The 72,089-nt window shown below is 44.0% G+C and overlaps 1 protein-coding gene across 1 annotated transcript; it reads right to left on the reverse strand.

Annotated features, from left to right (window-relative positions):
- Window positions 1-38,047: 38,047 nt before the first annotated feature.
- LOC117365227 lies at window positions 38,048-58,709 on the reverse strand. The gene is made up of 5 exons (XM_033955342.1): window positions 58,576-58,709; window positions 58,149-58,374; window positions 56,950-57,113; window positions 48,904-48,978; window positions 38,048-39,489 (listed from the first exon to the last, which is right to left on the reverse strand). The coding sequence occupies exons 4-5, from the start codon at window positions 48,938-48,940 to the stop codon at window positions 38,921-38,923; spliced, it is 606 nt and encodes a 201-aa protein (XP_033811233.1). The 5' UTR covers window positions 48,941-48,978; window positions 56,950-57,113; window positions 58,149-58,374; window positions 58,576-58,709; the 3' UTR covers window positions 38,048-38,920.
- Between the last annotated feature and the right edge of the window lie 13,380 nt (window positions 58,710-72,089).

The following is a 72,089-nucleotide window of genomic DNA, read 5'->3' on the forward strand; positions in this document are numbered from 1 at the left end:
ATACTGTTATAGTCAGGTAGTCTTTGCAGTCTGCTTTGGATAGTTTGTAGGAGAGGATTTCCAGGTCTTTGGTCATTTTGGAGTCTAGGGTTTGGAATTGGAAGTGGTCTTTGAGGATTATAGCTAGGCCACCTCCTCTCCTGGTATGTCGTGATAGCAGAATGATTTTGTAGTTTGCTGGGAGCAGGTCTCCAATGATGATGTTCTGATCGGAAATTAGCCATGTTTCAGTTAGGAGAAGAATGTCGAGTTGGGTTTCTTCGAGCCAATCTTTGATTAGTTGGGCTTTGTTTCTAGCTGAGCGAATGTTTAGATAGGCACCGGTGATTGTGTAGTGTTCTGGGGGGGTTAAGTGTTGGGTAATTGGTAGGCTTTTTAGGAGTCGGTTTCTTTTTTGTGATGGTCTAGGGAAGTGTCTGGAGGTATTGACCACGGAGATTGGGAAGGGGCCTGATTCCTTTTAGTCATGGAGGGTGCTGAGGGATAGAGATGGTTTGCCTGGTTTGGCGATTCTGTTCCAGGTGTGGTAGATGGGGATGGGTTCGAATGCTGAGGCTTTGGGATCCATTGTCTTGAGCTAAGAAGATAGAGGAGGAGGAGGGCTAGAAGTTTTTTTGTGAAGTTAGACATGTCGCTTTTTTGGGTTGGTGAGGGAGCCGGGCGAGTGGTGTGGAGGTTTAGATCCATGAGGGAGGCTGGTTGAGAGGGATTGGGGGTAGGTAGGAATGATTAAGTTAATAAGATAGTCTGTAGATAGTAGTCAGGTGTACCAGACTAGAATTTACTTGGTGGAGGATAATATTGGCTGGTAATAAGTTGGTATCCTGGTTGGTTTGTAGCATGCGGTTGGTAAAGTATGCAGGTTGGTAAGGCATGCAGGGGGGTTGTGACATGCAAGAACTTGGTGATTGGGGCGGACCAGGTTGTTGGTAATAAGCATGCAAGCAGATGGAGTCATGCAAATACTTAGCTGATGTTGGTCCAGGTTGTTGGTGGAATATTCTGGTTTGGGTTGAGGCGTTTGAACTTTGTTGTATGCAGGAGGTTTCCTCTTTTGCTGTGAAGTCTTGAGGGATCAGTTGTGGCGGTTGGGTTGTAAAATGATCAGTTTGTGCTTCCCTCAGCCGCTTCGCAAAGGCGCACGGCAAAGGCGCCGTGCGCCTTAGCCGGCGCGCCGAACGGCTGTGCGCCATTGAGCAGTCCAAGTTTAAGTTTTCCCGGCAGGGGCTGGGGGGCGGAGCAAGCTCGCACGCCCGGCCCAGCAGTAAGATCGGCGTCGGTGCGGTTGACTAGGAGTAAGGCAGGCTGCCGCTGAGGTAAGGTTCTCCCAGCGGGCTGGCTCGGGGCTGCGGGGTGCAGGCTTTTTTCTAAAGCAGCAGCGGCTGCAAAATGGCTCCTCTGCTTGAGCAGTCCAAGTTTAAGTTTTCCCGGCAGGGGCTGGGGGCGGAGCAAGTTCGCACGCCCGGCCCAGCACTAAGATCGGCGTCGGTGCGGTTGACTAAGAGCAGGGCAGGCTGCCGCTGAGGTGAGGTTCTCCCGGCGGGCTGGCTCGGGGCTGCGGGGTGCAGGCATTTTTCTAAAGCAGCAGCGGCTGCAAAATGGCTTTGTAAACCGCTTTGATCCTTTTTGGCTGTATATGCAGTATATAAAGTTTTTAATAAACATAAACATGAACATTACAGTAGTCTAATCATGATGTTATCGTGATATAGACCACTGTAATAAGATTTGTCTTTTCAATATATGGAGAGAGTTTTCATAGCTCTCGTACGTAATAGAGACAATTTTTAAAAGTTGTTTGAATTTGCAGGATCAGAGTGATGAGTCTAGCAGTATCTCAAGACCCTGACCTGTGCTTTTGGAGGGGTTCATACTTCTCAATAGATATTTTGAAGTCAGATATTTGTCCTTTTGTGTTAGGGACCCAAAGAATCTCTGTTTTGCTTGGGTTTAGGCAGAGTTTGTTGTTGTTTGCTCATTCCTGAGTTGCAGTTAGACAGGCAGTCAGTTTACTCAAAGCTGTGGGTAGATCTGGTTCAGCTGGTATGAGTAGTTGCACATCATCGGCATAGAATGTAGAAATTTTTGTCCATTGACACTGAAGCAGCTCAGCCAAAGGCTTAAGGTAGATTCCCTGTTCACCTAACTCCCCTGCCCATGACCGATAGATTACAAAGAAATGCACATTGATTGATATCTCGTTTATCTACAAATTTGGTGCGAAATAAATCACCTTGGTCATTCTTAGATTCATATGTTCATTCTGCCTTGTAGACACTTCTGCCTCTCTCTCTTTCTCTCTCTCTTTCTTTATCTCTCTTTTTTCTTTTTTATTTCAATTCATCTTCTCTGCTTTTCTATCCTTTCTATTTCTTTTCTTAGCAGTTTCAAATACTCTGAATTCTTCTTACTAATCTACTATATGCAAATAACAGCAATTATGGTTTCTTTTGTTTCTACATCACTATTTCTTATTCAATTTTTATGTATTTGAACTGCTTTCTGTATATTACTTATAATATTTAATAAAATTAATGAACTAAAAAAAAAAAAAAAAAAAGAAGATCTTCAGTGTGTGTCACGTTGGGATAAAAACTTCTATTGAGAAATCTTGCACTGTAACTGTTACATATTTAACCTATAAATTGCATATTGTGTATATTAGTATTAGATCCCTAGTATGTGTCGAATTAGGATAAAAACTTGAATTAAAAAAACCTTGCACTGTAACTATGGTAATTGCAACCTGTAAACTATATATTATGCATATTGGTGTTAGATCCTTAGTAGAGAATGACACGGGGACAAATTTTTTCCCGTCCCCGCAAGAACTCAATTTCCCCATCCCTGAGAGTTTTGTTGCTGTCTCTGCCCCATTCCTGTAAGCTCTGCCTTAACCGCACAAGCCTCAAACACTTATGATTTTAAAGTGTTTGAGGCTTGCGCAGATGAGGACGGAGCTTGCAGGAATGGGACATGGATAGGAAAAGAACTCACCGGGATGGGAAAAATTTGTCCCCATGTCATTCTCTAATCCTTAGTATATGTCGAGTTAGGATAAAAACTTGTAGCAAACCCCACCCCCCAAAAACCTTATACTAACTATAGCAAATTGTAACCTGTTGCCTTTATATTATGTATGTTAACCTGTAACCTATTCTGAGCTCTTTGGGAATGACGAGATAGAAAACAAATTAGATAAATAAATAAATAGTACGGACCCCTGTGGCACCCCACAGTTCGGTGCCCAAGGTAATGATGTGCTATTGGTGAGAAGAACTGATTGTTGTCTGTCTGACAAATAGGATTTGAACCATGTAAAAAAACCACTGTGCCGCAGATACTTGTTTCTGCTAGTCCACAGTGTCAAAGGCTGCTGAGACATCAAATACGAAAGCGTTAGGACAAGAATGTTCTCAGTGATGGCTCCAAGGTTGTGGAACTCCCTTCCAAAGGAATTAAAACTAGAACAGAACACCGGAAAGTTCAAGATCATCCACTTCACAGATTACTTTAACTAATTAAGCAACATAGAGGAGATAGCTGGCTAGTCCCCATTAAGAACACAACATAGAACACAATACAGATATTATGTGTGCAAATAAGTAGGATTTAGTATGAACATAGTACACGATACTAGTATTATATGTGTATATACGTAGGATGATTGATTATGGTATAAATGTGTCTGTATTGAAAACCATCTCAAAAAATGCTCTGAACCGACTCCCCAGTCATTAGTAATGGCTTTCAATAAACATAAATTCTACAATGTTCTATTATTGTAGAAAAACATTCAAATCATGAGCCTACCCAAAACACGCCTCCAACACACCCCTTTGAGATTTAGACGCACTGCAAACAAACAATACAGAAATCCATCTACAAAGTGGGTTTCAAAAATATCGATTTTGGAAAATAATAATAGCTTTATTTATATCCCATCATACCTTTCAGTTCGAGATGGTGTACAATAAGAGGTGCTGATAACAGTGAGTTAACATCGGTTGGAATTGTGAAGAGGTAAGTGGGCAGTTATGTGGTTGGGCAGCATAAGGGGTGGGAGGGGGAACGTGTATGAAGAGGTAGCTGTTGAACCATTTTGGAGGTTCAGACAAATTTGTCGAATAAGTGTGTTTTTAGTGATTTTCTGAATGTGTGGTATGTTAGTGAATTCAGGATTAGGTCGCTTAGGGTGTTGTTCCATATCCCTGCTTGGAAGGCGAAAGTCCTGTTGAGGAACCTTTTGAATCGGCATCCTTTGGGGGAGGGGAATGTAAACAGGAGTGTTCTGCATGGGAAGTGGAGTTTGTCCTGTAGGATAAAGTGTTTCAGGAGGTAGGTGGGAGCGGTGCCAAAGAGTGTCTTGTAGCAGAGGTAGCCGAATTTGAAGAATATTCTGGCCTCGATGGATAGCCAGTGAAGTTTCTTGTAATATGGAGTGATGTATTCAGATTTTTTTCAGGCAAAAGATTAGTCGAACGGCCTTGTTCTGGATTAGCCTCAGTTTCTTGATGGGGTTTCTTTTATGACCCTAAGTAGATTATGTTGCAGTAATCCAGTGAGCTCAGGATCAGCAACTAGATCAACAGTCTAAATGATGCAAAATCAAAGAATGGTTTTGGTGTGCGTAGTTTCCATAGCAAGTGGAAGCATTTTTTGATAAGGATGTTGGTGTGGTCTTCAAATGTCAGTTGTTGATCTAAGGTGACTCCTAGGATTTTAATGGTAGGATCAATTGGGAAGCTTCTTCCATTTAGGTTGATGGAAGGTTCAGCAGGATTGTTCGAAGGGGAGGCCATAAATATTTTGTTTTTTTCTGGGTTTAGTTTTAGTTTGGAATTTGTGGCCCATTGTTCTACTTGGTCGATGATTGAAGAGATGAAATGTCTGGTTTTGGTTGATAGGATGGAGATGGGAACTATGATTGTGATGTCATCTGCATAGATGTAAGATTGGAGGTTCAGCTTGGATAGTTCTTGGCCTAGGGAGGACATGTATAGGTTGAATAGGGGGGGGGGGGGATAGAGGGGAGCCTTGAGGGACACCACAGGGGTTGATCGATGTTTGGGAGTAGATTTGTTCACTGATGACGTGATAGGATCGTTTTTTTAAGGAAGCCTTTGAACCAGTTTTTTAGGAAGCCCGAGATGCCTTTGGCATCAAGACGGCTGAGTAGGATATCGTGGTCCACTAGGTCAAAGGCGTTGCTGAGGTCGAATTGGAGTATTAGTGCCTGTTTCCCTGAACTGAGTAGGTGTGAGGTGTGATCAATGATGGAGGCTATGGCTGGTTCGGTGCTGTAGTGTGAGCGGAATCCAGATTGGTATTCATGAAGTGTTGGGAATTTTTCAAGACAGTTTGTAATAAAAATATTTAAAAAACAAAAATTAAAAAGGAAAAAAAATCATCACAAAATAATTAAGGAAGAGGGAGGGAGGTTGCATATCTTACTTAGGACTGACATGACAGGGGAGGAAGGTATAAGAGGTGGCAAAAAATACATTGAGATAAAAAGATATAAATGAAGGAAAGGGGTGGATAAAACATTAAGGATTAGTTCGCCTCTAGAGAGGTGTTTGGAGTTGAGAACCTGAAATGAATATCATTTCAGGGAAAGAAAAAGGGATCCTGAATTAAGTATTGTAGGCATCTTTGAATAAGAAAGTTTTGAGTTTCGTCTTGAATAATGGGAGAGAAGACTCTTGCTTTATATACAGGGGAAAAGTGTTCCAGAGTGAGGGCGCCATGACTGAGAACATGGACTTCCTGGTGGTGTCATAGAAGATTTCTCAGATGGAGGGGACAACGAGCAGGTCTTGATAATTTGAGCGTAGCATCCACCCCTCACATGCAAGCATAGACATATAGGGCCTGAATCTGTTTAGTGCAATCAAAGTTGCACATACAAATCTGTGCACATTGCCAGTCTGCGTTAGAGAGTTGCGCGGGGACAGAAATCCCACCCGTCCCCGCCAAAGTCCCACCCGTCCCCCCCCGTCCCCGTGAGGAATCCCTCCGTCCCCACCCATCCCCGCGAGGAATACCCTCCGTCCCCGCGAGGAATCTCCTCCGTGCCCGTCCGTCCCTATAAATTTCAAAAATAGTTATTTCATTTAATTATGCTACTGAATTAAAGGCTCTGGTAGAAACCCATTTACAAATAAGCAAAAAGACTTTATTAATTTGGAAATATTAATTGGGAAGAATACATACTTTGTAAACGGCTTTCTACCAGAGCCTCTAATGTTTATAAATTTTTTATCAACACAGCTAATATATTACTTTATCCTGAAGCAAAAAAAAAAAAAAAAAGAAAGAAATAGAATTCTTTTCCTACCTTTGTTGCCTGGTTTCTGCTTTCCTCATGTTCTCATTCAATTCCTTCCATCCACTGTCTCTCTTCCCTCTGCGTCTTCCATTTCCTCTGTTACTGTACCTCTCCCTTTCTCCCCCCTTCCAAATTGGTCTGGCACCCATCTTCTTCCCTCCGCTCCCACCATAGTCTGGCATCTCTGTCTTCTTCCCTGCCAGCATCTTCTCCCCACTCTCTCTTCCCCATTTCCTTTCAGTGTCCTTCTCCCCCCCATCTTCCCCATGTCCTGTCAGCGTCCTTCTCCCACCTCTGTCTTCCACATGTGCTTTCAGTGTCCTTCTCCCCCCTCTGTTTTCCCCATGTCCTTTCAGAGTCCTTCTCCCCCTCTGTCTTCCCCATGGCCTTTCAGCGTCCTTCTCCACCACCCCCCATCTTCCCCATGTCCTTTCAGCGTCCTTCTCCACCCCTTTGTCTTCCCCAGTGCTTTCAGCGTCCTTCTCCCCCCTCGGTTTTACCCATTTCCCTTAAGCGTCTTTTCCTCTCCACTCTACCTTTCCTCCCTTTCTCTCTCCCTGCCCCCTTACCTTCATGGCGCTTCCCCACCCGCCCGACAACAGAACAGGCCCAGTCCGACAAACCTCCCTGCCCTTAACCGCGAATCTAAATTACCTTCTTACAACTGCTGTAAGAAGGTAATTTAGATTCGCGGCTACAGGGCAGGGAGGTTTGTCGGACCGGGGCTGTTGTCGGTCGGTCGGTCGGGGAAGCGCCACAAAAGTAAGGGGACCTGGCCGGCTGTGCTGCACCTGGGGCGGACCGCCCCCTTCCCTTGGTACGCCACTTGAGCTGCGAGGCTACTCTCCTTCTCCTTACCTGCCCTGCCTGCAGCACAGAGAACCGAACGGAAGTCTTCCCGACGTTGGCGCTGACGTCGGGAAGACCTCCGTTCGGCTCTGTGCTGCAAGCAGAGCAGGTAGGGAGAAGAGGAGCCGCGCGACTGAGTACATCCAGCCCCGCAGGAACCCCATGACCCTAGGGGGCGTCCCCACGGGATTCCTGCGACCCTAGGGGGTGTCCCTACGGGATCCCCGTGACCCAAAGGGGAAACCCGTGGGATGCCCACGGGTCCCGCGGGATTCCCGTCGTCCCCGTTCCCGTGCAGCTCTCTAGTCTGCGTAACAAGCTAATCAGTGCCAATAATTGGTAATTAACAAGTAATAATTGGCGCTAATTAGAATTTACGCCCACAACTTTCAAAGCATATTCTAGGGTGGGAATTTGAAAAGGGGGCGCGGCCAAGGGAAGAGCTTGGGCAGCTCGGGGCATTCCTAAAAGTTAGGCACACTGTAGCAGAATATGCCCAATCCACGCACAATTTAGGCACAGGCATGTAAGCCTGGTTTTTATTGGCATAAACGCCTGTGGCATAAACATATGTGTCTAGATGTTAGTCATGCAGACGGGCACTATCTGTGATTTTATGTTTAAATGTTTTTATGGGTGACCAGATAAGAAAACACAACAGTACACACAATCCTTCCATCAAAACATGGTTCGACAAATGCAGTTTGTGAATAAAATCCTCCTGACCCAACCACCCGACTACTCAACCCCTCCCCGACCCTATCTCCACTTGCTGCAGACCCTCCCCGCCCCTGTACACCACTGAACCACTACATTTTTAGTATCCAACTTCGAGCCAAAGGCATCAAAGTGGGCCAAAAAAAGTTTCCAGACATTCTAGAATATCTGTCCTTGCAAAGAGAAGTCCATAATGTGACAGCACTCTATCATCACAAACTGAATTAGATAAGAATGCCACAGCTGCTCTGAAGGGGGCTCAGTTTGGACCCATTGTCACAAAATACTATGAAGCACCATGAGCACAGTCCATCTGAGAAATTGTGTCATAAGAACATAAGTATAGCCTTACTGAGTCCATCAAGCCCAGTAGCCCGTTCTCATGATGGCCAATCCAGATCACTAGTACCTGGCCAAAACACAAAGAGTAGCAACATTCCATGCTACCGATCCAGGGCAAGCAGAGGCTTCCCTATGTCTTAATAACAGACTATGGGGGGGCGCTAGTGAGCACCGAACAGCATGGCTGCTTGATCCTGGTGCTCCAGCGTGTTTCAAACTAAAGCCTCGAATTTCGCCAACCCATCAGCGCTTTAACCCGCGAAAATTGTCGGCCCTTCTTCCTAATATACATGGCTACAAGCAAAACGGGTAAACGGCGCAACACGGACCCGGTTTCGCCGGCGAAATCTACCGCAAAGATTGACGACGACACGGCCTGCACTATACTGGAGGAGATTCGCGCCATGCGCTCCTTAATGGCCGACATCAAGACGGAACTTGAAACATTCAGGGCCGAGTTAACTGATCTAAACCGCAGAACAGAAGCGGTGGAAATAAAAACAAAAGTTAACACTGAAAACATCACTACCTTAATGAAGCAGGTAAAAAGAATTGATCGCCTGGAGCTGGAATTGGAAGACGCGAACAACCGATCCAGAAGGAGTAATTTCCGGATCCTCGGATTACCGGAGGCGCGGGAGGGCAGAGATATGATACAGTTCCTAACCTCCATGATACCTAAAGTTCTCGAAATTGAATTCCCTCAGCTCTTTGAGATAGAAAGGGCACACAGGGTACCTTCTCAGCAAAATCTCAATGAAAAATACCCGAGAGCTGTAGTGGTTAAGCTGCTCCGGTATACACAGGTCCTAGCCATTATGCAGAAAGCACGTTTGCTCTCACCAATAAAATATGAAGGACATACGCTGTTATTTGTTCCTGATCTTAGTAAGCAAACGGCTAAAAATCGTAAACTTCTACTGGAATATAGACCTAAGCTCAAATCTCTGGGTGCCAAGTTCGGGATGCTTTACCCTGCAAAGATGAGAGTTACATATAATAACTGTACAAAAGACTTCATCAGACCACTGGATCTTGCTGATTATTTGGAGAAGATTTCACCGTCTCAGATAGATAATACCTGATGTACTATATGCATGTCTGCACTTCACTGTGCCTGCGAGTGTGGGAGATATAAGTTCCGGATCCCATTGCATGGTGATGTTCTGAGTGTTGACTTACAAAATTTCTTTCCTAGAGCTGATGGATAATTGGCTTTCGCTCTTTTCACGCTGTGAGTCCTTGGATTACACCATCTGTGGGTTCACTGACCCGTGTTCCACTTACAGCAATGTTTTTGGTTATGTTATTGTTCTCTGTTTATATTCTTATGCAATGTCAGTCCTGCTTTACCAGTAGGTTTTCCTGCTTAGTGATAAAATTATTGTTTCCTCTGAATGCCATAATTGATCATACTTTTGCTCTTACTTGCTCATTACTATGCCATTGACTTGTGCTACTCTTAATGTTAAAGGGCTTAACAACAAGATCAAGCAAAAAAAGATTTTGAATTACTTAACTGACCTTCATGCAGATATAACATTCCTGCAAGAGACACATCTAAATGCACATGATTCAGACAAATTTAGGGCTCCCTGGGCGTTACCTAGCATATCCTCTCCATCTATTGATAAGAAAAATGGGGTTCTTATCCTTATAAGGAAACGCACAGACCTTACCATACTTTCTCAGACACATGACACCTCAGGTAGATGGGCTGTGGTGGTTCTTGATATTGAGGGATTTCAAGTAATGGTCATGAATATATATGGTCCAAATATGGATGATTTGAATTTCTATGCCACTGTAGCAGAACAATTGTACAAACACAGAGACATCCCGTGTATCTTAGGTGGGGACTTTAACTTGGTTTGCAACCCTGATATGGATAGACAATCTTCTTGTATGTTTAAAAAATCTAAAATGTGGTCACAATTACAGGAAATGATAGAGCAATTTCAACTTACAGACCCCTGGAGATTGCTGCACATGGATGACCGTGAGTACACTTTTTTTTCAAGTCCACACAATTCATATTCCCGCATTGATTATTTCTTGGTCACTCCTGATCTCGTACAGTATATTAACTCCTCGAATATCAAGGCTATAGCCTTGTCTGACCATGCTCCAGTGCTATTGAACTTGAAGTCTGTTGGTAAACCCCCTGTAAGAAACCAATGGAGGTTCAATAATACTTTGCTTCAGGACCCTGACTTCAAACCTTATGTTGAACGAGCCATTCAGGACTATTTTGACACTAATAAACCTGAGCACACTAACTATAGAATCCTGTGGGACGCTTTTAAAGCGTACATAAGAGGTGTAATAATCTCATATGCTACATATAGAAGAAAGAAGGCCTTGGAAAATTCGGAATTGCTAGAAAGAGAAATTAAAAGTTTGGAACAAAGTCACAGCTCCAACATTGCTGACGTTTCTGTACTAAGACAATTACAAGCCACAAAATACAAATATAATCTAGCGCAAAGTACCAAGGCAACTGAACAACTTTTTTCACAAACTGCAAATTATTATATGGAAGCCAATAGTTGTGGACGTAGTCTAGCTAATTACTTAAAAAGTAGAAAGGACAAAACTAATATCTCCGCTATTACAGGAGAAAATGGAATAATGATGACAGACCCACAGTGCATTATGGATCAATTTCAGAAATTTTATAATCACCTTTATTCTTCTGATCTGGATTCATCTGTAGTGATTGAGGACTTTTTGGAACATTTAAATAGACCGGTATTAACAGAAGAAGACAACATTATTCTTAACAAACCACTCGATTGTGCTGAAATAGCCGAGGCATTGTCAACCATGGCAAAAGCGAAAGCCCCGGGACCAGATGGATTAACCTCAGAATTTTACCATACTTTTAAAGACCTCTTACTTCCTCACTTAGTCTTATTTTACGATTACCTTCTTAACTCAGGAGAAATTGAAGGCTCTTTCACGGAAGCCACAATAATAGTTCTACCTACGCCTGATAAAGATACCATGTTCATTCAAAACTATAGACCTCTGTCGCTCATAAATATTGATGCGAAAATTTATGCCAAGACTCTAGCGACACGACTTCAATTAGTTCTCCCTCACATTATTTCATCGGACCAAAATGGGTTTATGTCCGGACGCCTCGCTGCAGATAATTCTGGTTTATTTACACACATAATTGATTATGCTAACCACAATGAAACTCCTTTGGTGGCCATGGCACTGGACGCAGAAAAGGCGTTCGATCGTATTGAATGGCCTTTTCTCTTTTCAGTTCTTAGTTGGTTTGGTTTCCAATCAGAATTTATATCATTGGTCAAAGTTCTCTATTCTAACCCATCAACAAGGGTCCTCATCAATGGGTATTACTCTGAGGTGTTTCATCCCACTAGAGGTACAAGACAGGGATGCCCGCTGTCACCTTTGCTCTTTAATATTGCGTTGGAACCCTTGTTGATAGCGATACGGTCACACCCTCAAATTCAGGGTGTTAAATGCGGGGGCTCTGAAATTAAATTGTCTGCATATGCAGACGATATCCTTTTATATGTATCACCGGAATCTCTTAAGCAAATTTTAGATGTCCTAGCTTCCTACTCTGCTGTATCTGGCTACAAGTTAAATCTGACCAAGACGGAAGTACTGGCGTTAAATTGTCCAGAAATTAAGGAAGTGATTACTGACTTGGGCCTTAAGTGGACCACCTCTAAAATGAAATATCTAGGATTATTCTTTGGCCATAACATAGAACAAACTATTGAATTTAACACTCAATATATTCTGGATTCTATTCAATCCCTCACCTCCAAATGGACCCCGATGCGCCTCACTTGGTGGGGACGCTTGAGTACTATCAAAATGATGATAGTGCCTGTGGTGAATTACATCCTCAGCATGCTACCAGTATATCTACCAAAAAAAGCTTACGCTAAAATGGAGTCCCAGTTATCTAAATTCCTTTGGAACAACTCTACTCCTAGAATTGGGCTGAAGAAGCTGAAAGGTGAAACTACAGAAGGAGGAGTTAAATTTCCCAGCTTCTTCGAATACCACACTGCATTTATCCTAAGAAGCAATGCCTCTTGGTTTTCTGATCTTCAGATTCCCCATTCACGTACATGGTGTAGTCTGGAAAATACTGCTTTAGATATAACTGATACACGATCAGCTATATTTGCTCGAGAACAGAGAGCAGATAAGCGCAGAGAACCCACTAACTCTGCTAAACTGGCTTTTAAAGAGGCTGACGGAATCGCGACTGTTAGATGGAAAGATTCATCACACATATGTCTATGGAATAACACCAATATTACTATCCAAGGGAAACCTGTGAATTGGACCTTATGGCAAAAATCAGGTATATGGCGTCTAGACCAACTTTACTGTGACAATAAATGGATTCCTTTTGATAAACTACAGGATCAGTTCCATCTTCCTGAAGCTCAGTACTTTAGATGGATCCAGATCTGCCATTCTATAAAAACTGCTATAGATGTGTCAAAATTACAGGATTCTCAACCAACGATGGCGGCCTTGAATTATATGGTTGAGGCTAGGATGAAGGGCAAAGCTGCTTTTTGGTACCGTTACCTTATTGGTTCTAAGTTTCAGAGCTCCTCGACTCTGAGAGAACTGTGGTCAATGGATACGGGCAAGACAATTGGAAAAAAGGAGTGGCAACAGATTTGCCACGAATCCACGCATTCTCTTCATTCTGCCAGCATTTCCCAATCGGCATTTTTTCTTCTACACAGGGCCTTTTGGACGCCATACAAACTCAGCAAATTGCCGAAATCAACTACGAACTTGTGCTGGTCTTGCCAATCTGAAATTGGTACACTTAGTCATATGATATATGATTGCCCACCTATTAAATCTTATTGGCTTAAAATTTGGGACACAATAAGTATGGTTACCAAGATTGAAGAAGAACTCACTTTAGCACTCATAATCTATGGCAAATTCGGCCTCAATGGAACCATAGATGGGGGGACTGGGAAACTGCTGAGGTGTCTACTACTTATCACTGTTAAATCTATTCTGACCAACTGGAAATCTTGTAGTAATCTCTCATATCACTTTTGGTGGGCTCAGGTTTGTCAGATAGCGAAATTTGAAAAAGCTCACGCTGAAAAGCATAATTGTGTTGCTAAGTATAACAAAATATGGGGTGCCCTGAATGATTTTTGCGAATTGGCGTGAGTTAAGTACTCCACCTTTGGGCATAATGAGGTAACATATTATTACAACAACTGAACTTAATGTATGACTGACTATTCTTTGTTATTGAAGTTTGTAAACATTCATCTGTATTAATGGTTTACTGCACATACAGATTCTATGATGTATTACACTCCTTTACAATTCTGTATACCTATGTGCATTGACACACAGTACATGTATTTTTATTCACTGTTATTATAAAACTAATAAAAATATTAAACTAGAATAACAGACTATGGACTTTTCCTCCTGGAATTTGTCCAAACCTTTCTTAAAACTAGCTAAGCTATCTGCTTTTACCACAACCTCTGGTAACATGTTCTAGAGCTTAACTATTCTCAGAGTGAAAAAATATTTCCTCCTATTGGTTTTAAAAGTATTTCCCTGCAATTTCATCAAGTGTCCCCCTAGTCTTTGTAATTTTTGAAGGGCCCCTTTTCTTAGGATATGTATGATTTTATAAACTGCGCCTAACTTCTGAGGTGGTTTACAGAATTGCATTAAGTGCCATCCTTTTGGTGACAATTTTTTAGGCATCATATATAGAATATGGAACAAAACAGATACAATAGCCCTCACCTCAGTCATCCTAATCTGCCTCCTGCCACACTTCTTAGCCATAATCCAGCACTCTCCTCCTAAGACACACACAGATGTACCCCAGTCTGCTATTGGAGGAATGGGAAATGCTTCATTGTGTCACGCTGTATGTTTACGCTCAGTAATAGCCACCATGGCAAAAAAACATGAGACCAGGGAATCCAATTTTCCTGGTTCTGTCTGCATCAGTTGGTTGGGGGGGGGGGGGTTCTCTGACCTGTGCTGTTTCTGCCTAGGTGGCATCTTGTCAGGGAGTGACAAGAACACAGACCTTTTCAGTGTTATGCTGTCACCAGCAGGAACATAAGCACGTTCTTATACAAAGGAGAATGGCAGTTACTCCACGCCCACACTTCCAGTAGGACTAGTTCTGAGACACTAGAATGTCAGGATGAGGAACAGGAGAGACCCCCATAGGTCATGCTTGAGAAATACCATCTTGTGAGCTACGCCCAGAAATATATGAGAAGAGCTGCATCTCACAGTTGCCTCAATTCCTGTTTCTGGAGGAACTGAGCCTAGTTGATCTAATAGGAAATCCAGCCTTGCTGAGTACATGTTTGCATGAACAGAGTGTGCTGGTCATGTGGCTTATAAAGGAAGCAGCCACCCACTGTGCTGTGGGTAGTCATGGTCTGAGACCCCAGGGTGGGAGTGGTGGAAACTGGCATTTCCTAGGCTATTTATATTTGGATCAGAGTTTTCAAAAAAAAAAAAAAAATTATTTTTTCATGAAAAATGGAGTGATTATCACAAGTTTAATTCAGTTCAGGAAGCATCTAAGGTTGTGATGCATGGTGAAATAATTGCCTACACGGTGCATAGGAGAAAGGTTCTGCCCCAGGAGATCTTGCACTTGGAGGCTCAGTTCTGTAGGGATAAAAGGAGGTGCTTTGCTGAACCCAAAAGCACAAAGAGGGAGTGAGATTTGATATACCATTTTTCTGTGGTTACAATCAAAGCTGTTTATATGTTATATACAGGTATTTATTTTATCCCTGGGACAATGGAGGGTTAAGTGACTTGCATAAAGTCAAAAAGATCTGTAGTGGGAAATGAACCTGACTCTCCTGGTTTTCGGGCAACTGCACTATCTTGAAGGTCTAAATACACATTTTGAGTGTATTGTACTTATTCTTTGTCTGCTTTGATTGGTTCAGGGAGAATCTTTTTCCCGATTGGTGGTGACATTATTTACCTTTCTTTGATTGATTGTAGATGAAACCTCTTCCTGATTGGCTTTTTCAAGTGACAGTGTTTGAGGATATATCCAGTGGCCATCTTGTATCTGGGCTGTCTCTGAGAAAAGAACTTACTCCTGATGCAGCTACAGAAAAACAAGGAATCCTTGTCTGGATTTTCCTGTTCTAAGTGTCAATTTTTCAGATTTTCTCATTGAAAAGGTTTTTTTGGGGGGCTAGGGAATTTAAATTTGAATTTTAAAAATATTGTGGGACACTGAAATGGACATTGCTGTTTAAAGTTTGTATGAATAGTTGAATGATTGAGTCTTCTTTTTGAGTGATTCTTTCCATTCTGTTGGGTTTCTCCCAGGGTCCTTCTGGTCTTTGGTCACTTCTGTCACCTTATGGTCACTTCTGGCCTCCAGTCACTTCTGGTCACTCAGTGGTCACCTCTGGCCTCTGATCTCTAATCATTCAGTGGTCTCTTCTGGACTCTAGTCACCTCTGGTCTTTCTGTGGTCACTTCTGGTCTCCAGTCATTTTCAGTCTCTGGTCACCTCTGATCACTCTGTAGTCACTTCCAGGCTCCAGTCACCTCTGGTCACAAAGGTAAGGTTTGTGCCCTTGGACATGCTTTGGCCACAATAGTAAGGTTTGAGCTTGCTGGGGGGTTACACAGGTGCTAGCATGGGTCATCAAGTGGAGTTCTTGTTGCCAGAAACTCCCCTTCTGTTTTTCCTTAGTCTGGAGGTCTTGTGAAGGGGTTCTCAAGTGGCTTAGAGTGAGATTACTCCAGTGGACCCTCTCCTGGCTGAGATACATTCAAGGACCCCTTTCTTCCTTCACTGGGCTAAGGCTTGAATCCATATAAGTTTCTTTCCTCTTCTCCAGTCACATCTTTCCCTTGTTTTACATTTTATATAAATAACATGCAAATTTGGATTCTCATCACTTTGCCTTATGGGTCCTGCTCAAACCCAGCTGGCCTTAGCACAGGGGTGTCCAACCTTTTGGCTTCCCTGGGCCACATTGGCCGAAAAAAATGTTTCTGGGGCTGCACAAACGCGTAAACGCTGCAGCAAGACAGAGGAGGGAGCCGGCAAGACAGTAAACACCCAGGAGCAGCAGAGTAAAACACTGTATCGCCCTAGACCAGGGCTGCACAAAATACTTCACTTGGCCGCATGCGGCCCTTGGGTCGCAGATTGGACACCCCTGCCTTAGCATATTGTCTTTCCTTGAGGGTTGCAGATCTATTGGTCCTTTGTGACAGAATGATCACCCCCCCCCCATAATCAGTAATATTTTATTACCATTATTTCAGTGGTTGTAAGCCAGCTGTTTATTGTTTTGTTTGTGAATTGCATCATTGAAGCTGGTCCCTGCTATTATAGTTGCTTCATCAGGAATGTATACCCCATCACATGTGGTAAGGACACTATTTAAATTGTTTTGTGTGCCAGTTGACTGAGTTTTATACCATTTTGTAAGAATTTTTATGGGGGTTGTTTTGATCCTAAGTTTGCAAATGTTCAGTTGTTTTCCTTTTAAAGTATGGGATTTAAATACAGAGGATCTCCCCCCCCCTCCCTTTTTTTTTTTGTTAAAGTACTGGTTCCCAAACCTATGCTGGGGGCTCCTCAGCCAGTCAGGTTTTCAGGGTAGCCACAATAAATATTCATGAGAGAGATTTTCATTGCACTGCTTCCACTGCTTACAAATCTCTCTCATTGATATCCTGAAAAGCTGACTATTTGGGGAACCTTCAGGATACCCACTGGGTTAAAGTTTATGACTGATTGCTTCAACTAGTGTGTAATTTAGTCAGTCGGCTGTGTTCTTTAAGTAGAACATTTTGATATTATATGCTAAGACTCTGAAATCTATCTTCACAATTGCCTCTGTGGTGTTTCATGCTGTGTGAGACCTAGGGTTGTCATGTTGCAACAACATCTTCTTCTTCGCCTTCCATATTCTTCTCAATCAATCTTTCTAAGCTTTTAGGGTGCAGTAGTATAACATTTTGAGTGTCCTTTTTGAGTTTGTCAGCTTTTCTTGTGCGAGATTCATCCATTACCGTCACTGATCATGCACATCAGCCCTTCCTGGTCCACAATCTTTACATTTTTTGGCCCAGCAACGCACAGTAATCACGTCCATACAGTCATCACCTTTAACAATCTGCTTGCGGCAGTGAATTTCAATTGGAGGGACTTTTGAAAAGGCAATGTTAGACCTACCATGATTGAACTTCCGAGGTTAAATATACATGTGAAATGTTGACTGATAATTTATGATTTTTTTTTTTTGGATCAGAGATTCTGCTACTAAACATGGTTGAAGAGTGCTTAATGGTTCCCTCGTTTTCAAAGTTTTTATTTCATGAGCCGCCATCGTGTATCTGCTTTTCTCAGAGATTTTGTTTGAAATCCCCTGACACCATTATGTGAAACAAGAGGGTCTTGGGAAAATTGTACAGATGAATCTCAGATAAGTGTATTATTCAACCCTAAGATTTACAAAGTATGAATTGTACAAATATGTTGACATTTGGATGCATTTATATATCGTGGCAGGTATATTTTGAGTACAGTGGTGCCTCACACAACGAACTTAATTCGTTCCAGGAGCAAGTTTGTTATGCGAAAAGTTCGTTATGTGAAACGCGTTAAGCGCAGTGACTAACGACTGCCTGCAGTGCCTGCGCGGAAGGATGCAATACATCGGCAGCGATCGTGGAAGCTCGGGCGACTTCGTTGTGTGAAACGAAGTTCGTTGTATGAATCATGACATGAAGTTCGTTGTGTGCAGCGTTCGCTGTGCGAGGCGTTCTTTATGCGAGGCACCACTGTAATTATATCTCGAAGCTGAGCATGTTTGTTCATTCATTTAATTACTAGTGGAGTTTTCTGTGCACTTGGTAGTCTTATTCTCACTTTTTAGATTTCTTTATCTTTATTACAAGTTTGCTGTATCGCTAAATTGTGGCACAGTCAAATCTCAGCGATTTACAAACAAAATTATAAAATCAATTAAAAAGGAAAAGAATGCCATATAAGATAGTACAGAATTACCACTACTACTGCTATTTATTATTTCTATAGCGCTGAAAAGTCATGCGCAGCGCTGCACATATTAACATACAATAGACAGTCTCTGCTCAGAAGAGCTTACAATCTAATTTAGACAGGACATTACAGGGTTGGGGAGATTATGGTAGAGGAAATGATACAGTGGGTATAAGTATCTGACAGCAGTGAATGAGAGTTAAGAGTTAAAGCAGTTTCAAAAAAGAGGGCTTTTAGCTTGGATTTGAACACTGCCAGGGATGGAGCATGACGTATTGATTCAGGCAGCCTGTTCTAGGCATACGGTGCCGCAAGAAAGAAGGGAAGGAGTCTGGAGTTGGCAGTGGAAGAGAAGGATACAGATAAGAGGGGCTTGCCCGATGAGCGGAGATCATGAGGGGAGCATAGGGGAGATAAGTGAGAAGAGATAATGGGGGGCTTCAGAGTGAATGCACTTGTAAATTAGCAAGATCATTCACACTAATAAAACAAAAAAAGCTGGTTTTCTTTTTTTTTTCTTTCTCCCTTTTAATCATGGAGAGCTACTTATCAACAAGTAATGTGAGATAAAGGACTGAAGAAATAAATAAGCCTTTAAATTGACCTTAAATTATTTCATAGATGTTTCTGCTCAAATGTAAAAAGGAAAATTATTCTAAAGCCATGGGGCTCAGAAATAAAAGGCAGAAGACATTGCACGTTCCCATTGTGCCTAAACAGGGGATAGGAGGACTAGCTTATGATCATTTAATATATGGAGGAGCCATGATGGAGTATAAGAAAAGTGATTGTATTGCTATTATTGTCAGGCTGGTATTTTATTTTGATTTTATGCTGAATATGATGTATATTGTTGTTGTTTTTTTGGAAGATGTCTGAAATGGCTGTGAAGTACAGTACTATTATGTGTGTGCTGTTGTACTTCGCCTTGAAAAAGGCAGATTATAAATTAACAAACCATAAACCATATAGGGAACGATACAACGAGAATTTTAAACTCAATACGAAAACGAAGGGGAAGAAAATTTAGTTGTTTGAATAAAGGTGTAACTGAATCATAGCATCTGGCTCTACAAAGAAAATGAGCAGCTATATGTTCTGCAAGAACTGTAGTCTCTTTAAACTTGAATTGGGCAAACAGGTGTAAATGATGTTACAGTAATCTATACGAGAAGTAACATGAGTGTGATATATTGTATGAAGAACCTCCTTACTCAGGATTTTACGAATGACTTAAAGATGACATAGGTTAGCAAGCCCCATGCGAAGAACTGTTGAAATGTGTTCAGAAAAGCTCAATTTAGAAGCAATTTAGACAGCGTCAGCATCTATGAGACAAACTTGGTTTTTCCTGTTACACAGATGTTTTTGGACCCCTGTTAAGTTACAAAAGTTAAATATTTCAAAATCAAATAGATATAAAATGGCGTGTGATTGACACTGTACAGATAGGGAGGGAGGGTGGTAATTATAAAAAGGTTTTAAATACTAAAGAACAGAAATGGATATATTTATTAAACACCTTGGTTCCAAATGGTTTAAATGAGGAAATGGATTGGATGTCTGTAATATAAAACTGGATTTAGTTTTCTAACATAATGTCATTGGTAGTTACTTCCTGTTTGTTCTGCCGTCGAGTTTCGGATTGAATTTTTCTATATAAACCGGAACTGACGACAGACACCGCCATAACTATGATACTCTATGAAGAGAAGCGATTTTTGGAAAAGCATGATAGTAAGTTTTAAATACTATGAGTATAATAACTATAGTTAGGTCCTGGTTAGGTTGATATATTCTTGTTAGAGTTAAATAGTTGTTGTCGATGGCTCTGTTTTGCCTGTTTTGCCCGTGGATGTTTGTTCCTTCGCAATTGTTAATAAAGATATTGAAAAAAAAAAAAAAAAAAGAATAATATTTTTTGATATTTTTGTCTGTTTTAGAATAATTACGGGAGCCTCAACCCTGATGAAAAGATTAACTTGAAACATGTGCGTGTCGGTAGAGGCATTCCCCAATATTGATGACTACTAATACCAAGCTAAGTACAATATTAAAGAAAAAGTTTTAAATAGTTTTGATATTTAAGTAAAATATGATTAAATAAAAAACAAAAAATATATAAAAAATATACATAAACTATTGATCCTATGACAATTGGGTTCAGTGATAGTATTCACATGAACCAAAGGGATTCTTTAGCCCTCTGAGGATCGTGAACAGTTTATGAAAAGTGGTTTATGAAGACTGGTTACTGAATTCATTGAAGGCACTGTCATCTAGACATAGGGACGCTGGATCATATGTTGTTCTTTTGACCATTGATTCTCAGTTTTTGGAAGTCAATATGGGGACAGATTAATGCAATACTTGAGTCATCATTTTCATTAACATATGAGATAGTCATATGTGGTACGTTATTACATATTAAACCCCCATAGATTGTTATAAATGTCATCTTTTCATAATTATGACTGGGGTAGCAATGCAGATGATAACACATAATTGGAAGAATTATGATAATCTTAATTTCTCTTTTTGGTGGGCAAATTTATGCTCCACATATAGGAATGAGAAAATAAATGCAGATTTATTAGGGCATAGTAATGTATTTAAATTGGTTTGGGGCCCGTTGACATCTCAAATTACATCAGGATAGATTTTTTTTGGTCTTTAATTTGGGTAGTTCTATGCACATCCAGGGTGGGAGGGAGGGTTAAAAATGTTTATTATTATTTATTGGAAGGGGGTGGGATAAAATGATTGTATATGAATACTTGTAAGGTGTATGGGCTTTCATGCTTTATTGTCTGTTTATTAATCTATACATTGCACTGTTAAATATTTTGAAACTTAATAAAATATTTACAAAAAAAAAAGAAGCAATTTAGACTCCTAAATAATGAAAGGAGGAAATGGTGATATATTGCACACCCAAAAGAATAGGTATAAGAGAGGGAATTGATACATGCTAAGAGATCCAACAGACTGTTGCTTTTGTAGTATTAGAACTAAGCAATTATCTGGCAACTATTTTTGCATTTTTTCTAGACAGATTTGAAGAGGAGAAAAGTCAATCTGAAAAGGATTTGTGTAAGCTACTAATAGAATGTCATCTGCATAGATGTGACAAGAGATCCCTAGTGATTGAATTAGAGCAGCCAAAGGACTTAGAAAAATACTGAACAGCATTAAAGAAAGTATAGATCCCTGAGGAACCCCACATAAAAGAGGATAGGGTGAAGAAGAGGAGTTATCTATGAAGACTTTAAAGGATCGATTAGAGAGGAAGGAAGTGGACCATATGAAAACAGTTCCTGAGATCTTTATAGGAGACAGTCTATATAGCAATAATGAATGATCAATTAAATCAAAGACTGATGAAAGACCTAAAGAGACCAGAAAAGCTACTAAGCCCTTTTCAACATTGAAGTGAATTTCACTAAGCAAAGATGGCCATTACAGAAACCAGACTGATGAGGGTGTAATAAATGTGATGTTTCAATGTATGTAAGAAGTTGTTCAAAGACAACTTTTCCCACAAATTTAGCCAGAAAAGGAAGAGTAGATACTGGATGGTAATTAGAAGGAATCAAAGGGTCTAAAGAATTCTTCATAAGTATTGGGTGGATGCCTGCAGTTTTCCATGAAATAAATATAATTACTCTGAGTACTAACAAGATTGGTCATAGGAAGAAGATCAAGATTGGATAATTTTAGAAAGCTTGGAGGTACCAGGTCCAAATGTGAAGGGCCAGTGTTTATGGTATGAAGAATTTTTTAGTTGAAGACTAGGTGGTTGCATGATGATATTCGTAGTTTGCTTCTATCACCTTACAATTGTATTGTGTTGGTGAAATACACTGAAGGGCTCCATGACCTTGGTTTTCTCTTTGGAAATTGAAAATTGAAAATTTAAGCATAGTACTCGTATTCAAGAGGATCATAGCAGAACTTTTTGGATTTTTGATGGTTGCTATCCCACATAGTGTTTTAGTAACTGAAATCATCCATTATTATAGTGTTGTCAAATTTGTTTGCTTCCCTAATTTCTTTTAACATTTCATCATCTGTCAATTCTGACCTGTCAGATGGTAGTATAGCCCTACCAGTATTCATTTTCTCTTCGCACCTGAAATTTCTGTCCATAAGGATCCCAGGTTGCTATTTCCTACTGAATTTTTATTCTGTTAGACTCAATTCCCTCTGTAATATACAGCACCCCCTCCCAATTGGATCTACCCTATCACTTCTAGATAATTTATATCCTGGTAACAAAGTGTCCCATTATTTATCCTACTTTCACCAGATATCTGAGATGTCTATATATCTGCGTCTTCATTTAGTGCTTTATACTCTAACTCTCCCATCTTATGTTGTAGAATTATAGCATTTGTATGCAGACATTTCAAAGTAAGCTTTATGTATCCACAAGCTGCTTAGCAATTAATAGGGATAATATGTAATCTTTGCTCTTCCCATAAAGGTTCCGGGCCTATTTTTGTCTTTGTTATAACCTCTCTATCAGGATTCCCTCTGTTTTGATAGTATCCTTCAAAGATACCTCACTCTAAACCAGGGGTCTCAAAGTCCCTCCTTGAGGGCTGCAATCCAGTCAGGTTTTCAGGATTTCCCCAATGAATATGCATGAGATCTATGTGCATGCACTGCTTTCAATGCATATTCATTGGGGAAATCCTGAAAACCCGACTGGATTGCGACCCTCAAGAAGGACTTTGAGATCCCTACTCTAAACCATGTGCTTCTAAGTGGCTATTGTCTTTCCTCCAACTTCTACTTTAAAAGCTGTTCTTTCTCCTTTTTAATGTTAGCCCAAGCAGCCTGGGCCCACCCCAGCTAAGATGGCTCCCCTCCCCATAATGTTGCCCAGTTACTATCAAATCTAAATCCCTCTTCCCTGTACCATCAACTTATCCATGCATTGGGACTCTAGAATTCTGCCTACCTCTTGGGTCCTGCATGTTGACAAGTAGAATTCTGAAAATGCTACTCTGGAGATTCTGTATTTACATTACATTACATTACATTACGGATTTCTATTCCGCCTATACCTTGCAGTTCAAGGCGGATTACAAAAGATTTGACTGGACATTTCCAGAGATGATCACATTACAGAGGATTTTACTGGACATTTTCCAGTGAGGATACAAATTTTTTTTTTTTTTTTTTTTTTTTTTCCTTGGGGATCTTATGGGTTGGATAGAAAACTGACAGTGCCTAGCAGTGTGATATTAGCAAATGGAACACAGTTAGAGTAGGCAAGATTACAATCTTTTTGTGGTCTGTTTATATGAAGGGTGATTAGGTGTGATACTTGGGGGAGGATTGTCTGGTGGTAGATGAGTTCAGTCGAGGTAGGTGAATTTTCTGGAGGTAGGTGAACTTAGCTGGAGGTAGGTGAAGTGGTTTAAGGTTTTTGGATGAATTTTTTAAAAAGCAGGGTTTTGATTTCTTTACGGAATGTTTTGAAGTCGTCCGATGTTGTCAGCAGGTTGGAGATGGAATGGTTGAGTTTTGCTGCTTGTGTTGCCAGAAGGTTGTCAAACATTTTCTTGCGTTGTGTGCCTTTGAGTGGAGGGAAGGCAAAAGGATTTGGGGTTCTTCTTTGTCTTGTGGTGGAGATCTGGTTTAAGCGATTGTTTAGGTAGGATGGGGAAGAGCCTTGTATTGCTTTGAATAATAGGCAGAGGAATTTGAATTGAATTCGTGCTTGTATGGGTAGCCAGTGGGAGTCTAAGAAGGCGGTTGTTATGTGATCATATTTTCTAAGTGAGTAGATCAGTCTGAGGGCGGTGTTTTGTATGGTCTGGAGTTGCTTTATCATAATGGCTGGACAAGGAAGATATAGGGAGTTGCAATAGTCCAGCAGACCTAAGACTAGGGATTGTACGACTAGTCTGAATTGTGTTTGGTTGAAGAATTTTCTGATTTTGCGTAGGTTTCTCATGGTTAGGAAAGCTTTCTGGGTCGTCTTGTTGATTTGGGACTGCATTGTGCAACATCTGTCTATGGTGACTCCTAGTAGTTTTAGTTCGGGTTGTATTGGGTATTTGGTATTTTTGATTATCAGTTCTGTGATGGTAGGAGATTTGGCTTTTTCGAGCAGGAGGAATTTTGTTTTTTCTGAGTTTAGTTTTAGTTTATGATCCATCATCCATTTTTCTACTGTATCTAGGGTTGTTTCTAGCTTTGCGGTGGTGGTGGGCTCTGAAGGGTCGAAGGGGAGGAGTATGGTGATGTCGTCTGCGTAGCTAAAGGATGTGACATTTAGGTTATCTAAGGTGGCTCCTAGGGAGGAGATAAAGAGGTTGAAGAGTGTAGGTGAGAGAGGTGATCCTTGTGGAACTCCGCAGGGATTTGCCCATGGCTCTGATTTTATATCATTGTATTTTACCCTATAGGTTCTTGATTTGAGGAACCCTTGAAACCAGTTGTAAACTTTGCCAGAGATCCCTATGGCGTCGAGTATCTGTAGTAATATGGTGTGGTCAACTAGGTCAAATGCAGCAGAGAGGTCAAGTTGTATTAGTATCATCTTTTTTCCTTTACTGATGTGTTGCCGGGCTGTATCTAGAAGAGAGACAAGTAGTGTTTCTGTACTATGGTTGGTTCGAAATCCTGATTGTGAGGGGTGGAGTAGGTTATGTTTTTCCAGGTAGATTGTGAGGTATTGTGTGACTAGGCCTTCTATTATTTTGACGTATATTGGAATTGAAGCGATAGGTCTGTAGTTGGAGGGGCTATCTATTGGGCCTTTGTGATCTTTCATGATTGGGGTGATTAAGATCTCTCCTAAGTCCTGTGGGAATTGGCCTTCTGTTAGTGTGGTTTGAATCCATAACATAAAGTTGGTTTTGAATGTGGTGGAGGCGTTTGATAACAGGTAGGTGGGGCAATTATTTAGTTCGCTGGAGGCATGGCTGTATTTGTTGTAGAGTCGGTTCATATCCGACCAAAGTAGGATTGGGAAGTTGGACCAGCTTCTGTCTGCTACGATGGCTTCGCCTGTTATTGGGTTTGTTGTTATCTTTTCGAGATGGGTGGGTGTATCGATGAATGCGGTTCTGATATTGGTGATTTTGTTTTTGAAGTAGTCTGCTAGGTGGATGGCTGTCGGTGGGTGGGTACCTTGAGTGGCAAGATAAGGTTTAGTATCAGTGAGGTTTTTTACTAGGTTGAATAGCTTTTTTGTGTCTGGGATTTTTGTGCCTATCATTTTGGAGTAGTAGGCTTTCCGTTTTTCCTTGAGTTTGGTTTTATATTGGTTAATTTGATTTCTCCATGCAGTTTTAGTGTGTTTTAAGCTCTTATTTTTTTTCCAGTCTCTCTCTAGTTGTCTGCAGATCCTAAATTTGGCCCCTACATTATCCTATGTAATTGGTATCCACATACACCAAGATGGCTAACTCTTACCCAGCACTGTATAATATCTTACCTAGATGATGCATGAGCTCTGCCATCTTCACACCAGACAGAGAACCTCTTGACATCACTACCGACATTCTTCACAGTCGATTATAGGATAGACGTTTTATGGAGATGGAACTTCTCTACTAGATACTTCAAATGGATCCCACTGCAATACACTAACTAAATTTAAAACAAATGCCAAAATCATCTTAAGTGATAATGTCATTAAGAAAAAACTAAAGAATGGGAGGAAAAGCCTCAGAACCCAGTCTAGAATGAATAAATTCTCACAGATTCAGCGGGTATTCCTTCATAGGCAGAAAAACCTCCCATTCAAGAGATGTTCTTTTAAAACAAGGGCATGAATGGATTTTTAAGTTGGAATCAAAAGAGCCTAATGGTCTGAATGCAAGATAGAATGGCAGCATTTTTTTTTTTAATTCTTTATTCATTTTTAAACTTTCAACAAGTGATTTATAATACAATCATATACACTCTAATATTACATTTTTAATCATACATACATTGAAATCATAATATAATTCCTCCCTCCCTTCCTCCCTCCAATATAGTCTAATAGTTTCAGATAATTTAAAATTAATTCCACCCTCCCCCCCACCCTATACATCAATAAATAAAAGGGGAGAAATAAATGGCAGTATTTTTATTGATATTTGACTCTATTTAAGCAAAGGTTGTCCATTTAAGCATCCATTGTCGATAAAGTTTTTGATTTCCATCTGTTAAGTGTTTGAATGACATTAGACGCTGAGTTTGAAAGGGAGGCATTGCTATCCACCATGTTTGGAGAGCAGAAGTGAGCTGAGATGCCGATGAAAAGTAAGCAATGTTGAGTTAAAAGTTTAAAATGTTATGAGGTGCTTGTTTAGAAGATTTTTAGGAAGGATACTTTTATGTTTATAGATTTTTTGGTCCCAAATGCCCTGAAGCAGCTTTTTCAGTGAAACGCTGGTTACTGTCAGTGGGATCGTCTGATTTCAACAGCCCTTGTCATAATTTCAGACACCAACCTCTCGCAGATAAGTCTCATGACTGAACTTGCATGAAGAAATATTTGAAGTACTTGAAGAATTTGTTTTGACTTTGCAGCACAATTATTAAATAGACTATAGTATAGGATTACTACTGAATAAACCATAATGTCATGGTTTTTCTGCCCTATCACTGCCGAACTGCTGTCTGCAGCTTAGCACTGATGAGTTGTTTAATTGTTTAAAACTTGCTATGGTAGTAGGGATATTAAAATAATATAAAGGACATTAATCCTTTAATATAAAGGATATTAACCTCCTCCTTTACAAAGCCATGCTAATGTTTTTAGCATTGGCCGCGGCAATAACAGCTTGGATGTTCATAGGAATTCTTTGAACATCAGTGCTGTTACCGTGGCGGCCAGTGCTAAAAATGCTAGTGCGGCTTTGTAAAGGAGGGGGGTAAGTGATATAAAGTATATTAAGTAATATAAAGGACATTAAGTGGAAAAAAAACCACCATTTCAATTTAAGAGAGTTAGAAACTAAGTTGTTACTGCATTTTTTTGTGATTTATTAATTGGCATTTGAAAATAAGAAACTGCTTAACCATCCCTCCCCCCTTTTACAAAACCGCGGAAGCATTTTTTAGCGCAGGCCAGTGCGCTGAATGCTCTGTGCTACTCCCGACGCTCATAGAGTGCTGGCCTGTGCTAAAAACTGCTTCCAGAATTTTGTAACAAGGGGGGGGGGGGGCATGTTTGCTATTGTTAAATTATGTAGATTTTATGATATGGGTTGTTTTAATCTTATGTATGTTTTAATTGATGTGTGGGGAGGGGGGTTATGCCTTTAACATATTATTTGAAGGTAACTTTGTTGGTCTTGATCACTTGTATTACTCTTGGTTGTCTTTATACTGTATGGAAGGGTGAGTAAGTGGGAAGGGATATGTTTTTATTATTTCATTATATCATTTGATGGAATTAAGTGCTGTCTATTTGTACATTGCTTGATAATATGTTGCATTTGGTGTTGGCTTTTAAAATGAATAAAGATATATAAAAAAGAAATTGATGTAAACTGTTTAGTCTTTTTTGCAAACGGTATAAAAAAGTTTTAAATAAATAATTTAGTATATTTTGTGTTTTTAATGCTTACTTCGTACCAAGGGCTCCTTTTACAAAGGTGCGCTAGCGATTTAACAAGCGTAATAGCGCCGGACACACTAGCCGCTACCGCCTCCTCTTGAGCAGGCAGTAGTTTTTGGCCAACGCGGGGATTAGCGCATGATGAAAAGTCACGCGCATTAACCCCGCTAGCGTGCCTTTGTAAAAGGATCCCCAAATTGCGAACAAATTGTTTATGGCAAATCACTTGCTGATGGAAATATTCTGTAATGATAAACTTCCATCTCCTCCTCTTAATTGAGATCATTGACTTAAAAGATGTGCCTGGAATGACTGGGAGTTGAGGAGGATAGTGGGAATAAAAGATTGAGTTATGCCCTGCTCAGGTGTTTAAGTGTCATCACTGAAGCCCAAAATTAGGTTGATAATTGAGAATTGATATACTTTAAGAATGTACTGTATGTGACTATACCCTGTGAATGAAAAGCTGTGCTCAGGTGTCTAGCATCTACCTTTTAATGACAAAGGCTGTACGAATTACTTTTAAAGCAAAGGCCAAAAAACCCCATTTTCAGTCTATTTAAATATGACTCACAAATTAACTAGTATATCAAGTTTAATAAATGATCGTGGGCTCCTTTTACAAAGTGTTGTAGCGATTCTCCTGTGGCAAATGCATCAAAGCCCATAGAAAATGAATGGGCTTCGGTGCCTTTGCCACAGGAGAGTCACAACCACAGCTTTGTTAAAGGAGCCCAAAATTAATAATGTTTGAATTTTTATGAAATTCAAATCATTTTTATCAATAAACCTTCAAATTTTCTTTTATCCTAAACTTTAAGTCATTGAATCACAGAGCAAAGTAATGTTCACTTACTCAGACTTCCTCTTCTCTCAGAATGTGTGAGATAAATATACATAGACTGGATTCCCAGGATATGTAAAAATATCTGAAAATCTGACTTTTGCTTTGGAAAGCCATGAGTTAATGCATAAAGGCTTGTTTTTCTAAGATTTCTCTTCCATTTTTTGTTTGGAGGAGGTACAGATATTTTAGAAATGAGCCCCCAAATCAGAGCATAGGGGAAGAAAACCTATACCTCATCCTCTTTACAATGTCTGGGGAAACAGGCAGGAAAAGTTGATTTCAGCAGAGTGTTTTGTTCTCATAATACAAAAATAAACCCTAGACTTTTTTCTTTTCCAAGTACTTTGATGCCAGCAGTAGCATCAGCAGGTGGCACTCTTTCTTAAATTGTCCCTTCCTTCTTGGGGCTCCTCTTGATCTTTTGGCAATTCTACACCTGTTTTTTCTTGTAAGTCTTAAACTGGGGAGAGTTTCCTCCATCACCCCAATTCTTGCTTGAGTGATTTTCCCACCTGACGTGGGGAGGGGGAAGTGAGTAAAAGAAAGAGGAAAAACGGAGTTTGCAGGAAGGAGGGAGCTGATTCTGTCCAGGTCCCTCTGCTCAAGTCAATACTCCCTGTGCAGCACTAGTCTGCCCCTAGTGAGGGTACATTCTGGGTTTGTTAATTTGCAGCAAACCTCTAATACCTGAATGTCCCTGTTTCCCACCAGTAAAGGATTTCAGCACCATGGACAAGGGTTTCAGATTGCTCCATTCTTTTTCCTTACTGTAAGGGGCTCCGCAATTTAGGTGTGCCGATGCTGTATGCCAAGTGCCTATTCTATAATGGCATCTGTGCATCTAAATTTAGGCATGTCCACTTTTGCCAGATCTATGATAGGCATAAGTGGGCATGCTTAAATGTGGCAGTTATGCACATATCATACAGTATTCTACAAATTGCCAATGTAACTATTACATTTGTATATTATTATTGCAGTATATTCTGCCAAAGTTGTTGTGCTCACATCACCCCCCTCCTCCTCGTCATTTCACTGGATGCCTATCCATCTCTGCATATAGTTTAAACTCCTCTTATTGACCTACAAGTGAATTCACTCTGTAGCTCCTCAGTATTTTTCCACCCTTATCTTTCCCTGTACTCGTCCCCAGGAACTCCAATCATTAGGCAAGTATCTCTTGTCTGTTCTCTATTGCTCCAGACTACATCCCTTCTCTCTTGCTGCGCCATATACCTGGAACAGAGTGCCTGGGTCGGTATGTCAAGCCCCGTCTCTGGCAGTATTCAAGTCCAGACTAAAAGCCCACTTTTTCAAGGTTGCTTTTAACTCATAACCTCCTCATCCCAAAGCATCCAGTGTAGCCTTCTTGTGATTCTGGGCAGATAAAATGGCACTCCATTGCCCCAGGTACAAACAACAGACCCTCTTTTACTAAGCCATGGTAGAGGTTTCTACTGCCGTCCAAGGCACTAAATGTTCTGATGCTGCTCCGATACTCATAGGAATTCTATGAGCATTGGAGCACTTAATGCTCTGGGCCATGGTAGATACCTCTACCGTGACTTAGTAAAAGGGGGGAGGAGTTACAATGTGAGCCCACTAGGGTCAGAGATAGTTCCTGCATATAATGTGTACAGTGATACATACACCTAGTAGCACTATAAGTTTACTTGAACACTATTTGAGCACTGAGTGTTATTTTGTTTTATTTTCTTTGGATTTGATTTATTTGATTTGCTGATTTTGTCTCTCTTTGGATATGTTGTTGGACCTGAACTGGGGAGTCACCGTGCCTCATATGAAGAATAAATTTCCAGATTTTTGAAGCCATTTTCTCATGGTTGAACCATCACATGAGATAAGTACTGAGTTGTTTTAAAGTACTAAGATTTTGCATTGTATTAGGTATAATTATACATTAAGAGAACTAAGGACTCCTTTTACAAAGGTGCACTAATGTTTTTAGCGCACGCACCGGATTAGCGCGCGCTAACCGAAAAACTACCACCTGCTCAAGAGGAGGTGGTAGCGGCTAGCACGCATGGCATTTTAGCGTGTGCTATTCCATGCATTAAGGCCCTAACGCGTCTTCATAAAAGGAGCCCTAAGTGACGTGGTGATGATTCCCTTGACATTAGTCCAATTTCAATTGACCATTGAGCAGGAGCACTGAGCGCACTTCACTTACATTAATTAACAAAAAAAAATGTTTTAAGTTTTGTTTTTAATGATGTGATATTTGTATATCTTTATGTAGTTATTGGAATACAAGAGACACTATTTGTGTGAAGAAGTTATTAGCGAGTGTCAAGTTATAAAAATATCTCCCAAGTATTTGAAGTATTCAGTTTTGAGAATTTACATCTGCTGTCTGTATTTTGCACTGTTCAGGAAGAAAATAATTTCTTTCTATTTCTCTGGTGTTGTACCACATGCAGCGTCTGACATCTTAGGGTTTCGTTTGTGTGTATTATGACTTTTAGTTTGTCGTCCTGTATCTGCATAGGGTTTATCTGTGTTCTGCTTGTGTGAATGAGGCCAGGTGTTCTGGTACAAATGAAGGTTGGGAAGCATTATTAGGTGTCATGGCCCCAAGCAGGAAGATATTTGTCAGATCTTCTTCAGCCCTTTTGGACCCAAATTAAAATTAGCAGTAACCGCTGCCCTAGGGTTACCATATGGCTCTTGAAAAAGGACAGATTAAGATTCCTGAATTTTATTTCCATTGTAAACACAGCCATAGTCTGTGTCAGGTCTGGTTGAATGTTCCACTTTATATGGTTCTCATAAAATTATTTGTTGGTGTGAAGGTGTGGTCTTTACGCTTTTCTGGACTTTCCAAGGCTCACATATTCCACCATAAGTGTGGTAGTTAGAGTGGGATATGGCCTTGAGTCCCCATCTCTGTGGCTGACTACACCACCCACAATGCTACTCCAGGAACCTGCTTGCCGTTCTACTAGGACTAGATATAGCATTTGAAGCTATCATAGAGGCAGATCTGTACTGTTATATTCACATCTTTGGGAGGTGGGAGGGCTCAGTGACCACTAAGGGAGTGTGTGGAGGGTCATGCCTTCATCCCTTCATCTGGTCAGTTTGGCTTCCTTTTTGGGCACTTATTTGTTATTAAAATTGGTCTAAATTGTGTCCTGAACTTATTCTTAATGTTTGATTATGGTAGAAAAACATCCAAACAAACACTAAAAAGTCCAACAGGACAAAAAGCCCACAGGTTCAAAAACACATACAGAAGACAGTGAGAACGGACAATGAACACTCCACTGAAGATCACTGATGTAAAAAAATCTTGTTTATTTCGATAAAGGACACATACATAAGCTGTGGACCCAACACAGCACTGTGTTTCGGTGACTAAAAGACGTCTGCATCAGGGGTCACTGTAGCATTGTAATTCAGGAATAACAGGTGCTTTGTTAAAACAAGACTGGGTCAATCAAACGTGCAAAAAAGATCAAACGCTGAAAAGCTGTCAAAGCCACTCTCAAAGACCGGGAAGCCCTCTAACAACGGTCTTGACCAGGAGCTCACGGGAGAGGCCCTGGGCAGTAAGTGCATGTTACTCCACAGGTGAACTTCAAAATAGCCACATTGAGAGGATTGTTTTATACACACACAGGGCACAGGATGGTACATGTTCCCAGATTATGAGGATGTTACATCTAAGTTCTGCTTCTTGTTATCAGTATGTGACAATTCTGCCCATATGCTTTGCTTAATCTCAGCAACAGATGTATTAGCTTCACTGATAAGAATTCACATTCCAGCAAAGGATTTAGTTTCCAATAAGCACTGAGCGCTAATATGCAATGCTAGTGTCAACAACTATTCTGATAAGCAGCTAGCAACAACTGAGGCAGCCAAAGCAATGGCCAATTAACTATAGCTCAAAGATCAAACAGCAAAGGTGACCTATGTGTTCAATAAATTTACGTACGTGTTTTGGCCTAACTGTCCTGCATCAGGAGTCCTGTTAACTGATGGATTTAATTCAATAACCCACTGACATCTTACGAGATTGAACACTCTCGGCACTGTGTCTCTAGTTTGTGATCAACACTTTTTGTGAGCAGGCACACCAGCAGGTTCTTTTATTTGCAATTATTTTATATCCAAGAGCACACAAAAACAACAGTGCTGAGAGTGTTCAACCACATAAGATGTCAGTGGGTTATTGAGTTAAATCCATCAGTTACAAAGACTCCTGATTCAGGCCGGTTAGGCCGAAACATATACATGTTGAGTCTTTAAATCAATAAATTTATTGAACACATAGGTCACCTTCGCTGTTTGTTCTTTGATTCTCCGTTGTGAGAAGGATTTTTCTCCTGTGCTCATTTCTTAAATTAACTATGACTGCCATAGTGAGACTATACAGCTTATAACACTATGTAATGCTAAATGCTATCCTATATAGTACATAGGCCCTAAGATAGGGCCCTAAGCTAGGCATTGTACTACAGTAGGAGGGTGTCTTATAAGAGTCTACAGATGGAGAATGAGCATGAAGGAAGCACTGGGGGATTATATTCCTTAGACCAGGGGTAGGCAATTCCGGTCCTCGAGAGCCGGAGCCAGGTCAGGTTTTCAGGATATCCACCATGAATATGTACGAGATGGATTTGCATGCACTGCTTCCTTGAGATGCAAATCTATCTCATGCATATTTATTGTGGATATCCTGAAAACCTGACCTGGCTCCGGCTCTTGAGGACCAGAATTGCCTACCCCTTCCTTAGACCATCATTCTTGCTGGTGTGTGGAGAGCTATCACATGAGTTTTTATCCAGATGTTTGCCCAGAATGAGTTGTGTTTTGGGTAGGATATGGGTTTGTTCTCTGACCCTTGTCCCACAGTTAAAATCCAGTATATATTCTCTTAGCATTCTTTCTGCATGAATGCTATTCTGGTCTTGCTGGTGATATGAGAAGAACCTTGTCAGGCCAGGAGGGTTCAGTGATGTACAGAACTCCATCCTATGTTATATTGACTGTCTAATATTATTCATTGGGTATTGTACTCTGAGGTTTGTATTCTTTGGAGAATGAAGGAAGTTATCCTGCCGCTGTATCGAGCAATAGTGCGCCCGCATCTGGAATACTGCGTGCAATACTGGTCGCCGCACCTTAAGAAGGATATGATGATGCTCGAGAGGGTCCAGAGGAGAGCAACAAAAATGATTAAAGTAATGGAAACCTTGCTTATACCCAGTGGCGTACCTAGGGTATGTGGCACCCGGGGCCCATCATTTTTTGACACCCCCCCCATGTAAAAAAATATTTTTTGTAATGACCATGAAACGGAATAAATGGTCATAATAGAAACAGGCAGTGAGAATTTTCTTATATTCCAAACATAACATAACATAAATTATGTCTGAATTGTCATGACATCAGAAGTACATATGGAGTAGTTGCAGGTGATGCTTGGGACAGTTCTGATTGTGTTAGTTCGGTTTTATGTGTTTTTTGAATAGAAGGGTTTTTATTTCTTTTTGAAGGTTTTGCAGTCTGTGGTCGATGTCAATTGGTTGTAGAGTTGGGGGTCGAGTGTTGCAGCTCGAATGGCTAGGAGGTTGTCGAACAGTTTTTTTTTTTTGACGTTTTTGGTTGGAGGGTGTGTGAATGGTGCGTGAGTTCTCCTATGTCTGTTTGAAGTGGATTGAATTATTTAGCTGAAGAAATTAGTTACCCCCTCATCCCACACACATTAATTCTCTTCCATTTTTGTTCCCATTATAAAAAACACTGATAAGTTCCCAGAAAAAAAATACATTAAAATAAGAAGTGAAAACAAAGGCCCCTACAGATGAGAACATAACATAAGAATAGCCTAACTGGGTCAGACCAATGGTCCATCATGCCCAGTAACCCATTCTCATGGAAGCCAATCCAGGTCACTATTATCTGGTCAAAACCCAAAGAGTAGCAACATTCCTTGCTACCGATCCAGGGCAAGCAGACACTTCCCCCATGTCTTAATAACAGATTATGGACTTTTCCTCCAAGAATTTGTCCAAATCTTTCTTAAAACCAGCTACACTATCTGCTTTTACCATAACTTCTGGCCACTTCATTTTTAAGTTTAGATCTTTCCTTTCAAACAGAGACCTTGCTAGATGTCAAATACAGCACAAGGTAACTTCACATGGACTTAGCTGTGCAGGAAATGTGAATCTCCTCATACACCCACCATATAGTGCAAAAATGTGCAAAGGTCTGTTTTTTTCTTTCGATCACTACATAGCCTAATGCCACACAAGCAGCGCTGTTACAAACATATTCTATAGGTCAATGCTAAGGATAACAAAGTTTCCTTCCTTGGACCAGAAGGAGATACTGATAAACCACTGGAAGAGATCCCAAAACAACACCCAAAGACCCACTCAGTGTGTGAACCAGTTGAGTGGAGTGGACTAACTGGGGGGTGGAAATGGGCCCGGAATTTGCTCAGCAGAATTTCCCAGACCACCTCTTCCTCTCAACACATTGACACGCTGCCACCACCACCACTAGGAACACCTCACTGGCTAGGCCAGCTATGCTATAAACTTTATAAAACACATTATTATATTTTCTTATAAAGCACATATTTTAACTGAACTCTCTGACATCCTCAGCCTTTCCATTCACAAAAATAGAAGGAAGAAAAGTTCCCATTTCCTGCTGTCTCATGTCCCCGGCCTATACAATATTTTTTTTCTGCAGACCCTTCAAAAGTCTGACCAAATCCTCGTTTCACTTGCATTATAAAGTACTGAGGATGCCATCTCTCCCCAATCCCAAGTCCTAAAGTCTAAGACAGTAGCGCAAACTAATGCTGCCAGATTCAGGAAAAAAAATTTTGATTCGATTCAGCCTATTGAATTGGTTTTTCAATTCGATTTTCCTGCCCAGTTGGGTGATTTTTTTCAAAACTCCTGTTGGGTTTTATAGCTTTTTCACCCCCTTTGGCTTCTCCTAACCACACTGGTGCTGTGGTGTAAATAAAATAAAGAAACAAAAAGGACTTTTCCTCTCTCTGTTAAATCATAGCTCATGTTTGCAGTCCAACACTAGCTCTAGCAGGATACACATTTCAAATCTGACATATTATAATCACAAAACAGAAAATAAAATTAATTTTTCTACCTTTTGTTGTCTGGTTATATTTCAAATCTTGTTGGTCCAAGGCTCTGGTTTTCTTCTGATAACTTGCTTGCCAGGGTCTCCTTCTTTCTTCTTTCTGCATGCTAACCATCCATCTGCCAACTCTGTCCTCCCTTTCCATTTCCCTTCCCTCCCCAGGAAGTCTGGTATCTTTCCTTTTTTTCATCTCCCTCCACAGATCCACCTTTTCTTAATTACCCTTTCATCCAGCATCTCTCCCTCCTTCCCCACCACCCCAGAGCCCACCATCTCTCCCTTTCTTTTCCCAATTACCCTCCTATCCAGTATCTCTATCCCTCCTCCACACCATCCCTTGTGTCCAATTTCTCTCCTTTTCTGTTCCTTCCCTCCCTAAATCCCATGGTCCATCATCTCTCTCCCTCTCCTCTATTTTCAGACCCATTATTTCTTCCTCCCCCCCCCCAAAGTTTGGCATATGCACGTCTCTTTGAACACCCCCTTCCCTCTGTGTACTTCTAAACCAGGGTCCCCCCCAAAGGCCTGTCCCCTCTTAAAGGTCTGCCTGTCCCCCCTTGAAGGCCTGCACCCCCCTTGAAGGCCTGTCCCCCCCTTGTAGGCCTGTCCCCACCCTTGTAGGCCTGTCCCCCCCCTTGAAGGCCTGACTGCCTGTCCCCCCCCTTGAAGGCCTGTCCCCCCCTTGAAGGTCTGCACCCCCCGAAGGTCTGCACCCCCCCCGAAGGCCTGCACCCCCCCAAAGGCCTGCACCCCCTAGAAGGTCTGCACCCCCCTGAAGGCCTGCACTCCCCTTGAAGGCCTGTCCCACCCCCTTGTAGGCCTATCCCCCCCTTGTAGGCCTGTCCCCCCCTTGAAGGCCTGCCTGCCTATCCCCCCTTGTAGGCCTGTCCCCCTCCTTGAAGGCCTGCACCCCCTTGAAGGTCTGCACCCCCCCTCGAAGTCCTGCACCCCCCCGAAGTCCTGCACCCCCCCTGAAGGCCTGCACCTCCCCCGAAGGCCTGTCCCCCCTTGAAGGCCTGTCCCACCCCCTTGTAGGCCTGTCCCCCCCTTGAAGGCCTGCCTCCCCCCTTGAAGGCCTGCCTGTCCCCCCCTTTGAAGGCCTGTCCCCCCTTGAAGGCCTGCCTGCCTGCCTGTCACCCCCTCCCCCTTGAAAGCCTGCCTGCCTGCCCGCCCGCCCCACCCCGATGGACCGCTCGCCCCCCTGGCCTCCCCGCTCCACCTATGAAGCAGCACTACCTATGCTCCCGGCCTTGCCGTTCAGTCCCCCCCACCCCCGAAGGACCACTCACCCCACTGACCTTCCTGCACCACCTATGAAGCAGCCGCAGCAAGATCACGACGTCAGCGATCCCTGCGCTGCTTAGGCGCTGCTTCCTGCGCCGCGGTCCTGCCCCTCCTCTGATGTCAGGAAACAGGAGGATAGACACACTGGATGTAAGGGGAGGGGGACCTGGGGATTGATGCTGGATGGAAGAGAGGGAGGGAGACATGCTGGATTAGGGAGACAGGAAATAGACACTGGACAGAAAAAACCCAGCAGCCCCGGGGAGTGTTTAATGGCCCCACAATTTCCAGTTGTGCTGGATGCCCCTGCTCACAAATAACTTTCCAAGCTTATACGCATTTACTGCTTTATTATAAGAAGAAAATGAGATTTGTTGGAAATTAGAAAAATTATAAAGGAGGTGATTACATGCAAGAGGTAGCACAAGGTCTATGGATAATGGACAATCCTAATGATATGTAACACTTTAACAGAGGAACTGGTGTCAGAGAAAAAGACCAACTGGCAAATCCATTCTAGCTGGATATTCTGTCTACACTGCTAAGGACACATCCCAGCAGCCAGCCAGCCAGAGAGGGTAATTAAGAGGACACCTAGAAGAGGCCTGGGAGCAGAGGCATAGTAAGGGGTGACGGACCACTATAGGCGCTGTCTTGGTGGGGGTGCCGGCACCTCTCCGCCCCCCCCCCAACCACTATGCTCACACCCTCCCTTTTTGCCCCTGTACCTCTTTAAATCTTCTCCAGCACGAGCAACTTCAGTCTGCTGATCACACTAGCCTGGCTCCCCTCTGAAATCACTTCCTGGTTATGGGGCCAGGAAGTGACATCAGAGGGAAAGTCAATACCAGCTTGCGCAGCAGGCTGGAAAATCTGCTCACGCTGGCAAAGATTTAAAGAGGTATAGGGCAAAGGGAGGGAAAGAGTGTGGCATGGAGGGGGAGATATGGAGGGCATGGGGGTAGCAAGGAGGATGCAGGGTGCGCCACTGCTCTGGGTGCCTCTTATCTTCACTACGCCACTGCCTGGAAGAAGCCTGTTTATGGAAAACAGATGCCTATATTTTTTTATATGAGTGTAACCAGGTCTTAATGAACAGCTAAGCTCTGGAACCTATTGCCAGAAGATGTGGTAACAGCAGTTAGCCTATCTGGTTTATAAAGGTCTGGACAAGTTCCTAGAGGAAACTCCATAAACTGCTATTAAGGTAGACTTGGGGGGAACCACTACTTATCCCTGGGGTTGGTATTGTAGCTTGGAAGCTGATCTTGGCTTGTCGGACTGAGCTTTCTGATTTTCATTTCCATCTTCATTTTTTTATCTATTTTTTATTTTAACTTTATTATCTTTTAATGTAGTTCTTCCCTTCTTCCTGCACAGTCATGTTATGCCTTATACAACCCAACTTTTTAATTATAATTATATTGTAAGCTGCTTAGACACTTTGTGATTGGTGGGATATCATATTTTAATAAAACTTGGATGAGGGTCCTGCCCATACTATGCCCAAACTCTACCTATGTGTGTACATCTAGGTATACCCGCCCTGCAAGACAGGCAAGTATTTACAGAATATCCATTAGATGGAATTTTAGTGTGCACATATCAAGTCCTGAGCCAACCAGTATAATTGAAATGGGCAGGAGACTCCTGACCAGTTAAATCCCTTTGAACACTGACCCCTCTGTTACTACGATAAGCCCAAGCAAGCACATACACACATTTTCCTCTTTTCATTAAGGCTGGCTCCTAACACACCAACCATGGTTTGCAGCGTCTGCCCTTCATCCTACGCAGCAAGGACTTCAGGCGTCTTACAGCTGCAACTGGGCCCTGGACCACTTTTATCACTTTTATCCTCTTTGGGTTCCAGACACAGCTTTCTGTCAGGGGGCTGATCCACTTGGGCGAATTTGGGGGCACCCAGGCAGAGCTATAGCCACGCGTATGCCATGTTTTCCGTAGGGGATGGCTCACACTGTCAATCTTCTTCACCTTGCCCACACGAACCTTAACTTTAAGCATGATACGGTTTGCTGCGGCCAATCCCATAGGGTAATGTCGAGCATGTCTGATGTCTCTGGTCACATAGACCCCACGTCCTAGCATGCCATCTGCAGAAGGTCTGAAGCCACTCTGGATTATGGATGTTGCACCCTGCTCACTGGTCCCATGGTACATGTTAAAGGAGCTACGACCTGCAGCCCGACGTACCAGGATATGGGCCTTGTCTTCAACCTCTTTGGAGAAGGGTTCAATGTCAAAAAGCTCTGGAGTTTCATCATGGTGGACATCAGCGAGGGTGGAGGACAGAAGCACTGCACAAGGAGAAAGAGACAGAGGAAAGTAATATATAGTTTCAAGTTTCAAGTTTATAATTCTAAGCGATGTTCATAATAATAAAATTACAAAATGTGGGGAACAATACAATAAATAACAAAAATCAGGTCTGACAAGACTATTGACAAACGTAACAAAAACTAAGAACATAAGGGAAGAGAGGGATAAGTATTTAAAAGTTAAAGAGACATATAAGGAAGATACAGAAGGAAAGGGAAGTTAAAAATTACTTCAATAAAATTAAGAGAAAAAGTAAAATTGGTTGGAAGACTAAATGGCTAATTTTCAAAGGCGTCTTTAAAAAGAAAGCTCTTTAGTTTACTTTTGAATTTTTCTAAGTTGTGTTCTTCCCTCAAGTGAATAGGAAGTGAGTCCAAAGTTTGGGGGGCTGTAACAGAAAAAATCAATTGCCGTCTAGTATTAATAATTCTAAGAGAGAGAATCGTCAGCAAGTGCTGTTCAGTAGATCTTAATGTTCTATTGGAAGTATATGGAATTAATAACTTATAAATGAAAGCTGGAGTTTTGTAACGAAGGGATTTGAATATGAGCAAACATAGTTTATATGTTATCCGGTGAGCAACTGGAAGCCAGTGCGCTTTATTGAGAAGGGGTGTTACGTGATCAAACTTCTTGGCTTTGAATATGAGCTTGATAGAAGCATTCTGAATAATTTGTAGACGCTTGATTTCATTTTGAGCTATTCCCTTGAATAGGGCATTGCAGTAATCGATTTTGGAAATCACGAGAGAGTGGATAAGAATATTGAGGGATTTAGTGCAGAGAAATTGTGAAACTGAGCGAATATGGCGAAGCCTAAAGAAAGTTGATTTGATAATGCTACTAATGTGATCGTGAAAGGATAGTTTGTAATCAAAAATAATCCCTAGAATCTTAATATTACTTACTGGTTGTAAGGGAGAGCCCTTAATAGAGATTGGAAAATTCAGTTTTAAATTATCTCTCCATGGAAAGAGCTTCACATTTGATTTATTAACGTTGAGTGCTAGTCTATTAGTATTCAGCCATTGGTGTATTTTTTCAAGTTTCATATTAATTGTTATTGTATCCAGAGGATTATTAGTATCTAACGGATGTAGGAGCTGAATGTCATCAGCATAGACAAATACATTAAAACCAATGGATTGGCACAGAGTCATCAATGGGGCAAGAAAAATGTTAAACAAAAGTGGGGACAGAATAGACCCTTGGGGAGCACCGTATGTAGTAGAGAAACTATCAGAAGTTGTGTTATTAAAAAATACAGATGAGGTACGATCAGTAAAATACGATATAAACCAAGAAAAAACCTGGTCTGTAATGCCAATAAATTGGAGTCTGTTTAACAAAAGCTCATGGTCGATCGTATCGAAAGAGGCTGAGAGATCAATTGAGATTAGAAGAACCGATTGATGGTGATCCAAGAAATATTGGATGGATGTAGTCATGACTATCAATGAGTATTCTGTAGAATGATGCTGTCTGAAACCTGTCTGGTTTGGGTGCAAGATGTTAGTAACATAGTAAATGACGGCAGATCAAGACCTGAACGGTCCATCCAGTCTGTCCATTAGTTATTCTCATTAAAAATACATGATTAAATTAACTTCTTTGATATTTGTGTATATTATAATGAACATAGTTACATATGAATAGCCATACTGGGTCAAAGCAATGGTCCATCTAGCCCAGTGTCCCGTTTCCACAGTGGCACAAGAACCTGGAAGAAACTCAAATAATAGCAACATTCCCTGTTACTGATCCCAGGGCATGAAGTGGCTTTCCCCATGTCTATATCATCTACATATCACAGATGAATTACACAAGCATTCCTCTGAGACACTCAGCAATCTGGCAAACTGCTATTAACCGAAAAGGGTGAAGCTTGCCAGATGACTAAATAATAGTTCTGTGTAATATTGCCAGGTCCCGTTTTTGCTCTGCTGGCTGCTTAGGGATGGAAGTTCTCAAGAGGTAGCAAAAGGAACAGAGATGACCTAGGAAAAGATACAACTGAAGCAGCGTTGATATATATACGTACATGTTGAACTTGTAATAAATATTCTGATGCACTAGGAATTGTATGCTGAACCAAGGGTCTTGCGTCCACTCCTGCAAGTCCATGGCAGGAGATACTGAACACTGTTTTCAGTAACCCCTCCTTCTCCCTGCTCTCTGCTGCCACCAGTTAGTTATTTCTTCTGCAAGCGAGCCAGCAGGAGCAACTTTGATCTGCTTGGTCTTTCTTGTTTTTCATGTATTTTATTTTCCATTTTTTGGTGTAGTTTTTATGCTTTCTTCAGCTCCAGTGACTGCCTAGCTTTCATAAGAGGAGCAGACTTTAGTCTGCAGCTTGTCAGGTGTATCCTGCAGGGACCTGCTCAGCCAGCCTGCTTGGACTGTGAAGTTCGGGGGTTTCCACCTTCTATTTGCTCACTCCTTGACTTGATCAGGACTATAGAGCAGGCTGTTTGGACACCAATTGTGTTCTTCAGGGTGCACATAGTATTGGCTACATTATCCTCTCTCCTTCTTGCAGTGTTTGGTTTCTGGTCCCTGGGGATTGAGGTTCACTCCGACTGTGGCCCAACTGGCAGCTGAAGAGTCAAAAGAGGCAGCATTCTTGGTGGCAGAGGTCCTCTCTGAATTCCAGCTACCCTGAGAGGAGTGGGGTGGGGGGAGGGGGGACTTTATTATATGATGTATGTGTTATGAGGTAATGAAGGGAAAGGAGGGAAAGGGATAATTCTATGTAATTTAAAGAATTGTAGAGTTTCAAGTGATTTATTTAAGTCAAAATGGTGTTACTTTTTGATGCACTTGATGTAAGTTATAAAAATGAATAAAGAATTTTTAAAAAGTCCCCTTGCTATTGTAAATGTTGTCACCACTGTAATCTCACTTTTATTACACACCTATGTTATTGCAGATAATTATGGTTTATTGTATTTATTGAGTTAAATGCTTATAAATAGAACTGAGCTTATCTTTTTATTGGACTAATTTTAATACATTTTTCACTAACCTTTAGAGACCAAAACTTCTTTCCTCAGTTTAGGGAAAAATATCATAACCACAGAATACTGTACTGAGCTATAGAAGGAGGTTTTAACCTCTGAAAGCTAATTGAAAAATGAATTAGTCCAATAAAATGGTATTTTGTTATTTTCAAATTTTTTTTGTTTTGTTTCTATTGTTAATTTGTAAAATGGTAATTGCTATTCGTCAGTTTTTTCAAATATACATCTACCTTTAAATTTATATTTTGCACAGTATTAGGGGACATGAGTCATTGTTTCCATTTATGTGCTGTTGCAGTATATGCAGTCTGTCTTCTATTTTTAGTTTGTGATTACGTATTCCTTTCTGGGTGAGGGTATATTTTTGTTGTGTGTGTATGTATGAAAAAGAAATGGATTTCTGCTAGCATTGGACTGTGCAATGGCTGTATCTTTCATAGAGAGACATTTAACAGGTGCATTCTAATTACAGAGGAGATTGATGGTGTATTAGGCTAGGCTAGACTAAAGTAACATAAAATCTTTCTTTCTGCTTTGAACGGGGAGATGTGGGGAAGAAAATTAAGACTGCTGGGACGGTGAGGGGACGGAGATGAAAAGCAGTATGATGGTGAGGAACAGGGTTGCAAAGTGTGCTTTACTGCGGGGATCGGATAGGAACAGGAAAAATATCTGGTTGCAGGGAGGGAATGGGGATGTATTTATGTCACTGCGTCACTCTTTAATGTCCCTCAGTAAAAGGAGAACAAATGGCAATACTGTTGAATATCTCAATCAGGAGCTGTATCAAAAATATTTGTCACTGACTCCAAGCTCCAAATGTAATTTTCACCACTAGTATCCGATATCTCACTATGAGGAGACCTCAGCCCCACCACTCCACCGCTGTAAACCATTTAAAAGCGGGAAGAATCACGTGGTGCCTTTCATCATTGGTCTCAACATATATATATAGTTTGTTTGTTAAATCATTTAAATAGTATAAATAGTATGAAAAAATATACTTATATATATAAATATATTGGCCTCAGTGAAAGGAAGCATCTTTCATTCCTCAATAGCATCACCTACAGGCGCCAAATGTATAAAACACACATATTGAGTTGGGCCAGGATATCTGACTTAGGATTGTTGCTCAAATGCTGGGCAAGGTTGAAGATCTGGAAAAATGAAGGGGGAAACCTAGTGAATTGTAATTGGTTCCATTGCCCAATAGATGCTGGTTCTAACCAAACTGGAAGTCCAAATATGCGAGAAGAAATTGCCAAGTCAAAAAAATTAACAAAAAAGGTAGTGTCAGAGCCAGCACTGTGGTGAAACCTGTACTGAAGAGTCTCTGTCACACTGCAGCATATGAGCAAAGACTTTAATGGACGTCACGCGGAAGGAAGGAAAGGTCAGTAGTGGAGTCCCTCAGGGTTCGGTACTGGGGCCGATCCTGTTCAATATGTTTGTGAGTGACATTGCTGAAGGGTAAGAAGGAAAAGTTTGCCTTTTTGCAGATGATACCAAGATTTGTAACAGAGTAGACACCGAAGAGGGAGTGGAAAACATGAAGAAGGATCTGCAAAAGTTAGAGGAATAGTCTAATATCTGGCAACTAAAATTCAATGCAAAGAAATGCAGAGTAATGCATTTGGGGATTAATAATCGGAAGGAGCCGTATATGCTGGGAGGGGAGAGGCTGATATGCACGGATGGGGAGAGGAACCATGGGGTGATAGTGTCTGAAAATCTTAAGGCGAAAAAACTGCAACAAGGCAGTGGCTGCTGCCAGAAGGATGCTGGGCTGTATAAAGAGAGGTATAGCCAGTAGAAAAAAGAAGATGTTGATGTTCCTGTACAGGTCATTGGTGAGGCCCACTTGGAGTATTGTGTTCAGTTTTGGAGACTGTATCTGGCGAAGGACATAGAAAGACTTGAAGCGGTACAGAGGAGGGTGATGAAAATGATAGGAGGTTTGTGCCAGAAGACATATGAGGAGGGACTAGAAGCCCTGAATATGTATACCCTAGAAGAAAGGAGGGATAGGGGAGATATGATTCAGACGTTCAAATACTTGAAAGGTATTAACGTAGAACAAAATCTTTTCCAGAAAAAGGTAAAACCAGAGGACATAATTTGAGGTTGAGGGTTGGTAGACTCAAGAGCAATGTAAGGAAATTCTATTTTGTGGACAGGGTGGTGGATGCCTTGAATGCACTCCTGAGAGAGGTGGTGGAGAGGAAAACAGCGACAGAGTTCAAAAAAGCATGGGATGATCACAGAGGATCAGAATCAGAAAGGATAGTGAATATTGAAGAACTAAGGCCAGTACTGGGCAGACTTGCACAGTCTGTGTCTGTATATGGCCTTTTGGATGAGGATGGGTGGGAAGGGCTTCAATGGCTGGGAGGGTGTAGATGGGCTGGCATGAGCTTTGACGGAGAGTAGTTGGAACCAATGTTCCCTCTAATTTTTCATAGGCTGTGTGTGCAAAAAATTTCATCTGTGCGCATTTTAAAGAAAAACTAAATTTGTGTGCGCTATAAAATTATTGCCAGAGGGCCCGGAGTTCAGTTATGGGCATTTATGGGCAGTCTTTGAGTTTAGTCTGAATTAACGAAAACACAATGTAATTTTAGTTACACTTTATGTTAGTTACACTTTATGTAACATAAAGTCTCATTTCAATAAACATAAATTATGTTTCATTGAAATGTTTCATTGAGCGCTATCTATAAATAAGGTATCATTGTACTTTATACTTAAAATTTAGAAAATAACAGCAATTTAGTTTTCAAAATTTTTCCCTGCGATCTTTCATATTTAGCCAATCCGAATAAATTCTGTCAAGATCTGTTGAGCTCCATCTTGAAGGTGACTCTTAACACGCATCAGCATTTCCAAATGCTCTAAATGTAAACGATTCCTTTGTTTAGTCTTCAAATTGTTCATTAGATTAAAACCACGCTCACAATCTGAACTAGATGCTAAGAATGTGGCACCAATGTCCATCAATTTTGCTAAATCTGCAAATTGATCATTCTGAAATGCAAATTTCGTCATATCTGGAAAGCTGTTTATCAGATTGCTTTTGATTTTTTCTGCAACAAGGAATTTAAAGTCATTGTATTGCTGAATAATAACACTTTCCTCCAGAAGAAATTGTTTATACTTTAAACAAAGAGATCTGATATGTCCATTTCCGAAGTCAAAGTCGCATTGTGATATTGCTGTACAGTCAAAAGCAGACCATTCCTCAACTTCATTTTCAGTAAATCTTTCACCCAGATGCAAACATAGGATGTTGATGAAGGTTAATATGGAATTAATATCCTCTGAAACTTTTTCTCCAGACCTCATCCTGTTGTCAAGAAGACTGTTGACTTTATCACTCCACTTAACCTTGTCGCCTAAGAATTGCATTCGAAGTTTATTCAATTTACCCTGTGCAAGATGATAAGCTTCCAATGGTGTCAAACTACGTTTTTGAAATGCCATGGTTAAGGAAGCCAGTTCTGATAAGACATCATTCAAAACTTCAAGTGTAATATGAAATTGTTCACTGTTCAGCTTCTTATAGCCCGACAGTATGGTGCATGACCTACTCCTACTGGAGCACTGGTCTAGGACCTGGCAACTCAGTTTCAATAACTCAGTTTCAATACTGAAAAATGTAAAGTCATGCACCTGGGCAGCCAAAATCCATGCAAGACGTACACCTTTAATGGTAAAATCCTACAAAGGACTGTAGCAGAACGTGAGTTAGGGGTGATCATCAGTGAGGACATGAAGACTGCCAAGCAAGTGGAGAAAGCTTCATCTAAGGCTAGACAAATCATAGGTTGTATACTTAGGGGTTTCGTCAGCCGGAAGCCCGAAGTCATTATGCCATTGTATAGATCCATGGTGAGACCCCATCTGGAATACTGTGTACAATTTTGGAGGCTGCATTATCGCAAAGATGTGCTGAGACTTGAGTCGGTCCAGCATATGGCCACCCAGATGGTCTCGGGACTCAAGGATCTCCCGTATGAGGAAAGGCTGAAAAAATTGCAGCTATACTCCCTCGAGGAACGCAGAGAGAGGGGAGACATGATCGAGACGTTCAAATATCTCATGGGCCGTTTCAAGGTGGAAGAGGACATCTTCTTTTTCAAAGGCCCCACGGCAACAAGAGGGCATCCGTGGAAAATCAGGGGCGGGAAACTACACGTTGACACCAGGAAATACTTCTTCACCGAGAGGGTGGTTGATCACTGGAATGATCTTCCACTGCAAGTGGTCGAGGCCAGGAGCGTGCCTGATTTTAAGTCAAAATGGGATCGCCACATGGGATCTCTTCACAGAGAAAGGTAGGGGAGGGTTATTGGGGTGGGCAGACTTGGTGGGCCGTGGCCCTTATCTGCCGTCTATTTCTATGTTTCTATGTTACTTTGCAATAGGATCATTATCTTTGTCTTCTTCAAAATATTTTAACAGGGGATCATAATTTCAAATAATTGCTTTAAGTGCAAAGTGTCTAGATAACCAGCACACTTCATTCAGAGGTCTGAAAGCAATTGATTCACATTCAGATGCATCTGATATTTCTTGAAATTTGCATCGTTTAGTAGAAGACCGACAGAACACCGTGCACACAGTTCTCATTACAGTTTCTACTTCTTTCATCAATTTTACTTCTTTCCATGAATCAGAAAGTCCCAAATCTTCCCGATGTGCAATACAATGTTGCTGCACTAAATGTGGAGTGTCTTTTCTCAGCTGTGCTGCAACACCATCTATTTTGCCCAACATAACAGAGGCACCATCAGAGGTGAACATAACCATTTTATTCAGGTCAAGTTCATGTTTCCTATAGAATTCCCTAATTACTGTTACTATTGATGTAGCATCAATGCTTCCAACTGTAGCATCCCACCAAATGATGTCCTATACTCATTTGAATTGACTGGCCGATACTTAAAGTAGAGTATTAAGTACTTGTTGACAGAAATGTCTGTGCTTTCATCAACAGTTAACGTATGATACGTTGCTAATTTAATGTCTGCCATACGATCATCTTGCACGATGCCATTGATAATTCCAAGAAATTCAAACGCATAGTTTTTGCTTTTACAGTTATCAGGTATACTAACATACTTCGTCATGTGCTCATTGATATCTTGAACAGAAAGCATTGAGATATTCATCTTAATGGCCAGCACAACACTGTCGACAAGAACCTTAATTTCATCAGGACTGGAATGCTTCCATTCATTACTAATTTGCCTGTTTTCTTTTTTGGTTGAGCTTTCAAGCAACATGTTAACCAGTCCCCCTCTTAAATTCAGATTTTTACTTCTGAGTTTCCTAATACTGTCGGTATGAGATTTACTTGATAGATGGTGTTTCAGAAAGTCCAGTTTCCAAACATCATCCCATATTTTTCCAGTAGAGAATTTTCCAGTTGCTTTGGCATCTTGACAATAACAACACACAACTCCATCGTCTTCCTCATAAGTAAATATTTCACAGAGTCGAACACGCATTGTATTTTGAGATTCCGGTGTCTCCGTTTCAACAATTTCTTCAAGCCATTCAGACCTAAAAGCTGTTGCAGCTCTCTTGCGTTTTACACTTTTCACCATTCGCGGTTTAGACATTTTAAAAGTTATATCTGGTGGCAATTTAATAAACGAATACAGTTATACAACCACAGTACCACGCTGCACACCATGATTCCACAAAATAAACAATATGGCGGAACTTCAGGAAGTCAAAGAATCGGAAATGTTTCATATCCTATGGGCCATAGGCTATGGCCCTATGGGGCATGTGACGTGTCAAGTTCAACTGCCAAAGATAACGGAATCACGTGAAAGATTAAACTTTATATTATAGCGCTTCAATAAATGTGATAAATGGGAAATCGGAACAGCTGGTCTTCTGCAACATTTCATTTTAGCAGTGAAAATCATTTTAGGCAAAAATTTATTTTTTTGTGCGCGCTATTTTAATTTGTTTGCACGGGTTCGGCAAGTTGTGTGCGCCCGCACAAGCGCACAGCTTAGAGGGAACAGTGGTTGGAACCCATGCACAGTACCACGTAAAGCTTTGGATTCTTGCTCAGATATAGCTAAGAAGAAAAAAAAAATTTAATTAAATCAGGTTGGGCAGACTGGATGGACCATTCGGGTCTTTATCTGCCATCATCTACTATGTTACTTTGTTATTTTAAATCCTTCCATCAGCTATGAAAGATCTCTGGATGTGCTGTGACTCCCCCCTCCAACTGCTCAGTTCTGAATTGAAAACTAAGGGGTTAATATTCAAAACAATTTAACCAGCTAGAAATAGCTACTGGACTGGATGTGCTTTGTTTGCTCAGATGCTGAAACATTAACCTACCGAACAGTGCAAGGACTGTGGTGGTCACTGGTGCCATCTTCACGCTTGTGTTTCCAGTAGCAGGAGCAGAGGGACCTGGGACAAGATAAGAAATATATTTATATTTATTCTAGTCTTGAAAGACTGCAATTTCTGAATTACAGGTCACAGTGGTTAACAACATATAAAATAATTAATCAGCAAATATAATGCATTGTTAGTCCAATAAAAAAAGGTATCACTTTATTTCCTTTATGTTTTGTTTTATTTCTATATATCGCCTTTAAAAGTGGACTAATGCCTACTACATCTTTTTACATATTATATCAAATATCCCTCCTAAAATGTAAACAAAGCATTGATGTTTCCTCTATGTTTATCTGGGTTTCCTTTACACCTCTCTCCCTCACCACTGAGGGTCCTCTCTGCTTATACCAGAATTTACCCATCATTCCCCCCACCACTGAGGACCCTCTGTGCTTATCCCAGACTGTACCCCTCTCTCCCCAAGAACTGAGGATCTTCTGTGCTTATTCCAGGCTTTACTCCTCCAAGTCTATCTCAATTTTTCTTCTGATATTTTCTCTGGTCCTGGTTTCTCCCTGGGAATTTGTTTCCTTCATTTGTCACCCTTATCACTTGTATGCTGCTGGCCACATCTATCATTTTGGCTTTAAACCTCTTTGCAATAAGTTGTATCAGCTCCCAGCTCATTACAGTCCTTGCAACCTGAGAGAGAAGAAACTCAAAGCATTTCTTTGGGTGTAATTTGTGTTGCTGAACCTCTGATCTTCAGCTGTAGTAGATCTTAGTGTCTAGGATGACCCACTTTTCAGATTCAAGAGGCAGAACCACAGAAGTGCCCTCCTAGTCCAACCCTTCCCTCCAGGCAACCGTCAAGGAAGCCAGGGTAGAGACATGACTGGTGCTGACAAAGCAGAGAAATACCACTCTGGATCCCATGCTCAAAACTAGCATCTACCAACAGTGTTAATGTTGGATTTGTGTGCACATTGTACAATGCCAAATACTCTGTTAATAGATGCTCTAAAGATGGCAGAAAATTGTATTTAAATGGATGTTAATGAGGTCAGTCAATATGGGAGATGACCCGTTATATAAACCAAAGATTCGATTAGATTATATTCCTTTCGAAAGGCACAAAAGAATGCTCTGCAATGCACAGAAGGAAATAATAGCTCTAATGCTGAAAATTTAACGCCAGTTTGGGGCAGTGTACGTGGATTTCAAGAGAAGATTTTTGTCAGTTTTCTACACTGAACTGTGGGTTTTGCCATCTTTTGCAAGCGGAAGGAAGCCCATGCAAGTTTAAGCACTGATAGTGAAAAACAAACATGTCTATGAGGCTGAGCAAAACCAAACGTGGAAGAACACGATGTCTGTTCTTCTGTGTTTAAGTATGAGCCTTATAAAAATTTAAAGTGCAAACAAGTTTTAAAAGGCTTATATTTAAAAATGCAGAAGAACAGCACCAATGTGTGCTTCCACTTCTGGTTTTGTTTGGACATGCACACAAGACTAGCACTAAGAGAACTGTAAAACTTATTTGCACACGTGGCAGGCATGACCCATACTAGAAAATGACAAGGGGACAATTTTTTCCCCCGTCCCTGCAGGAACTCAATTTCCTCGTCCCATCTCCATGAGTTTTGTCACTGCCCCTCCCCATTCCTGTAAGCTCTGCTTTAACTGCATAAGCCTCAAACACTTATAATTGTGTTTGAGGCTTGTGCAGATGAGGACAGAGCTTTCAGGAATGAGGCAGGGACAGGAAAATGAATTCCCAAGGGACAGGGAACAATTTTGTCATTCTCTAGTCCATACCTTGATTTCAGTTTGTTAGTGGAAATTAACCATGCATATTTGCATTTCATTTGCATACCAAGCATCTACAGATGTTAAAGATCTATTCTCTTTCCTAACGTACCTAGATTTCTCTATACCAAGTCAAGAAAAAACACACCAAAGAGGTCACCACTTAGATCTGGTGACCATCTCCTCCAAACCTCACCTTAACACAAAAATCAATCTTATTGAAGTATCGTGGAGTGATATGGCTTGGTCTGATCACTGTTTATGTAATTTCAAACTAAAGTGGCAAGAAAAATCCAATAAACTGGGTTATAAAGATAATAAAAAGATTGAAAGGACAAGTATCATTAGCAGAGCTAAGGTAAACGAAACAGAATTCTGGTCACATTACGAACTAAAATCCAAAGAAGGACCAGAAATAAACTTCTTAAATGATTGGAACAACCTCAGTGAACAAATTCTGGACACCATAGCGCCCAAAAGAACATATTCCAGGAAAGATAGACCAGTCAAAAAAAAGAACTACGAAAAATGGAAAAAGTCTGGATTAAATCTGGTAAGGACGAAGACAAGATCAAATGGAGAGCAAAGGTTAGAGACTACAAAACTAAGATCACAGAAAAACGAAGTAAACACTAACTGTAAACAATTGGCGAGGTAAAAACCAACAGTAAAGAACTGTTTAAACTAGTCAGTACTCTATTTGAAGTTGATTCCAAAAAACGAACAATCGTGAATTGCCCTCCAACTGCTTATACACTGGCAGGCTTTTTCAAAACCAAAATTAGCACTCTACGAGCCAATTTTGGAGGCCAAACTAATGACATGCCAAATTTAATTAGACCAATAGATGATATTAGAGCAGACATGATCTGGAACTAATTCGCCACCCTTAATTGGAACTTTTTCTGCAAATTGTTCTCTACATATACGAAAAAGCACTGTCAGTTAGATATCTGTCCAAGCAACGTACTGAACAATGCACCTTTTTCTTTCAGAGCAAACCTCTTCAAATGGGTCACTTCCAATTACATGAAGGGCGATTTGGGCAGGAACTAGGACAAATCATAGTCATGCCTATCATAAAAAAAACCCCGAAGGACTCCATTACATACGCTAATAATTACAGACCAATAGCCAATATTCCGTTATTCACTAAAATACTTGAAGGATTAGCAAATGACGAACTGGTCAAATACTTACAAAAATTTAACATCCTGCACAATTCCCAATCTGGATTCCATCAGGTTACAGTACAGAAACCGTACTAGCTTCACTAATTAATCAACTTAACAAACTACAGTGGTGCCTCACACAACGAACTTAATCCGTTCCAGGAGCAAGTTTGTTATGTGAAACGTTCGTTGTGTGAAACGCGTTTTCCCATAACAATACATGTTAAAAAAAATAATTCGTTCTGTAGCATAAAATATGCTAAGATGACATAAAAAAAGATAAATTTTTGGTTATTATTTTTATTTAGATACATCTAAAAACATAATTGTTTTTTAAAACAACACACATTTTTTAAATTTAAAGACAGACTAAGTAGAGTCTAATTTTACAGTGAGAGGGCAGAGTCTCAGCGGCAAAAACTGGGACTTAACTGTTCATTTTTTTTTTTTTCTACCGTGTTTCCCCGATGATAAGGCAGGGCCATCAAATAAGACAGCCCCCCCTTTTTAGAAAAAAATGTAAAATGAGGCACTCCCCCGCAAATAAGCCACCCACCGATACCTGCGCTTACCCGAATCGGGTGGTACGGTGGGTGACTCCGTGTAGTCCCTGGCACCCCCGACACGATCGGGGCAAGAGGGAGCTCAAGCCCTCTTGCCCCCCCCGACTCCCCGACACGATCGGGGCAAGAGGGAGCTCAAGCCCTCTTGCCCCCCCGACTCCCCGACACGATCGGGGCAAGAGGGAGCTCAAGCCCTCTTGCCCCCCCCGACTCCCCGACACGATCGGGGCAAGAGGGAGCTCAAGCCCTCTTGCCCCCCCGACTCCCCGACACGATCGGGGCAAGAGGGAGCTCAAGCCCTCTTGCCCCCCCGACTCCCCGACACGATCGGGGCAAAAGGGAGCTCAAGCCCTCTTGCCCCCCCGACTCCCCGACACGATCGGGGCAAAAGGGAGCCCAAGCCCTCTTGCCCCGCCGATTCCCCAACTCCCCGACAATATCGGGCCAGGAAGGAGCCCAAGTCCTCCTGGCCACGGCGACCCCCTAACCCCACCCTGCACTACATTACGGGCAGGAGGGATCCCAGGCCCTCCTGCCCTCGACGCAAACCCCCCCTCCCCCCAACGACCGCCCCCCCCAAGAACCTCCGACCGCCCCCCCAGCCGACCCGCGACCCCCCTGGCCGACCCCCACGACACCCCCAACCCCCTTCCCCGTACCTTTCTGTAGTTGGCCGGACAGACGGGAGCCAAACCCGCCTGTCCGGCAGGCAGCCATCGACGGAATGAGGCCGGATTGGCCCATCCGTCCCAAAGCTCCGCCTACTGGTGGGGCCTAAGGCGCCTGGGCCAATCAGAATAGGCCCGGGAGCCTTAGGTCCCTCCTGGGGGCAGGGCCTGAGGCACATGGTCGGGTTGGGCCCATGTGCCTCAGGCCCCGCCCCCAGGAGGGACCTAAGGCTCCCGGGCCTATTCTGATTGGCCCAGGCGCCTTAGGCCCCACCAGTAGGCAGAGCTTTGGGACGGATGGGCCAATCCGGCCTCATTCCGTCGATGGCTGCCTGCCGGACAGGCGGGTTTGGCTCCCGTCTGTCCGGCCAACTACAGAAAGGTACGGGGAAGGGGGTTGGGGGTGTCGTGGGGGTCGGCCAGGGGGGTCGCGGGTCGGCTGGGGGGGCGGTCGGAGGTTCTTGGGGGGGGCGGTCGTTGGGGGGAGGGGGGGTTTGCGTCGAGGGCAGGAGGGCCTGGGATCCCTCCTGCCCGTAATGTAGTGCAGGGTGGGGTTAGGGGGTCGCCGTGGCCAGGAGGACTTGGGCTCCCTCCTGGCCCGATATTGTCGGGGAGTTGGGGAATCGGCGGGGCAAGAGGGCTTGGGCTCCCTTTTGCCCCGATCGTGTCGGGGAGTCGGGGGGGCAAGAGGGCTTGAGCTCCCTTTTGCCCCGATCGTGTCGGGGAGTCGGGGGGGCAAGAGGGAACCAGGCGGAGAGAGGGCAGTTAAGCGCAGTGCCTGCGCGGAAGGATGCAGCTCGGGCAACTTCGTTGTGTGAAACGAAGTTCGTTGTACGGATCAAGACATAAAGTTCGTTGTGCGCAGCGTTCGCTGTGCGAGGCGTCCGTTATGCGAGGCACCACTGTATTTAGCTTAGGTGCCAGTGCCCTGATCCTCCAACTGGATCTGAGCAGTGCTTTCGATCTGGTAGATCATGATCTAATGATGGGCTCCTTGAATTCAATTGAAATCACGGATAATGTACATAAATGGTTCCAGGGTTTCCTAAAAACAGATCTTATCAAACATATAGTGCAGGTAAATACTCTTCTCTTTGGACAAACTCCTGCGGAGTCCCGCAAGGCTCTCCACTTTCGCCAACATTGTTCAACATATACTTAGTCCCTTTGGCTAATTTACTACAAAGTCTAAATGTGACAGTCTACATATACACTGATATCACTATACTAAACAACCTAATCTCAAATATCCTGGGGAAAATAGAACAATGGATGTTGCAGTCAAAACTGAAACTCAACCCTGAGAAAACTAAGATCTTCCTAGCTAGTCTTAATGATAAACTCGGAGAAACTTCCATCCAACTTAATGGCCAAAAATTTGAAATAGCAAGTTATATCAAAATCCTGGGAGTAACTATAGACCGACACCTAACGTTCGAGAAATACACAGACCAACTGACTAAAAAATGCTTCGCTATTTTATGGAAACTAAGAACTATAAAAACATATTTTGACATGGTGTCCTTTAGGATACTAGTTCAATCCACCATCCTATCCACCTTAGATTATTGTAATATCACATATCTAGGGTCAACCAAGAAAACACTGCAAAGACTTCACCTGGTTCAAAATGCTGCTGTACGTTTGATCTTTGGACTGAAAAAGTTTGACCATATAAGCCCTTTTTACATGCAACTGCATTGGCTCCCTTTTGAAGCTAGAGTCATTTTTAAATTCAGCTGCTTTTGCTATAAAGCACTACTACCATCATACTTATCTTCCCAATTAAATCTATTCACATCAAGCAAGAACACAAGAAACTTGAGCATGTTCATGTACCCTACTCCGAAAGCCTGCCATTTTAAAAGATTTTTAGACAAAACTCTAGCCTTTCAAGCAGGGAGAATTAACTCTTGGATGTGTTCTCTGATTGCCCACTCCCAATCTTACTATGAGTTTAGAAAATCACTGAAAACCTACCTGTTTGGTAAATTTATGTGATGACTTTGCTTTGTATCACTCTACATTGTATCATGTTGTATTTTATTGTATTGTATAGCATTGAATTCTACTGATTCCTAATGTATCTTGCATCTTCATTGATATGCCTCAGTTCTCTTGCTGTGAACTGCCCGGATCTTCTGGTTGGGCAGTATATAAGAAGTAAAATTATTATTATTATTTCCTTTGAGCTTTGCTTATCTATTTTTTGCGCTATGGGGTTTTGCATTATGGGCTTTAGCATCCAGCATTAGGCATCAGCACGTTTCCATATCTAACCCATCCCTCTGGATTTTTCCCCCTCCCCTCACTTCCAGCAGGGATCAGGAGGGGAGGGAGTGATCATACAGCAGACATTACAGTGAGATTAAAGATCAGGCACAAAAAAAAACAACACTTTGAAATTTGTGAGCAGTAGTTCCACTCCGCAGGATTAAACTTAATGCTAACATAGCCATATTTCTATCTGGCACTCAGAGTTTAATTTCTGGCAGAACCACCCAGAATGGCTTTCTGACACTTTTTTGCCAGAAGATGGAGAGGTTGGGCAGAGCTGCTAGTGGAATCTTTCTGGCCACCTCCATGGGAAGAAGGAGAGAGCTGGTGGGAGCTGATTACACGGAAATGAGGAGCAGCCACTAGTCTTTATACGTGCACAGCTCACTGGCACTCAAAGAGACCCCAAGAGAGGTTGGAGGAAATGTAAGGTTACCATATAGCTCCAGAAAAAGGAAGACAGATTGAGTCATCCGGGTTTTACTTCTATTGAAAGCAATAGAAATAAACACCAGATGTCTCAATCTGTCCTCCTTACTGCCACTGCTTTCGATGGAAGCAAAACCCGGATGTCTTAATCCATCCTCCTTTTTCTGGGGTCATATGGTAAGCTTAAAAATGCCTCCCAGATCCACTGATTCTGTTATGAGTGGTGTTTCCTGTGTTCTGCTACTGGAAGCAATTTTGGTAGAAGGGAAAGGGGTAAAAGTCAGTGGAAGGGTGTGGAGGTCAGAGATGAATGAGTAGGCTTACCATATAGTTCCAGAAAAAGGAGGCAGATTGAGTAATCCAGGTTTTACTTCCATTGCTTTTAATGGAAGTAAAACCCAGATATCCTTCTTACTTCCATTGCTTTCAATGGAAGTAAAACCCGGATGTCTTAATCCGTCCTTCTTTTTCTGGAGCTATATGGTAAGCCTATATGAGGGTATGTGGGGTGAGCAAGAATAATGGAGGGAACCAGAGAAACTGCGAGTTATGTAGGAAGGATACAAGATTGAATGAGAGAATCAGGAGGACTGAGGCATGTGAGTGAAATGATCAAAATTTGAAGAAGAATAGATTCTATTTAAGGATGTCTGAGGAGAGGAATGTGATGAGAGGATCTATAGGTAGAAGTAAAAGAGGAAAGACTAAATGAAGTGTGCATGATGCTGCTCCATTTCTTTCCCTTAAAGAGGCAAACCACAGGACATAAACCTGAATTCCTGGCTTCTCTGTCTATGAAAGCTGAGAAAATCAGATAGTGTGAACAAGTCACTGTGAACCGCAAAGCAGAGGAGGTCCATCTGGTTCCATCCTGGCAAGGAAAACTGACCCAGACAGGAAAGAAGAAGGGTTCAGGATAAGCTTCCAGACAGGAGAATTAGGACCACCAGGAATTGAAGGGTGAGACTTAGCAGCTGTAGGATCAGAGGAGTAAAGAAGATGTTTAAAAGATGACATAGAGAGAAAGTCTAAGGGAGTGAATTCACACCCAGTCCTGGCCACATCCTTCATAGGTCTACTTCTTTTTTCTTTACATAATTAAATGCCAAGCAGAAGACTTACCAGATATTATAGAATTCACCTGTCCAAATAAGCACTGAAGGAGGGAGATCAGCCCAGACTAGGATTCCTGGGTCCCTTTATGTGCACCTTCCAACCACACAACTTCCCTTTTCCACAGAACAGAGAGATTTCAAGATAAGGAAGGGAGGTGACCAACATAACATCTGTGGATGATAAGTGTTCTTTAAGTGGACTTGACGATTAACCTAGCCCAGAATGTTTAAAGTAAACTCAGGCTTGAAATGAAAAAAGTCTCAGCTCTCACATATGCAGAAAACACTGGTTCCCCTTCACTATACAACAATTCAAAAGGTACAGTATTTTAATTCCAAGTCTTAAGATTTATTAATATGAGGCTCTGGGGCTCATTTTCAGAAGAGAAAAACAACCCAAAAATAAATGCCATAAAGTGGCATTTGGACATTTTGGCCCTGATTCTATAAAGGGCGCCTAAAGGGCACCTAAGTCCTGCCTAATGCTGAGCGGGACTTAGGCGTCCAAACTAATGACCTCTTTTACAAAGCCGCACAACAACAGCCCTGAAGCCCTTTAAATCTCTATGGGCTTCGTGGCCATTAGCGCAGCCACTGCTTCAAATTAAATAAAAACAAAATCAAATTCCTTTGTCTAGGACCCTCAACGGACCCATGCTACACTCCAAGGATCACAGTAAATGACTCAGACTTCCCATTAAAACCATAATCCCAAATCTTAGGAGTAGAAATTGATAACCAACTATCCATGAAAAGCCACATATAATCGATAATAAAACAATCTTTTCTTGTGATGAGAAAGATCAAATCCATCAGAAAATACTTTGAAACAGAGGCTTTCTGAATTTTAATCCTATCTTGACTAGACAACTGTAACATAACTCAAAAACATTGCTAACGTGTGTACAACTACAGGCAGTCCCCGTTTTATGAACAGCCTTGTTCTACCTTCAGTGTTCCAATGTGCCCCTCTCCCTCCCTCCCGAGTCTCAGCATACCCCTCTTCCTTCCTCCCATATTCCAATGCGCCCCTCTCTCTTCCTCCCTCCAATCTGTGCCCCAAGTATGTGCCTCCCCTCCAGTGGGTGTTTATCTTCTTCTGGCTGGTGCCTGTAGCAGCATGTCCAGGGGGTTCTGCAGATGGTGCCTGAGCTAGACAGGAGAGAAACATAAACATAGGTTACAGTCAGGTACTCCATCACCTACATATATGAGTATGACATATTTTGAGATGCACATAGTCACCTAGGAGTTGACTATGGGTTTAGGGACCAACCATTGGCTTTTGCTTTGACATTAACACCCAGTAGTTGGCATAGAGGTGCATAAGAGGTTACGAGGGTCTATGAGCATGCAGTTCCTCTTGCACCCCAGGAATGAATTCTTACTCATGCAGCCGCAGGAGCTAGCACCATTACCTGAGGTCTTCCACCTGTATGGAGAGGGAGAAGTGGGGAAGAGAGACGAAGGTGAAGGTTGGTGCCAAATGCATGACATTTTGTGTGACATGACATCCCTCCCCATACTTCCATCTCTATCTCATAGACCAGTACCCATAAAATCTGTGATGAACATGCTGCCCTCCTAGTGGCACAGTGCTACTACCCAACACATTGCTCATGTGGTGACTTACTAGTGGTATATTAGTGGTTAGAGGGCCTGCCTTCACACTGGGGGTTCAACTCATAGGAGCATAAGAGTTGCCATACTGGCACCAAACACAAGTCCATCAGGTCCTGATTACAAATATCTGGCAAGATCCCAAGGAGTAATAGCTGCTTATCCTAGCAATGGATTTCACCAGGGCCGCCATCAGGGCAGTACTACCAGTCCTGCATTCAGGGGCCCGGAGCTGACAGGGGGCCCGGGCCAGTAGCGTGCCTAGGGGGGGGGGGGGGGCGGTGCGCAGGAGAGAGAGCTGAACGGGGACGATGGGGGACCCGCGGGGTTAAATATAACTCAAGCCGCGAGGTTCGTCTTCTACTCCGACTGCCCTGCTGCTCACACAGCCAATCGGAAGTCTTCCCCGACGTCAGCGCTGACGTCGGAGGGAGGGCTTAAGCAAAGCCCGCCCTCCGACTTCAGCGCTGAAGTCGGGGAAGACTTCTGGTCGGCTATGTGTGCGCGGCGGGACAGGCAGGAAATAGAAGACAAGCCTACGCGGCTCGCAGTGGCGTACCTAGGGGGGGGGCGGGGGGGGCGGGCCGCCCCGGGTACCAGCCCTGAGGGGGTGTTCCCGGCCTTGCCGCTCAGTCCCCCCCCCACGCCCGAAGGACCGCCGCCCCCCTGGCCTCCCCGCACACCTATGAAGCAGCCCGCAGCAGGATCGCGACGTCAGCAATCCCTCAGCTGCTTGGGCGCTGCTTCCTCTGACGTCAGAGGAGGGGGCGGGACCGCGACGCAGGAAGCAGCTCCTAAGTAGCGCAAATATAGCTGACGTCGCGATCCTGCTGCGGCTGCTTCATAGGTAGTGCGGGGAGGCCAGGGGGGCGAATGGTCCTTCGGGGTGGGTCGGGGATCTGACCCAGTTCTAATACCTCTCCGTCTCCGTGCCGACCGACCCCCTCAAGGACCGACCCTTGGAAACATGTTTTCAGGCTTGGAATCCAGTTAAAAGGCAATAGACGCTCTGTCTATACCTGGGACCAAACTGAAAGAAATTTGTCCAGCCCTGGCAAGTTCAAACCCAACTCAAACCAAATTCTGCACTCCTGGGGAAGGGGGAGGTTTTGCTTCTGAGAAAGTGCTCCTTAGTACATCAGAATCTCTGTCTGCTTCTTGGCACCAGCACTGGAGAAATAATGAGACGCCCTACTTTCTTTCTGCATGTGAAGCCATCTGGAGGGGGGGGGGTGTTTGTGAGTACCAGAAGGCACTGCGAGGAAGGAACGGGGTATATTAGTAGATCTGTGTGTGATGGAGGGCACTAGGGCCAGCAGGAGTGAGGTACATAGTTAGAGCTGTAGAGGGGGGGGGGGGGGGAGAAGGAGGGTGTCCCTATTGCAAGGGAGGAGTGAGGTTTTCCCTCGCCTTTTCTTCAGTCCTAAAGTTCACATTTTCTGGCTTTGGCTGCCTTCAGCAGTCATGCGACCGGGTAACAAAGCCCCCCTGACCCTGCACGCTGTCTGATTCGGCTGCTGTTGAACAGTTTGCGTGCCGGAACCCTTCTCAGGCTGAGTGGAATTTGGGTTATGAGCTGCAGGGAGTGGTTGTGAATTTCTCCGTGAGAACCTTGTGCATCCTCCTCCAGCTTGAGTCCGCACTAGACGTCCCCACGTAGACGTCCGCACTAGACGTCCGCAATAGACGTCCGCACTAGACGCCCGCACTAGACGTCCCCACTAGACGCCCGCACTAGACGTCCCCACTAGACGTCCGCAATAGACGTCCCCACTAGACGTCCGCAATAGACGTCCCCACTAGACGCCCGCACTAGACGCCCGCACTAGACGTCCCCACTAGACGTCCGCAATAGACGTCCCCACTAGACGTCCGTAATAGACGTCCGCACTAGACGTCCCCACTAGACGTCCCCACTAGACGTCCGCAATAGACGTCCCCACTAGACGTCCCCACTAGACGTCCGCAATAGACGTCCGCAATAGACGTCCCCACTAGACGTCCGCACTAGACGTCCGCACTAGACGCCCGCACTAGACGTCCCCACGTAGACGTCCCCACTAGACGTCCCCACTAGACGTCCCCACGTAGACGCCCGCACTAGACGTCCCCACTAGACGTCCGCACTAGACGTCCCCACGTAGACGTCCGCACTAGACGCCCGCACTAGACGTCTAGTGCGGACGTCTACGTGGGGACGTCTAGTGCGGACGTCTAGTGCGGACGTCTACGTGGGGACGTCTAGTGCGGACGTCTAGTGCGGACGTCTACGTGGGGACGTCTAGTGCGGACGTCTACGTGGGGACGTCTAGTGCGGGCGTCTACGTGCGGACGTCTACGCGTGCGCGTCCTCGTGCGCGCGTCTTACATTCAGCACCAAGTGGCAGAAACCTAAACCCCAAACTCAGATAAATGCATTCCCAGGCCTTGTTCTCCCCTCCTCCAGGTCAGATTGCTGTTGAAAGCTGAGGCAACAGGAAATACGTCAGCCTCGGGGAGGATCGGAACTCAAGCTGGAGGAGGATGCACAAGGTTCTCACGGAGAAATTCACAACCACTCCCTGCAGCTCATAACCCAAATTCCACTCAGCCTGAGAAGGGTTCCGGCACGCAAACTGTTCAACAGCAGCCGAATCAGACAGCGTGCAGGGTCAGGGGGCTTTGTTACCCGGTCGCATGACTGCTGAAGGCAGCCAAAGCCAGAAAATGTGAACTTTAGGACTGAAGAAAAGGCGAGGGAAAACCTCACTCCTCCCTTGCAATAGGGACACCCTCCTTCTCCCCCCCCCCCCCCCCCCTCTACAGCTCTAACTATGTACCTCACTCCTGCTGGCCCTAGTGCCCTCCATCACACACAGATCTACTAATATACCCCGTTCCTTCCTCGCAGTGCCTTCTGGTACTCACAAACACCCCCCCCCCCTCCAGATGGCTTCACATGCAGAAAGAAAGTAGGGCGTCTCATTATTTCTCCAGTGCTGGTGCCAAGAAGCAGACAGAGATTCTGATGTACTAAGGAGCACTTTCTCAGAAGCAAAACCTCCCCCTTCCCCAGGAGTGCAGAATTTGGTTTGAGTTGGGTTTGAACTTGCCAGGGCTGGACAAATTTCTTTCAGTTTGGTCCCAGGTATAGACAGAGCGTCTATTGCCTTTTAACTGGATTCCAAGCCTGAAAACATGTTTCCAAGGGTCGGTCCTTGAGGGGGTCGGTCGGCACGGAGACGGAGAGGTATTAGAACTGGGTCAGATCCCTGAAGAAGCTCATTCTCCTTCTATCAGTTTGGTTCGGTGCAGTGGCGTACCTAGGGGGGTGCGGGGGGGGGCGGGCCGCCCCGGGTACCAGCCCTGAGGGGGTGTTCCCGGCCTTGCCGCTCAGTCCCCCCCCACGCCCGAAGGACCGCTCGCCCCACTGACCTTCCAGCACACCTATGAAGCAGCCCGCAGCAGGATCGCGACGTCAGCAATCCCTCAGCTGCTTGGGCGCTGCTTCCTGCGCCGCGGTCCCGTCCCTCCTCTGACGTCAGAGGAGGGGGCGGGACCGCGACGCAGGAAGCAGCTCCTAAGTAGCGCAAATATAGCTGACGTCGCGATCCTGCTGCGGCTGCTTCATAGGTAGTGCGGGGAGGCCAGGGGGGCGAATGGTCCTTCGGGGTGGGTCGGGGCATCAGGCCTTCAGGGTGGGGCGGGCGGGCGGGCAGGCAGACTTTCAAGGGGGAGGGGGGTGACAGGCAGGCAGGCAGGCCTTCAAGGGGGGGTGCAGGTCTTCGGGGGGGGTGCAGACCTTCAAGGGGGTGCAGGCCTTCAAGGGGGGGACAGGCAGGCAGGCCTTCAAGGGGGGGACAGGCCTACAAGGGGGGGGGGACAGGCCTACAAGGGGGTGCAGGCCTACAAGGGGGGGGGACAGGCCTTCAAGGGGGGACAGGCCTTCAGGGGGGGTGCATGCCTTCAGGGGGGGTGCCGACCTTCAAGGGGGTGCAGGCCTTCAAGGGGGTGCAGGCCTTTGGGGGGGTGCCAACCTTCAAGGGGGGGTGCAGGCCTTCAAGGGGGGGGACAGGCCTTCAAGGGGGGACAAGCAGGCAGGCCTTCAAGGGGGGGACAGGCCTACAAGGGGGTGCAGGCCTTTGGGGGGGGTGCCAACCTTCAAGGGGGGGGGACAGGCCTTCAAGGGGGGACAAGCAGGCAGGCCTTCAAGGGGGGGTCAGGCCTTCAAGGGGGGGACAGGCCTACAAGGGGGTGGGACAGGCAGACCTTTAAGGGGGGACAGGCCTACAAGGGGGTGGGACAGGCAGACCTTTAAGGGGGGATAGGCCTTCAAGGGGGGACAAGCAGGCAGGCCTTCAAGGGGGGGTCAGGCCTTCAAGGGGGGGGGGACAGGCCTTCGGGGGTGCAGGCCTTCGGGGTGGGTGCAGGCCTTCGGGGTGGGTGCAGGCATTCGGGGTGGGTGCAGGCCTTCGGGATGGGTGCAGGCCTTCAGGGAGGGACAGACCTTCGGGTGGGGGGTACAATCCTTCGGGGAGGGTGCAGGCCTTCAGGGGTGGGGTTTAGGCCTTCAGAGGGGGACAGACCTTCGGGTGGGAGGTAAAGTCCTTCGGGGGGTGCAGGTCTTCAGGGGTGGGGTGTAGCCCTTCGGAGGGGGGACAGACCTTCGGGGGGGGGGGGGTCCTGGTGTAAAAGTACACAGAGGGAGAGAGGGAAGGGGGGGTTCAAAGATACGTGCATATGCCAGACTTTGGGGGTTAGAAATAATGGGTCTAAAAACAGAGGAGTGGGAGAGAGATGGTGCATAATGGGATTTAGGGAGGGAAGGAACAGAAAGGGAGAGAACTTGGAAACAGGGGATGGTGTGGAGGGGGGATAGAGATACTGGATAGGAGGATAGTTGGGAACAGAAAGGGAGAGATGGTGGATCCTGGGGTGGTGGGGAGTTGAGAAAAGGTGAATCTGTGGATGGAGACAAAAAAAAGGAAAGATGCCAGATCTCCGGGAGAGGGAAGGGAAACGGAAGGGGAGAACAGAGATGGCAGACGGATGGTTAGCACGGAGAAAGGAGACCCTGGCAAGCAAGACAACAAGAGCCTGGGACCAACAAGATTTGAATATTGATCAGAGAACAAAAGGTAGAAAAAATAATTTTATTTTCTGTTTTGTGATTACAATATGTTAGATTTGAAAAGTGTACATGAGACAGCTTGAAATGGGAACTTTTCTATTTTTGTGAATGGCAAGGCTGAGTTCAGTTAAAATATATGCTTTATAAGAAAATATAATAATGTGTTTTATAAAGTTTATAAGCATTGCTGGCATACTCGGTGAGGTGTTCCTAGTGTTGGTGGTGGTGGTAGCATGTCAGTGTGTTGAGAGGAAGAGGTAGTCTGGGAAATTCTGCTGAGCAAACTCTGGGCCCATTTCCACCCCCAGTTAGTCCACTCCACTCAACTGGTTCACACACTGAGTGGGTCTTTGGGTGTTATTTCTGGGTAGTTGTTTTAGAATCTCTTCCAGTGGTTTGTCAGTATCTCCTTCTGGTCCAAGGAAGGAAACTTTGTCAACCTTAGCATTGACCTTCAGAATATGTTTGTAACAGCGCTGCTTGTGTGGCATTAGGCTATGTAGTGATCGAAAGAAAAAAACAGACCTTTGCACATTTTTGCACTATATGGTGGGTGTATGAGGAGATTCATTTCCTGCACAGTTAAGTCCATGTGAAGTTACCTTGTGCTGTATTTGACATCTAGCAAGGTCTCTGTTTGGAAGGAAAGATCTAAGCTTAAAAATGAAGTGGCCAGAAGTTATGTTAAAAGTAGATAGCGTAGCTGGTTTTAAGAAAGGTTTGGACAAATTCCTGGAGGAAAAGTCCATTGTCTGTTATTAAGACATGGGGGAAGCGTCTGCTTGCCCTGGATTGGTGCACTCAGTTGTTCCCACTTGGAGAACCTATTGACTTTTACTGCTTTTCTGTGTGGCTTTAACATTTTTGCTATTCAGTATACCTAAACTATTATTCAGTAGAAAAAATTTGTTTGTTCAATCAAATCCTGTGTGGACATTGGACTTCTATGAGTGAATGTTCTGCTTGATTGAACAAACTAAATTTTTTCTACTGAATAATAGTCTAGGTACAATGAAAGTAAATAGCAAAAATGTTTGAGTAGATAATTAAGGAAATCTTTTTCATATTGCTTGCTTATGGACTGGGAAAAAAGACTGTTCAAGCAAATGTCTCCAGAACTGCTTTAATGGAAAAATGTGATTTTTTTTTTTTAAAGTACTTTGTGAAATTTATTGTTGTTGTGAAATTTATTGTTATACTTTGTTTAAACTTAAAAAGCGGTGTCATTAACAGTGAATCTAATCGAAAAATCGATTCAACAGGGTGAATCGGATCGAATGAAATATTTTTCTCTGAATCAGGCAGCACTATTGGCTACCATGAGAATGGGCTACTGGGCATGATGGACCATTGGTGTGACCCAGTTAGGCTATTCTTATGTTATGTTCTCATCTGTAGGGGCCTTTGTTTTCACTTCTTATTTTAATGTATTTTTTTCCTGGGAACTTATCAGTGTTTTTTTATAATGGGAACAAAAATGGAAGAGAATTAATGTGTGTGGAATGGGGGGGGGTAACTAATTTCTTCAGCTAAATAATTCAATCCACTTCAAACAGACATAGGAGAACTCACGCACCATTCACACACCCTCCAACCAAAAACGTCAAAAGAAAAAAACTGTTCGACAACCTCCTAGCCATTCGAGCTGCAACACTTGACCCCCAACTCTACAACCTATTGACCTCGACCACAAACTACAAAACCTTAAAAAAAGAAATAAAAACCCTTCTATTAAAAAAACACATAAAACCAAACTAACATAATCAGAACTGTCCCAAGCATCACCTGCAACTACTCCATATGTACTTCTGATGTCATGACAATTCAGACATAATTTATGTTATGTTATGTTTGGAATAATGGTTACATAAATGAGGTTCAATAAAAGAAAATTTTCTGTGGGAGCATTTGTTGGAACTTCTGTTATCCTGATTTCTTCTATCTGTGGGCTTTCTTTAGCTAACCTACTTATCTGGGGCTTTCCACTTCTGCAGCTGCCCTTTTCACGGTCCACTTTGCGCTTGCACTCTCTGGGGAGGGGGGGTTGGGTCTGGGCTTGGTGGGGTAGGTGTGTCTGGTAGTTTTGTCTGGGTGGTGGCTGGGTGTTTCTTGGGTGCTTGTTGTGCGGATTGGTGTGTCTGGTGAGCGGTCTGGGTGTTGTTGCTTGTGGGGGTTTTTTTTCATTATAAAATATGGCTGAGGGTCTAGTCCGGCTTATTATTCTTGTGGGTTCTGGGGTGGGATTTGTTTGCTTGCCCCAAGTTTTGGCCTTTTGTTGTGTATTGCTATGCCTCTCATTGGCAATTTTCTCTTGGGAGAGGCTTGTTCATGCTTGTTGTTGCTGTTACTCTCATTCTGTGTTCTTTTTGATAATGTATAAGTTTCTGTACAGACCATGGTTGCTTGTCTGGACCTTTTGCCATTCTCAATAAAAATACTTTGAAAAAAAAAAAAAAAAAAAGAAAATTTTCACTGCCTGTTTCTATTCTGACCATTTATTCCATTTCATGGTTATTGCAAAAAAAAAAAAAAAAAAAAAAATTTTACATGAGGGGGGGGGGGGTGTCAAAAAATGATGGGCCCCGGGTGCCACATACCCTAGGTACGCCACTGGCGGCTCGAGCTACATTTTGCTGAGAAAGTTGCTAAGATGGGCTGGGAGGCAAACGGGGAACACAAAAGGGGGAGGGAGTGCGTTTTGGACACAAGGCATGAACTTGGGAGAGAGGAAGGGAGGGAAAGAGATGCTGAGGTGGGGGAGGGAATGGGTTTTTGGACACAGAAGGCATGGACTTGGGAGAGAGGAAGGGAGGGAAAGAGATGCTGAGGTGGGGGAGGGAATGGGCTTTTGGACACAGAAGGCATGGACTTGGGAGAGAGGAAGGGAGGGAAAGAGATGCTGAGGTGGGGGAGGGAATGGGTTTTTGGACACAGAAGGCATGGAGAGGGAAAGAGATGCTGAGGTGGGGGAGGGAATGGGTTTTTGGACACAGAAGGCATGGACTTGGGAGAGAGGAAGGGAGGGAAAGAGATGCTGAGGTGGGGGAGGGAATGGGTTTTTGGACACAGAAGGCATGGACTTGGGAGAGAGGAAGGGAGGGAAAGAGATGCTGAGGTGGGGGAGGGAATGGGTTTTTGGACACAGAAGGCATGGACTTGGGAGAGAGGAAGGGAGGGAAAGAGATGCTGAGGTGGGGGAGGGAATGGGTTTTTGGACACAGAAGGCATGGACTTGGGAGAGAGGAAGGGAGGGAAAGAGATGCTGAGGTGGGGGAGGGAATGGGTTTTTGGACACAGAAGGCATGGACTTGGGAGAGAGGAAGGGAGGGAAAGAGATGCTGAGGAGGGGGAGAGAATGGGTTTTGGACACAGAAGGCATGGACTTGGGAGAGAGGAAGGGAGGGAAATAGATACTGAGGTGGGGGAGGGAATGGGTTTTTGGACACAGAAGGCATGGACTTGGGAGAGAGGAAGGGAGGGAAAGAGATGCTGAGGTGGGGGAGGGAATGGGTTTTTGGACACAGAAGGCATGGACTTGGGAGAGAGGAAGGGAGGGAAAGAGAAGCTGAGGTGGGGGAGGGAATGGGTTTTTGGACACAAGGCATGGACTTGGGAGAGAGGAAGGGAGGGAAAGAGATGCTGAGGTGGGGGAGGGAATGGGTTTTTGGACACAGAAGGCATGGACTTGGGAGAGAGGAAGGGAGGGAAAGAGATGCTGAGGTGGAGGAGGAAATGGGTTTTTGGACACAGAAGGCATGGACTTGGGAGAGAGGAAGGGAGGGAAAGAGATGCTGAGGTGGGGGTGGGAATGGGTTTTTGGACACAGAAGGCATGGACTTGGGAGAGAGGAAGGGAGGGAAAGAGATGCTGAGGTGGGGGAGGGAATGGGTTTTTGGACACAGAAGGCATGGACTTGGGAGAGAGGAAGGGAGGGAAAGAGATGCTGAGGTGGGGGAGGGAATGGGTTTTTGGACACAGAAGGCATGGACTTGGGAGAGAGGAAGGGAGGGAAAGAGATGCTGAGGTGGGGGAGAGAATGGGTTTTTGGACACAGAAGGCATGGACTTGGGAGAGAGGAAGGGAGGGAAATAGATACTGAGGTGGGGGAGGGAATGGGTTTTTGGACACAGAAGGCATGGACTTGGGAGAGAGGAAGGGAGGGAAAGAGATGCTGAGGTGGGGGAGGGAATGGGCTTTTGGACACAGAAGGCATGGACTTGGGAGAGAGGAAGGGAGGGAAAGAGATGCTGAGGTGGGGGAGGGAATGGGTTTTTGGACAGAGAAGGCATGGACTTGGGAGAGAGGAAGGGAGGGAAATAGATGCTGAGGTGGGGGAGGGAATGGGTTTGTGGACACAGAAGGCATGGACTTGGGAGAGTGGAAGGGAGGGAAAGAGATGCTGAGGTTGGGGAGGGAATGCATTTTTGGACACAGAAGGCATGAACTTGGGAGAGAGGAAGGGAGGGATAGAGATGCTGAGGTGGGGGAGGGAATGTGTTTTTGGACACAGAAGGCAAGGACTTGGAAGAGAGGAAGGAAGGGAAAGAGTTGCTGAGATGGAGGAGGGAATGGGTTTTTGGACACAGAAGGCATGGACTTGGGAGAGAGGAAGGGAGGGAAATAGATGCTGAGGTGGGGGAGGGAATGGGTTTTTGGACACAGAAGGCATGGACTTGGGAGAGAGGAAGGGAGGGAAATAGATGCTGAGGTGGGGGAGGGAATGGGTTTTTGGACACAGAAGGCATGGACTTGGGAGAGAGGAAGGGAGGGAAATAGATGCTGAGGTGGGGGAGGGAATGGGTTTTTGGACACAGAAGGCATGGACTTGGGAGAGAGGAAGGGAGGGAAAGAGATGCTGAGGTGGGGGAGGGAATGGGTTTTTGGACACAGAAGGCATGGACTTGGGAGAGAGGAAGGGAGGGAAAGAGATGCTGAGGTGGGGGAGGGAATGGGTTTTTGGACACAGAAGGCATGGACTTGGGAGAGAGGAAGGGAGGGAAATAGATGCTGAGGTGGGGGAGGGAATGGGTTTTTGGACACAGAAGGCATGGACTTGGAAGAGAGGAAGGGAGGGAAATAGATGCTGAGGTGGGGGAGGGAATGGGTTTTTGGACACAGAAGGCATGGACTTGGGAGAGAGGAAGGGAGGGAAATAGATGCTGAGGTGGGGGAGGGAATGGGTTTTTGGACACAGAAGGCATGGACTTGGGAGAGAGGAAGGGAGGGAAAGAGATGCTGAGGTGGGGGAGGGAATGGGTTTTTGGACACAGAAGGCATGGACTTGGGAGAGAGGAAGGGAGGGAAATAGATGCTGAGGTGGGGGAGGGAATGGGTTTTTGGACACAGAAGGCATGGACTTGGGAGAGAGGAAGGGAGGGAAAGAGATGCTGAGGTGGGGGAGGGAATGGGTTTTTGGACACAGAAGGCATGGACTTGGGAGAGAGGAAGGGAGGGAAAGAGATGCTGAGGTGGGGGAGGGAATGGGTTTTTGGACACAGAAGGCATGGACTTGGGAGAGAGGAAGGGAGGGAAAGAGATGCTGAGGTGGGGGAGGGAATGGGTTTTTGGACACAGAAGGCATGGACTTGGGAGAGAGGAAGGGAGGGAAAGAGATGCTGAGGTGGGGGAGGGAATGGGTTTTTGGACACAGAAGGCATGGACTTGGGAGAGAGGAAGGGAGGGAAAGAGATGCTGAGGAGGGGGAGGGAATGGGTTTTGGACACAGAAGGCATGGACTTGGGAGAGAGGAAGGGAGGGAAATAGATACTGAGGTGGGGGAGGGAATGGGTTTTTGGACACAGAAGGCATGGACTTGGGAGAGAGGAAGGGAGGGAAAGAGATGCTGAGGTGGTGGAGGGAATGGGTTTTTGGACACAGAAGGCATGGACTTGGGAGAGAGGAAGGGAGGGAAAGAGAAGCTGAGGTGGGGGAGGGAATGGGTTTTTGGACACAAGGCATGGACTTGGGAGAGAGGAAGGGAGGGAAAGAGATGCTGAGGTGGGGGAGGGAATGGGTTTTTGGACACAGAAGGCATGGACTTGGGAGAGAGGAAGGGAGGGAAAGAGATGTTGAGGTGGAGGAGGAAATGGGTTTTTGGACACAGAAGGCATGGACTTGGGAGAGAGGAAGGGAGGGAAAGAGATGCTGAGGTGGGGGAGGGAATGGGTTTTTGGACACAGAAGGCATGGACTTGGGAGAGAGGAAGGGAGGGAAAGAGATGCTGAGGTGGGGGAGGGAATGGGTTTTTGGACACAGAAGGCATGGACTTGGGAGAGAGGAAGGGAGGGAAAGAGATGCTGAGGTGGGGGAGGGAATGGGTTTTTGGACACAGAAGGCATGGACTTGGGAGAGAGGAAGGGAGGGAAAGAGATGCTGAGGTGGGGGAGAGAATGGGTTTTTGGACACAGAAGGCATGGACTTGGGAGAGAGGAAGGGAGGGAAATAGATACTGAGGTGGGGGAGGGAATGGGTTTTTGGACACAGAAGGCATGGACTTGGGAGAGAGGAAGGGAGGGAAAGAGATGCTGAGGTGGGGGAGGGAATGGGCTTTTGGACACAGAAGGCATGGACTTGGGAGAGAGGAAGGGAGGGAAAGAGATGCTGAGGTGGGGGAGGGAATGGGTTTTTGGACACAGAAGGCATGGACTTGGGAGAGAGGAAGGGAGGGAAAGAGATGCTGAGGTGGGGGAGGGAATGGGTTTTTGGACACAGAAGGCATGGACTTGGGAGAGAGGAAGGGAGGGAAAGAGATGCTGAGGTGGGGGAGGGAATGGGTTTTTGGACACAGAAGGCATGGACTTGGGAGAGAGGAAGGGAGGGAAAGAGATGCTGAGGTGGGGGAGAGAATGGGTTTTTGGACACAGAAGGCATGGACTTGGGAGAGAGGAAGGGAGGGAAATAGATACTGAGGTGGGGGAGGGAATGGGTTTTTGGACACAGAAGGCATGGACTTGGGAGAGAGGAAGGGAGGGAAAGAGATGCTGAGGTGGGGGAGGGAATGGGCTTTTGGACACAGAAGGCATGGACTTGGGAGAGAGGAAGGGAGGGAAAGAGATGCTGAGGTGGGGGAGGGAATGGGTTTTTGGACACAGAAGGCATGGACTTGGGAGAGAGGAAGGGAGGGAAAGAGATGCTGAGGTGGGGGAGGGAATGGGTTTTTGGACACAGAAGGCATGGACTTGGGAGAGAGGAAGGGAGGGAAAGAGATGCTGAGGTGGGGGAGGGAATGGGTTTTTGGACACAGAAGGCATGGACTTGGGAGAGAGGAAGGGAGGGAAATAGATGCTGAGGTGGGGGAGGGAATGGGTTTTTGGACACAGAAAGCATGGACTTGGGAGAGAGGAAGGGAGGGAAAGAGTTGCTGAGATGGAGGAGGGAATGGGTTTTTGGACACAGAAGGCATGGACTTGGGAGAGAGGAAGGGAGGGAAATAGATGCTGAGGTGGGGGAGGGAATGGGTTTTTGGACACAGAAGGCATGGACTTGGGAGAGAGGAAGGGAGGGAAATAGATGCTGAGGTGGGGGAGGGAATGGGTTTTTGGACACAGAAGGCATGGACTTGGGAGAGAGGAAGGGAGGGAAATAGATGCTGAGGTGGGGGAGGGAATGGGTTTTTGGACACAGAAGGCATGGACTTGGGAGAGAGGAAGGGAGGGAAAGAGATGCTGAGGTGGGGGAGGGAATGGGTTTTTGGACACAGAAGGCATGGACTTGGGAGAGAGGAAGGGAGGGAAATAGATGCTGAGGTGGGGGAGGGAATGGGTTTGTGGACACAGAAGGCATGGACTTGGGAGAGTGGAAGGGAGGGAAAGAGATGCTGAGGTTGGGGAGGGAATGCATTTTTGGACACAGAAGGCATGAACTTGGGAGAGAGGAAGGGAGGGATAGAGATGCTGAGGTGGGGGAGGGAATGTGTTTTTGGACACAGAAGGCAAGGACTTGGAAGAGAGGAAGGAAGGGAAAGAGATGGTTGTGTACATGGGGAATAGAAGAAAGGAGAATTTTTGGTCATAGGGAGGGAGTGAGGTACAGACAGTGGCATACCAAGGTGGGGGTGGGGGCGGTCTGCCCCGGGTTTACGCCCCAAGGGGGTGCACAGCTGGCCACCCTCCAGTGTTCTCCCTAGGCTGGCAAACTGCGTCTCTTTAGCCACTTGAGTGCCACCGCCGCCATTGGGAACAGGCCGGTGCCAAGTTCTCCCTGCTTTTCCCTGTGGGGCCGACCAACTCTCGCCACCCGTGTCAATTCTGACGTCGGAGAGGATGTTCTGGGCCAGCCAATCGCTGCCTGGCTGGCCCAGAACATCCTCTCCGACGTTAGAATTGACGTCGAGTGGCGAGAGTTGGTCGGCCCCGCGGGGAAGAGAAGCAGGGCGAATTCGGCGCCGGCCTGTTCCCGATGGCGGCAGTGGCAGCCTA

Source organism: Geotrypetes seraphini, chromosome 8, assembly GCF_902459505.1.
Source record: "Geotrypetes seraphini chromosome 8, aGeoSer1.1, whole genome shotgun sequence".
In the NCBI taxonomy this organism is placed as follows: Eukaryota; Metazoa; Chordata; class Amphibia; order Gymnophiona; family Dermophiidae; genus Geotrypetes; species Geotrypetes seraphini.

Coding starts and splice junctions, on each gene's coding strand:
- LOC117365227 (XM_033955342.1), bottom strand. CDS start 48,940: ATGGCACCAGTGACCACCACAGTCCTTGCACTGTTCG. Junction 39,490..48,903: donor CACAGTCCTTGCACTGTTCG/GTAGGTTAATGT, acceptor CTCCTTGTGCAG/TGCTTCTGTCCTCCACCCTC.